The sequence below is a fragment of the Stylophora pistillata genome, chromosome 10, assembly GCF_964205215.1.
Source record: "Stylophora pistillata chromosome 10, jaStyPist1.2, whole genome shotgun sequence".
Lineage (NCBI taxonomy): Eukaryota > Metazoa > Cnidaria > Anthozoa > Scleractinia > Pocilloporidae > Stylophora > Stylophora pistillata.
The window spans coordinates 2,922,186-2,983,133 of NC_142528.1; the positions used below are offsets into that span (position 1 = coordinate 2,922,186).

At 38.4% G+C, this 60,948-nt stretch overlaps 6 protein-coding genes, 1 long non-coding RNA gene and 1 pseudogene across 7 annotated transcripts; 7 read left to right on the forward strand and 1 right to left on the reverse strand.

The window, feature by feature from the left end:
• The first annotated feature begins 3,371 nt into the window (after positions 1 to 3,371).
• Positions 3,372 to 4,060, forward strand: LOC148721380 (uncharacterized). The gene is made up of 2 exons (XM_088737179.1): positions 3,372 to 3,597; positions 3,757 to 4,060. The coding sequence occupies exons 1-2, from the start codon at positions 3,487 to 3,489 to the stop codon at positions 3,952 to 3,954; spliced, it is 309 nt and encodes a 102-aa protein (XP_088593305.1). The 5' UTR covers positions 3,372 to 3,486; the 3' UTR covers positions 3,955 to 4,060.
• A 3,291-nt stretch (positions 4,061 to 7,351) lies between these two features.
• LOC148721381 (melanocyte-stimulating hormone receptor-like) lies at positions 7,352 to 8,414 on the forward strand. Its single transcript, XM_088736588.1, has one exon. It carries the CDS (start codon positions 7,473 to 7,475, stop codon positions 8,412 to 8,414), a length of 942 nt encoding a protein of 313 aa, XP_088592714.1. The 5' UTR covers positions 7,352 to 7,472.
• A 20,222-nt stretch (positions 8,415 to 28,636) lies between these two features.
• Positions 28,637 to 30,316, reverse strand: LOC148721382 (uncharacterized). Its single transcript, XM_088736154.1, has 2 exons — positions 30,145 to 30,316; positions 28,637 to 29,979 (listed from the first exon to the last, which is right to left on the reverse strand). Exons 1-2 carry the CDS (start codon positions 30,314 to 30,316, stop codon positions 28,637 to 28,639), a joined length of 1,515 nt encoding a protein of 504 aa, XP_088592280.1.
• A 1,752-nt stretch (positions 30,317 to 32,068) lies between these two features.
• On the forward strand, positions 32,069 to 34,426 carry LOC148721383 (adenosine receptor A2b-like; annotated as a pseudogene).
• A 3,197-nt stretch (positions 34,427 to 37,623) lies between these two features.
• LOC148721384 (melanocortin receptor 4-like) lies at positions 37,624 to 38,403 on the forward strand. The gene has a single exon (XM_088736155.1). The coding sequence runs from the start codon at positions 37,624 to 37,626 to the stop codon at positions 38,401 to 38,403; it is 780 nt and encodes a 259-aa protein (XP_088592281.1).
• Positions 38,404 to 44,207: 5,804 nt separating this feature from the next.
• LOC148721385 (melanocyte-stimulating hormone receptor-like) lies at positions 44,208 to 48,898 on the forward strand. Its single transcript, XM_088734624.1, has 2 exons — positions 44,208 to 44,403; positions 46,478 to 48,898. Exon 2 carries the CDS (start codon positions 46,479 to 46,481, stop codon positions 47,418 to 47,420), a length of 942 nt encoding a protein of 313 aa, XP_088590750.1. The 5' UTR covers positions 44,208 to 44,403; position 46,478; the 3' UTR covers positions 47,421 to 48,898.
• A 2,733-nt stretch (positions 48,899 to 51,631) lies between these two features.
• On the forward strand, positions 51,632 to 52,314 carry LOC148721386 (uncharacterized). The gene is made up of 3 exons (XR_015992174.1): positions 51,632 to 51,677; positions 51,986 to 52,016; positions 52,213 to 52,314. It is a non-coding gene; the product is annotated as an uncharacterized LOC148721386 (long non-coding RNA).
• A 6,392-nt stretch (positions 52,315 to 58,706) lies between these two features.
• On the forward strand, positions 58,707 to 59,594 carry LOC148721387 (dopamine receptor 1-like). Its single transcript, XM_088736156.1, has one exon. The coding sequence runs from the start codon at positions 58,707 to 58,709 to the stop codon at positions 59,592 to 59,594; it is 888 nt and encodes a 295-aa protein (XP_088592282.1).
• Positions 59,595 to 60,948: the final 1,354 nt, after the last annotated feature.

The window sequence follows — 60,948 nt, forward strand, 5'->3', positions numbered from 1 at the left end:
AATTCTCTAGGAGAGCAAAATCTGATATTTTGTGGTGGATATCTAATGCCTTGATATCAAAAAGAAAAAATTGATAGGGGGAAAATCTCACAAACCCTATATACCGATGCATCTACCCAAGGTTGGGGTGCAAGCCTGGATGGCAATACTACTGGGGGGAGGTGGTCAGCCTCAGAATCCCACTATCACATAAACTACCTTGAACTCAAGGCAGTCTACCTTGGGCTTCAAGCTCTATGTAAAAATCTAAACCAGACTCCTATCAAAGTGTTGACCGACAACACGACTGCTGTTGCTTATATCCGTAACATGGGGGGCTCCCATTCCCTGCCATGCAATCAAATGGCAAGGGAAATATGGGAGTGGTGTATCCCACGGGGAGTCTGGATTATAGTGAGTCACATCGTGGGGAAGGATAACATTGTAGCCGACAAACCGTCCAGGATTTTTGATGACTCAACTGAATGGAAACAAGATTCAAATATTTTCAGAGAGGTCACAAGAATTCTGGGACAGCCAAACATTGACATGTTTGCCTCAAGACTGAATTGTCAGATTACCCCCTACGTTTCATGGTTCTCAGACCCAAATGCACTTGCTGTTGATGCATTTACAATTGAGTGGAGTAATTATTTTGTATATACTTTTCCTCCTTTTAGTGTTTTGCCACACACACTGCCGAAGATCGAGAGGGAAAAGTCACTTGCAATCTTAATTGCCCCAAATTGGCCATCCCAACCCTGGTAACCCAGGCTCCTGCGTCTGTTGATCAAGAGACCCATTCTACTACCTCCACAGAAGACCAATGTCCACTTGCCCTTCAAGAGGGACAGACCTCATCCTCTTGGAGTGAAGCTCAAACTGATGGCCTGCCTTTTGTCAGGAGATCCCTTGCAAACAAAGGCTTTTCAGCAGCAGTACAGGCAACGATCTGTAACTCCTGGAGATCAAGCACCCAGATATACGTCCATGTGGGACACTTCAATTGTTCTTCGATATCTTCAAACACTTCATCCACTATCGGATCTTAGTTTGAAAAACCTTACATACAAATTGATCATGATGTGTGCACTCGTAACAGGTCAACGCTGTCAGACAATCCATCTAATGAGCCTTAAGAATATGCATATGGTTGAGGACAAATCTTATTTGTTTTACATTGACCAATTCGTAAAACAATCTGCACCAGGTAGGGAACGGCCTGTACTCACCATACCCAGATTCACCTCAGATGAGAAATTGTGTGTGACCTCAACACTTGAGGAATACCTGAGTAGGACACAAGACTTACGGGATGGGGAAAATTAGTTGTTTATCAGTGTTATACGGCCATATAAGAAAGTGTCAAAAGAGACCATATCCAGATGGATTAAAGAAGTTATGGCACTCTCAGGCGTAGACACTACAATGTTTACACCACATAGCACACGAGCAGCTTCTACCAGCAAAGTGTTCAACAAGGTCCCCTTACAAACAATAATGAAATCTGCTAGCTGGAGGAGTGACTGTGTGTTCAACAAGTTTTATAACAAACCAATAGCAAGGTCAAGCGAAAATAGTTTTGGACATGTTCTTCTGTCTGCAGTGTGAACACTTGTATATTTTTTACTGTCAGAACCCATTATGTTGTTGTCCTCTAATCCATATAGCGATTAGACTCACTCATTTTCAACTGGAGAGCTATCTTGTGAAATGTTAACATTTGTTCTGTTATGCAGTTACTTTGTCACAAGTCAGAGTTGGAACTCTAGTTATTTTTATGGGGGATGCATGTTTATCTCACCACTACCCCCACATTATGCAATCAGTTTTTGGATGTTATGTTGGTGTTATACTCAGCTTAAATTCAGTGCTTGATTAAAGCAAACTTGAAATTCTCCAGGGATGTCTCCCTTGTAGAAATGTGGATAATCAGAGTGACCACATGACTTTAAAGTCTCGTGGAATCTCTGCGGTGATGACTGATAGAATTATAAAATTAAACGAGACTTACCTGGAAGTTGAAGTTTGATTGGGATTCTATCAGTCATCACAGAGCAGAGATTACACGCCCACCCTTCATGGTACCTGAATCCTCCCTGCACAGTGGAGTGCACCTTTGTCATTGTTGCATATAGACCCTCATGTGGCCACTCATAGTACCCTTTTAAAAAAATGACCAGTTATGCGCATGCGTAATGATCTCGTGTAATCTCTGCTCTGTGATGACTGATAGAATCCCAATCAAACTTCAACTTCCAGGTAAGTCTCGTTTAATTTTATAATTATTCACTGTGAAAGAGCCCGTGAGAGAGCTTGGGCTAGCTCTGATGCGCTTTGATATTTGAATCCCGCAGTAAGGGCAAAAGGATACGCGTACCTACAAAGCGATTTAGCCAGAATGGGTGGTAAAACGGAGCGACTCTCGGATCGATGCAGCGGAATTTGGAAACTTTTGCCACTAGAAAGGATAGGTAATAAGTAAGCGCTCTCACGGGTGGAAATTTGAGAGAGATAGGTCGACTTTTGTGCAATTTGTCGGCCTTCGAGTGGCGACGGTTGGTCTCCGGGACCGGTTGAAGTTTCTAGCCTTAAGTTTTTTTATACTTTTTTTATACTTTTTTTATACGGTAGCTCCACACGCGTTACAAAGAAAGTCGTCAAAACGACCGTTGGCAACAAAGCAGGTACGGAAATAAGGTAAGGAGACTGCACATGTTTTATTCCTCACTTTTATTATCCTTTTAAATTTTTCTTATTTTTCTTAATTTTTTCTTTTCTTAGCGGCCAACACGTATGCTTGAAATTCGATCCTAATATGTTAGTTATCGCCGTTAATAAACTTTACATCCAAAAGCCACACACACAGCACGCTTGGGCCACCTGTGATCTATCCTCTTTTTCAGTGTAATTGGGCATTCATTTCCTCTTAATTCCCAACTTACAAAGTGAGTATGTAAAGATGAAATGGCTCGGATTTTTCTATTACACTAAAAATTGTTCCCAACTTACGTAGACAGAAATATTAGCGTTCGGTTTCCAATGTTATAGCTATTGTTACTTAAAGTTAGTCAGTTTTAAAAAATTCATCCTGTGTATCTGTTTTCGTTGCCGATTTTTCAATTCTCTCCATATCGAGAGTTGAAATGAGTTCATGATCAATCTTCCTACACGCAGCGAATCGCAGACATTTTCCTCATTATATGGAAAAACAATCTGTTTGGTAAAATAGCCAATTATCGCGGCGACATGATAACTGATAACACATTTTGTTACCATAGCTATTTATAGCTGTTTTTGTAAGCTATCAGGAATAAACCTAAAGCAGAGTAGTATGCTTTTCAGACGAAGACACGACCGTGATAACTGGAACCATAGTTAATAGAGGGGACTGGTTATGAAGGCCGGCATACATGAAAGGGCCGGCCCATTGTTCGGCTCCTGAGGTTGAAACGTACCGTGATGTCACGCGAACGTGCACATCCTTGATTTGCACTACAAGGCAACATGGCGGATAGTAGTGAACTTTTTATTTTCGGCGACGATTTTGATGCCATTTTAGACATTTTAGAAGAAGAAGAAGAGCTAGATGAATACTTTACAGAAGCTGCTGACGATGTAACTATTATAACCTTCCTCATCAGTTTAAAAAGCGAGAGAAAACAACTGTTTTGCTATTACCATTTCGGTATGTTTGACAAGATCGAGTTCAACTGTTATCGTGCTTTTATGTCGGGTATTCTGTAATCTTTTTAATATCATATCTATTTGCAATAGGTCGAATTCGATGACCTAGTATGCGAACTGTGTTCCAAGAAGTGCAAAAGCAAGAGTGGGTCAAAGCGACACAAAACAGCGAAGCACAAAGACCAAAATAGTGCAGATTCGTCCGAAAAGCCAAGGGAAACAGAGCAATTCACCTTCGAGATTTATTGTGAAATCATCCACAAAGCAAAAGCCAAAATAGTTGGATAGAAATTGTATCCAAGTTCGATTAGAGAGGAAATAAACACCTACCAAACAAATCCAGCAAATGGAGGTATAAGCGAAATCAAAAACATGTATGGTCGCTTGGTCAAGTCTGGCAACGCAGAACGATTCTACACTTCCTTCTACTCTGCAGTAGTCTCACATGCAGTAATTTATTTTGAGGGGTTGTCTAGGGATGCTGCGACATTGCTATCTACCAAAGTGGTAGATTTTATATTGGCTGGCAGCAAGGAGAAAGGACTACAGTACATAGGAGGATATGTTCTACATAAACTTCATAACAAACTGGCAAATAGTAAAAAATCACCGGAAATTGAGCAAGCAATCTCAATTCTTAAGGCTGGAAAGTCAGATGACCAGGCTGTTTCAGATAGCCAGAGGCTAACTTCATCTTTAAATCGTGGAGGCTTATGGACAATAACAAAGAATACCCAAACAAATAAAACTTCAAAGGCTGACATAAGAAAGCTTGATTGTACTGACACTATATCAGGATCTACCCATGACATAGATGTAGTCTCTGCATATCATTTAATTTTTTCTGATGCTGAACTTACAGCAGAAAGCACTGTTGCCAGAGATGTACTACATAACATCATTCAAGTGTATGTAAGAGTCCGCTCCTTTTCTTTCGCAAAGGATATCATACAGAAGCATAAGGTACGAGCAAAGCAGTTGGAATCCAAAGCGCTACGTAAGGAAATAAGCAGAGCTTGTAAAGAATCTGAAAATGACAGGCAGTCCTAGTCCAATATAAATTTTAATGACTTTTCACCATATTGCTAAAATTGTATTGATTGACTCAGAGGATTTTAAAGAGCATTAAAAGTTACCTGGCTTATACTTTTCCCAAGAAACATTGTTATTGATGTTATACAAAATTAACATTTTATCATTACATTTAAAAGCTGTTACTGACTGTATGCATGAAACCCATGTTCCTCATCTCTCTGGAATCAAATAAATACTTGTCACGGTTTATAATTACTTTCAGCTAATTGAAATGGTAACAAGTATAGTTTAGTTAATACAATAGAGTGAGCACAAAAATCATCCATCAAATATAGTCATTGGACTAAGAGTTATTTCTTGATCTTCTCCTGGTACCATTTGATTGATATTTTACTCGAATACTTACACGTTTTGATATCCTTTGGATCGAAATGCTTCTCACATGTAAATACATTTCCTTTATCAGTTTGACTTTGGAAATCTTTATCGATAATTCTTGTTTTGGTCAGCTGATTCAGCCACTCTTTGCGCCATTTTTCGGCATTTCGCAGCGAGGGCAACTTAAATATGCCGATTCCTTTCGTTCTACGACATGTACCGCAACCAAACACGGCATAGTTGTCGCCAGGAATTGTAATTTCGCGTTTAGATACTTAAATAAACTGTCCCGGTGGACAGAACTACATCATGACGCTTTAGAAACAGATCAAACCACGTACACAAGCCTTCTAGCCCCCCGCCATCTTGAATGTGTGTGCACGGTCACGCTTGGTTGGCTTCGATAAACTCGAACAATAACCTAGCTCTCTGATGTATGCCGGCCTTCATAACCAGTCCCCTCTATTAACTATGCCGGAACTCTGAAGTTTAACATGACTCTTACTCAAGTTTTTGAGAACTGAAAGGTATTTATCATGTATGGTTTTCGAAAATTGCAAGCAATACTTCGTAACTTATTCGATAAGAGCTTAATTCAGGGTAAATAGGAGTGACTTTGAAGAACTGAGTCGATTCTTAATATTTTGAAAAGCTTTCAGTATTTACGCGCCTATATTTAGAAAATTGTTCAGTATTGAGATCACTTTCACTTCCTCCAACTTTATCTTGTGTGAAGGTGAGACAACAGACAAATTATCACAAACATGTTAGTGTTCTTTCTATTTCAAAGGAGTAAATTTCATCGCGGAAGCTAATAGAAAAAGATATAAGCTTCACATAAACTCTTCCTTTCTTCGTCATGCACGGTAATTAATGCTAAAAGAAGGAACTAACAAATATCGATTTTGTTGCTCTATTCGAAGCTTAAGACTACGTGTGCTATTCGCCAGACACGCTCATCTCCCAGCCTTTTTTTAATGTTTCTTTGTGCATCTTTAAGAAGGGCAGGTGAGCTCGCCCCCGCTTGAACTGACTGGTGCTCACAATTTCAATGATGAATAAATTGTTTTAAGTAAAGTAATATAAATGTTTCAAAATTTTCTCCATTGCGCAAAAATCTCAGCCATTTCACGAATCCAGCGAGGGAACCTCAAGGTTAACAAACTGTCAAGACCTCAATAAATGTATTTCTAACTTAAGAAACTCACATCCGCTTCTGATTCTGAATTACAAATTCCCTTTATTTGGTGCTCAACAGTATGCAAATAGATTTAAATAAAAATCCGTAATGCTTCTTACAAAGTGCATACCCTAACATGCATTATAACATCATGACGTGTGTTTGTCCAATGTCATTCCTATTGAGTTACAATGGTATAAATCTCTTAGTACTTACGGCCGTGCGGATATATCGTGGCGTATGCAGTCACATTCGGCTGCAACGTTCCAGTCCAATTCAGCTATGCCTCGAGCAACTTTTAAGCTTCGATGGCGCTCTCTAAACTTCCCGCGTGCATCCGTGTTCTGTAGCTCTTAGTAAGAATCATCTCACTTTGAAATGAAATTGTCGCACATTATAATGAAATAGTCTCGCTTTGTCATTAAAAAGTTGTGATAATTTTTTCTAACAATCCATGTTAAGACGTCGTTTTTAAATTAGGTTTTTAAAGAGACACGAGTTGTTTTAATTATTTTTATTAGTTTCCCACCATTTCTGCACGTTGTATATTATAGAAAGTTATAATCCCGGTAGGAACATAGGTTACGTTATTACGCCCTATGTTTTTTTTTTCCTTTTTCAATTAGCTCAGCATCTAGAAGTTCAGTATTACGATAAGAAAATTAATAATAATGACGAAGATGGTGATGCAGGACTTTCGCCATAACGGACACTATCTGCACTTCCACAGAAAGACCGAGCTGTTACAAAGTGCGACAGGCTTTGTTACAAAGTATGGCAGCTCTTTTAATACAGAGTGCGACAAGCTTTATTAATTTTATTACAAATTGTGACGGGTATTCCGAAATAAAACGGAACAATTTATACCTCAATAAACGTACGCTAAGCATGAACCAGTCGTTAAATCATTTAAGGAGAGAAAGTCATTCATCTTGCCATTTATTAACTTTGAACTGAAGTGAGTTCAGTCATTCGCATACTACAGGGTATAGGCAATATAAAGCTAAGCAAATATGTCACCTGTTTTTACGTAATTTTATGAGAACAGAAAGTAACAGGCGAACGTTTTATGTGATATGTGATATCGTTGGCTATAAGGGAGCGAAAACTACACGTTCGATAGGATGACGATCTCCAGTCAGAAAGCTGGAAGTCAGTTTACTGTAAACTTCTTTGTGGCGATGTTCACTGTAGTTTTCTTTTTGACCACAGAATGGACGTCTGGTACATCGTTTATCTCGTCTTGAACGCCATAACATCTTTCACCACCATTGTGTTCAACACTTGTACAATCTACGCGATGAGGAAAACCTCTTCTTTACCGGGACCTTTCAAAACACTTCTCCTGAGTCTTGCAGTTTCTGATCTTATCGCTGGTTTGTTAGCTCAGCCATTGTACATCCTACTAATTGTCATTTTGTCCACGCAAAACACCTCGGAGAATTCCTTGGCATCCACCCTGCTACTGGTCATCGTATGTGCTCTATGCACCGCTTCACTTCTCAGCGTCACGGCTTTGAGTATAGAAAGGTTCCTTGCTGTTCATCTTCATCTCAGATATCAGGAGCTTGTGACTCACAAACGCGTTGTTGGTGCAGTGATCGTGACATGGATATCAAGTGTGGGTATTTCACTAGTTTGGATTTGGAGGAAGGCGTATACAGCCTTCTCCTTCGTCGCAATAATTTGGAGTCTTTGTTTCGTTTCCATGACAATTGTTAATTTTAGACTATATCAAGCTATCAAACGCCACAGAAACCAAATCCAGGCAAGCTTACATGTACAGCAAGTAGCACAGCATAGCCAGGTAGAAAGTGCTACAAAGCCGAGAAAATCTGCAGTCAGTACACTGTATGTGTATCTTGTAGTTTTAGTTTGTTATTTGCCAATGTATTGTTGTATTATTTTCATTGCAATACATGGAAGTGCAGACAGTTTCCTTCGCTACTCACGGACCGTTATGTTTTTCAACTCTTCATTGAATCCTGTTATTTACTGTTGGAGGATAAGACCAATTCGTCAAACCATGATGGACGTACTGCGCAACATATTCCCATGCAAGTCGGCATCAGAATCAGTGCCAACGAAATCTTCGCATGAAAGAACAAGAACAGCACATGGCATCCACACTACGAGAAATTTACAAGAAAGTTGAGGCGGTTGTGACCTTAATTTTGACTGAGTAATTAGTACACTTTTAGTACTGTGTATAGCACTTATAACAAAAATCGTTATGAAAAATAATGCGTTCTATCAGAAGACACATGAATACTTGGAATAAAAATCTTAATTTTAAGCGCTCCAATAAGAATCATATCTATGCTCTTCTGGTTTTGATCGGATTTTGTTAGAAAAATTTGTGGGCTACTGATGCTCAATGTGCCATTAAAAAAAAAAAACCGTGACAGTAAAAGTGGGTTTCTGTGACAATCTTTGTTGTGTTAGGATCTGAGTGTTTGATAAAGCCTTTGCAACGACGTTTAGTAGAAAATGAAGATAACATATTTGAAGCCTCATTGATGACTTCTTTTCTTTATCTGACACTGACATACTTCATGCAAAGCGTATATGGTGTAATTTTTTTTTTCTCCCCGCGCCTCAATACAAATATTCCTGAAAATAAACCATTTTTCATGATGAAAATCTGAGTCTGATGTTAATATCAAAATAGAGGAAATGGGGCTTAGCCTTTCGGAGAAACACCGATGAATTCTGAATAATCAATATCGCTTAAGCTTTCAGTGCCTCGCAGGTTTTTCCGCACACCTGCAGCCGAAAGTCGATTTTCTTAAGTTGTACTGTGTTCCTATTGGTCAAGCTAGACCAAACTCTGAGGTACCCTTTAATCGGGAGTTCAGAGTTAATTTCCTACGCGATAGTCATGGGAATTCTTTCTGTAGCGGCTTATCAGTTAATTGGTTGATACTCAAGCGCGTTAGAACTGGTTTCATTCTTGAACCTGTATCCCTTGTGTTTTAAAAAATGTCCAGAACAGTTACGCTATGCTGACAATTCTCCATATGAATTTTTTGGTTTTTCTTGACGGAAATGATTGAAGTACGTAATCAAGTTCTTTTGCGTCATTGCCACCTGGTAGAGGAAGTATTAATGCTTCAGACCGCAGCGTTGAAACAAAAATATTTTTTCTTGAAGGGAAATCAGTTGGTACTTAAAAACTTGGGACTCGTACAGTAGAGTTACGGTTTCGTTTCAATTTTTCACAAAAACAAAATGGAAAAAATAACCGTTTAATTTGTCTGAGTGACGTATGATCATCTGGCACACTTCATTGGAACAAATTTTCCAAACTGTCATCCTCTCAGGTCACTGTTTAAATAGGTAATCTTTAATTTGATTCTAGTTTGATTCACCGTTTTAAAACCTGAGTTGTGAGTCTCGCTGCCCCCGCTATGCATTAGCATATTAGACAATCCCAATATGTAAAGTAGAGGTTCGTTTCATGAAATATAGGAAATTCAAAACTCTTTTACTTAAATCTTAGAAATTTATGTCAGTTTAAGAAAAAGGACGCGAATGCTATTTGCGAATTTTGATTAAAACGTTTTGAGATAACTAGGATTAATGTGGATCTTATTGATACAGAATTTTGATGACCGGCCTTTCGTCAACAAAGATTAAGTTATCGGTAGCTCCCCGTCGAGTGGTCGCCGGTTCACCACTAAGCACAGCTCCTCGCCACCGTGAAACACAGGAGAGTGTTTGACATAATACAGAATAGAAATGCAAGAAAGAAGAGTCAACCTGGACAAGTGCGACCATCGTTAATTTTGACTTGAACGCATCATCAGCCCCGATAGCGGATGTTACTAAAACTGGTTACGAGGAACGGAGAACGAGGAACGGGGAACGAGGAACGGGGAACGGAGAACGGGCAACGGGGAACGGGGAACAGGAAACGGAAAACGAAGAACGGGGAACGGGGAACGGGGAACGGAGATCGAGGAGCGGGGAGCGGGGAGCGGGGAACGGGGAACGGGGAGCGGGGAACGGGAACGGAGAACGGGCAACGGGAAACGGGAAACGAGAAACGGAACGGCGAACCGGGAACGGGGAACGGGGAACTGGTGTACAGCAGTAACCCGCCTTAGAATTCAAAATGGCGGAGTAAAGGGAACTAAAACTGTCTGGCAACTAGTTTTGAGTACGTGCTCTTCGAACGCGGTCGTCGGAGCAAAAAGCATGGACGGTAAGAGTAGGTTTTATTGAAGGACTTTACTTTGAAATGTTGAGTGCCTCATAAATTTAGTTTTTTTTCTGGCACACATTGCAGGTTGCATAGAAATCAAATCCTCGGAGAGGTAAGTATCTTACAATTCATGCACAACATTTGAACAATCAAATCAGAACTACAAGCTCGCGGCATTTATTCTTATATTCATAGAGTAATTGTACAGTAAGGTAATGAAGTTTACCTCCAATATCCTCACTGTTACAACCTAGCAATGTCAATAATGTTGTAAAGCAAACAGCTGAATGACTTTCACGCCCATTATGGGAATCACTCTCTCTTGAATATGATCAATGCAGTGTAAATATTATTGCAAGCATTAGCATGAATGTGAATTCATACACCTACATTCTTGAAGACATAACTGATATTTTCCTGTTAAATTAAATGTTATTAAAAGTTCTGTCAATGTTTGATTTCTCTATTGTTTACATGGAAGTTTATGGGTCGATACAATGATATGTTCCTGATGTTATTTTGCGGTAAGGTAAGCAGATATCTGCATGCGGTAACTTCAATAACTAGGCTGGTTATTACGTTTCCTAGCTCATTTTTGTTAATATAAAATATTACCTCCTTGCTACTTATCTGCAAAAAATGCTGTTGGGCAATGCAAACAACCAACATACCCAAACCCTGCCAAAAGATGCAAATTTCAAGAAGGAGAAACAAAGAGGGACGTCAGAACAGATGGTGGCAGCCATTGCAGAAACGTTGACTTCGAATACTCGCCTCAGAATACTAGGCTTCGTGGCTTCGCCTTGGCAGTAGTTAAATAAAAGCGAGTCGTCTAATTTCGCTGCAAGCGGCGACCTAGCGATAAAATCAGTGTTTGTAAACATCGTTTACGCTGCCATTTTGAATTCTCAGGTGGGTTACCGTTGTACACCCGTTCCCTATTCGCCGTTCCCCGTTCCCCTTTCCCCTTTCCCCGTTCCTTATTATCCCTTTCCCGTTACCAGTTTTAATAACATCCCCCGATAGCCATCATTTTGAACAATTTAACAATCCACGTCATGAGAAAGACTGTCGTCGTCACCAAAGCTTCTAAAAATATTACTGCTGAGTCTTGCTGTCTCTGATTTTGCTGTTGGTTTAATAGCCCGGCCATTATTAATTGCATTGAAGATTTCAAGGTACTATAGCCCATTTACTGTCAAGTTGTTCGGTGGAAATCTGCATGCACTTTCTAACACATTGTTCCTCGGTGTCATGGCTCTGAGCGTGGACAGTTTCTTGGCTGTTCAAATTCATCTCAGATATTAGGAGCTTGTGACGTACAGGCGTGTCGTTGGTGTGGTGATTTTACCGTGGGTGTTAAATATTGTTTTTTCAGCAGTTTCCTTGAATTGGATCCACCTTAAAGTTGTAGTTACCGTAATTTGGAGTATTTGTTTTATTTGCATAGCAGTTACAAGTTGCAGACTTTATTTTGCAGCAAAACGCCATAAAAATCAAATTGAAGCCCTACAAGTTCAACAAGCAGCGCCGAATGGTGAATGGACGATGCTAGGAAGCAGAGAAAATCTGCAGTCGTCAGGGTATTCTATTTATATTTTGTATTCATAGTTTGTTACATGCTAATATATTCTTACTAGTGTTGTTGTCCGGTTAAATTTTGGGCTACATCGCTTCAGCAGCACAGCATCATGTCATTTTTATTGTTTCTCTCAGACTCTAACGTTTGTAAATTCCTCGTTGAGTCCAATTATTTACTATTGGAGAATGAAAGACATTCGATATTCTACCATTGGCATACTGCGACAGATATTTTCATGTCAGAATTATGGATGATCAAGATAGAAAAATTTTACAGAACTGACTCGGCTTTCCATTCATGTGTCTACAACATTTGAATTCCTAAGTTTTTTAAGATTTTGCTTTAAATTTATGTAACAGTGACTTTTAAACCTACTAAATTGAGGTTGGAAAGGTTAATAATGTCTTAGTAACTTAAGTATAAACTTCGCTCAGAATTCGATCATATACATTTGTTGCCTCCTTATTCGGGGTGCGTTTTGGAAAATTTAGCAAAGTACCGACCCTGTAGTCTTTTGTATGTATTCAGTGATTGTGTCAAGCGATTTTAGCCACCCTCCCTTTGAAAAGAAACTAGTTCACGGACGCAAGTTTATGCCTTATTCCAAACAAAATTATTCGACTGCAACACCCCTGGAAATAAATTTTGGTATGGTAAAAAGAGGAAATATTCAAGATCACAAGATTTTCTACCGGTTTACGATCATTGCTGGTGCAGAAGATTATAAATCATTCATTTCTTGATTGGCATCAACTTTACAGCTAATCAGGCAAAACTGACAATGACACAGTTTTTTGTCGGGTGGGACAAAGCAGGATTTACATACATACTTTAGTTTATAGAAGGTTGCGCAGTTTGTAAAACTTAGTGGAGTATTGATGCGAAAGATTATATGAAATTAAAACTGATAAAAGTAAAGTGATTATTCAAAATAACTGAAATCGAATGCCGGTTAACGGGCCCCCTCAAACTGAACATTGACTCCTCTTAGATGTCAAGACCCAATCTGGTACCCAAGCAGCTATGGTTAATAAAGCTTAGGAGCTAAGACTCCTTAATCCCAAGGGACCAGTCCTTATTTATTGCCTTAGAGAGTGGGAGATTCCGAGGGGATCCCATGGTTTTTTCAGGGAGAGCGGAGGAGGGATCGGTCGTTGTCAACAGAGTATAAAGGAGAACTATAGAATACTGACTAACAATTTACTGTCAATGAGCGTAGGGGGTTATAGGACTATTACAGAGCCTTATAGGGGCATCTGGTGAATTTATCTTGACTCAACAACCAGAATCCTCTCTTCCCTCCCTCCCCCCCTTCCCCACGTTGTCTTACGAAAATTTTTCAAGATGAATTTGGCAAAGGAAAGAAAAAGGACGTGAGTTCCATAGGTATTTTTTTAAAACTTATGAAGAGTTGTTCATGACGCGCAATAAAGAGTTCTCAAGTAATTGTTCTATTTTTACTCTGACAACAAAGCAGCCTTCTGTCACAAATTAAAAAAAGAAGACGTAACTCAGCTTTGAATGGCTTTTATGCAAATAGTTTGGTTATTGAACAGGAGAATACCGCTCATCTGTCTAATTATGACATCCAAATGGTGGGAAACATCGTCGATATCTTGATGATTAGTAAAACCTCCTCAGTCTTAAGTCGTAATTTTTTAGTTTGGTATATGTCTGAAAGCCAGAAGCTATTATTCTTTACACTTAGTTTTAACTTGATACCCATAGCATGAGCACTCGATTTTTTACTTTTTTATTTCATACTCATTTGCTTTCAATGACCATGTTTGTTTCCTCCTTTTTTAGTTTTTTTTTTTTTTACCTTGTCTCAGTCTCGTTGCCAATATCTTTCGTGAAAATAAAGACTTGAAATCGAAACCAGGAATGATATCACAATAAAACATCGAGTAGATTAGAAACACATTGAATATTAGTACTTCATTTGGGGCACTATGATTCATATCCCATGTTTTTAGCTCTTCATTTTGCATGTCTCCTCTCAAAGCAGCTGAAGACATCTGGCTTCGTTTAGACTAAATATTTGCATGCATCTTCAAATTGACAAGCTTTCAGCTTGAATAAAACCGCGTGGAATTGAACTTTTCATATAAACGAGTAACTTCCCTCGTAGCAAAATGGCGGATGATGAACGTACACGACATTCTACGTATTTCATTAATGTCGTCTTGAGCGCCCTTTCAGCAGCATTGATAGCGATCGTTTTCAACAGTATAACAATTCAAGCCATACGGAAAACTTCCTCTTTACCAAAACCTTTGAAAATGTTGCTGCTGAATCTTGCCGTCTCTGATCTCGCAGTCGATTTAGTAGCTCAGCCGTTGTTTATTGCAAGTGTCTGAAGTAACCTTGATATCAAAAGTTTATGGCTCATCCAATTTGCAATCGCTAACATTTCGTTCTTTAGTATCATGGCACTAAGTCTAGACAGATTCCTGGCTATTCATCTCCGCCTCAAATATCGAGAACTTGTGACCCACAAACACGTTCTTTGTCTGGTAATCTTAGCATGGGTGCTCAATGCTATTCTTTCATCCGTTTGCGTTTGGGTCACTACTGATGAATCAAAATTAGTCAACATCAAAATCATCTTTTGGAGCCTTTGCTTCATTTTCATAACTGTTACAAGCTTCAGACTTTACATTTTCATTGTGATTCAGTTTAAAAAAGGGGTTCGGTTCAAAGGCACTGTGGATAAATTAGTAGAATAAAATTATGCGATATGAATTCATAAGGCCTCAAGGTCTGCCTTCAGCGCTGCTCATTGGCTAACGTGGCATTATTTCTCATTTACTCTTTATTTAAGTCAGTCTCATTTCAAATCTTTTATGAATATAAATGTTTGCACCCGAAGCGTGAGACGACATCACAAGATAAAAAACAGACTAGAACGGGAATTCATTGGATCTCACCAGTTTACTTAGAAACTTACTAATCGGCACACTGTCGCTTTGAATTTACTCATAACCCAAGTTGTAACCCGCCATCATGCTCCTATCAGGAACTTAAGACATCTGGCTTGGCTTGGGCATAAAACATTACCGTATATTGCTAAACTGTTATTCGCTCAGCTCATACTCTGTTAAACCGTTCCGCCGGTAACCATCGAAATTTGTTCAAAATTTCATGTGACATATCAGGAGTGGTACAAATCAAATTGAACGCGTGTGTCCATGCAGCTGACAAGCTGAATCAGCCATAACGCCTAAAATTGATTTTATAAAACTGGAATGCCTGTTAAATTGTATATACGAGATCTTCTATTCGTGATTCCGATAACTCTCCATATAGCTAATTTAATGCTAGCTAATAGAGATATACTTGGATGAGAATATATGACCATCTGAAATTCATAAACTATAACGTCATCACAAAACGCTGGAAAGATGGTGAAGTTTCATCCGCTACAGCGCGCTTTCAAAATATTTATTTATTTTTTGTAGATTTAACTTTTACATGCATTCCCTCAATACTTTGAAATAGAATTTTGAGGAGCGCGACTTGGTTAGTTACCTAACTTTGCAAATTATTCTGAATACCAAACGTCACAGGTAGTGTGATACCTTAAGGACGTTGAAAGGTTGCTTCTAAAATTAATTATTTTACTAGAATGTTCCATATTTGAAGATACTTATTGTGTCCTGTGAAGAGGAAAACAATTCAGAAGCTCCAAAGCCACAAGTGAACGATATCACAACGATATACTTGTTGTTTATTTCACAGAAACATTTGCTTGTGTCGAAAACTCGACTAACCAGCAAAGGAGAGGTTTTCTGCAAAGAGAACACACGCTTAAAACAAACGAAATTACAACATAAACAACTGAAATGGTAAACTCACCGACTGTTCGAGCTTAGGGTTTACAAACAACCACAATACACGGAACAAAACATTTTTGGAATGAACGCGATGATTTTCCCCTTCAAAGCACATAGGCGATTGCCCAGATGTTCACGTAAACATAGGCCCGCAATGGGAGCTACAATACTGCTTTTTTTTTGTAATAAAAAAGAGTGACGTTTAAAATGACGTTTAATACTCCTTGAAAGACTTTGTATAAACTTCCTCAACCCTGGAGGAACACCAGACCAAACTACCTAAAAATCAGAATACGTTTTACTGTGGAGATCAATCAAAACTGAGTTATATATGACTTTACAACTCAAAACATTTAAACCATCTGTCAGAACATCTTTAAGTTTCAGTGATCTTACACGGAAATATCGTTCATGCACATCAAACTATTATAAACTCTTCTGAAAATTTCTACGGCCAAAATGGAACATCGTTGCACTTGAAAAAGCCTCCATGTGACCAGTTTAGGGATCAGGACGAAGGTACCCTTATTGTCTAATTGATTTTGACTTTTGCTATAACTTGGAATAAACGTGGCATAACAAATTTGCAGAGACCATCTGACCATCAGAGTCAATAAATACACTTTTGAAACTGTCATCGATTTTCAGTAAATTCATCGCGTAAAATTATCAATTATCGGGCCATAACAAATTTGCATCTGACCATCAAAGTCAGTGAATCTCGCTTTTGAAACTGTCATCAGTTTCTGTAAATTTATCGCGTATAGTGATCGATTATCATTGTTTACAAACAGAATTGGTTTTCAATGGAAATTCTACCATACGAAATGCTTCCGCGTAAGAGAATTCAAACTGACGTTGTTGTCATTATTATGTAAATTCAAAAGGCAATTCAATTTTCATTTCATTTTCGGATGTTCATATACAACAAAAACAAACGAGAAATAAAGAATCTTAAAGTCTTCTTCAATTGGCCTTCTCCCTTGCTTTATAAACATCATACTCGGAGGACATATTACGAGAAAAAGGTTTTCCCTAATTAATTTTTGCAGGTTCACGGGAGGTAGGCCCCCAAATGGTTTGGCAGATGGCAATTAATATCAAAATTCATCAATCAAGATCGCCGGGAAGTCATAGATAATTTAAAGCTGCTTTCGTTCACGAGAAGTTACCATTTTGTCCACTGTTAGTCTCCTGGTCGACTATCCACGCGTTTGATCTTCATCTGCGTCCTAAACAATGACAAGCGCTGAGGGTCCCGATCGTTCATCGATAGTCGCCAATTGTGTGCTCAACGCATTGTTATCCTACACCGCCATCACATTGAACATCATAACAATTTACGCAATGAGAAAAACCTCGTCGCTACCGAGGCCGTTAAGGACATTTCTACTGAGTCTTGCTATCTCAGATCTTGGTGTTGGTATATTTGTACAACCTTATTACGTTGTGCTTTTAGTTAGAGGGTTGAAAAGCCCCGATTTTGTTGACGATTCAACAAATAAAGCCATGCATGCCATCGCGGATACCCTCTCCATAGTTTCAATTATCAGTGTTTTCGCCCTCAGCATGGACAGATTCCTCGCTGTACATCTTCATCTCAGATATCAGGAGCTTATCACTCACAGACACTTTGTTTTGGCTGTGATATCAATCTGGATGTTCAGTGTATTTCTTGGAGTATCTTGCAACATTTGGATGCCTCCCTCCCATCCGATTTTCCTTCATGTTGTCCTTGGGTTCTGTTTTATGTGCACAGGATTAGTTTACTGCAGGATTTATTTTGTTGTACGACGCCACATGAGGGAAATTCAGTCCTTGCGAGTGCGGCGAGCCGAGCAGGATGACGGTGACATGGAACAAACCGCAAGGATGAGGAAAATTGCCATTACTACATTTTACGTGTATCTTGTGTACTTGCTCTGTAATTTGCCTGAATACTGCACTAGTATTGCTACTACTGCCAATAACGAGCCTAGCGTTGCTTTGGAAACTTTTAGGTTTTACAGTTGGACTCTTGTGTGCATGAATTCATCGCTAAACCCCGTTATTTACTGTTGGAGTATGAGGCACATTCGACAAACCATCATTAACACTCTCAAAAATATACACCTGTGCGGAAAGTGAGCGACACAGAAAAATAACAAGTCGAACTCCTATGGCTATTGCACCTGACAGTTCTTATGTGAGTGGATACAATAACATAACTTCATAAGCTTTTTGAACTAACAGCCTGCATAAAGTAATAATAAAATGGTTTACTTGTAATATTAAAAATTGATCTCTAGTAATAAGGACAAAATCACCGTAGGGAGCCTGTCTAAACGAGAATATTAGTGCAATTTTTGCTGTTGCTCCTCTGCTAACGACATTGGCACAGAAAATAAGTGCTTGTATTTATGATAGCCTAATTTAGATGCAGCATGAAAAGGCACACATCAAAGCGTGTCGGTTGCTATTGTACATATCTTAAAAGGAAAGTTCTATGTAATTTGAATACAAATGTTAAGCATGGTGATAATTGGAATTAGAATAGAGAGCTTCAGCTATCTACTTTTTCTAGTACTACAATATATTAGAGAGCTATCACATAAAAAAAAATCAAACAAAAAACACCTCAATTTTCATGGCTCAATAATTTTGCATCGATGGAAAGACAAAGAACTTCTGACTGATACAGCGTTGTCGCTCAGCCAAAAACCATATAATTAAACTTTGAATTGACCTTTTAGTTGCTTCCACAGTAGACGCCGACAACTCTCTGACGAAATGAATTCAGGGAAAGTGTCTTTTTTTAAAAATTCTGTCGCTTTTCCTTGAGTGGAAGCTTTTATATTTTCATTTTACGCTTTTTTAAAGGTTGTTTTACACTTCGGGTTTACAAATCTTGAAACAAATAAAGATCCAGAATATATTATCTGACCCTTCCTTCCCAAACGAATCCAAATGACATTCGATAAACACGTCTCATAGTTCTCGCAGCAGTTATTGGACATAAACAAATAAGAGGAAACCCACTAACCGGATAATGCCTACAAAATTTGTATTTATAAAAGTGTTTATTTGGCATCGATTATGTAAAAATCAGAATCATCATGAAACTTAGGCTCGGCCAAACGCTATCAAAATTTCAACGCAAGATCTTGCAACGTTGTTGAGCGCAACGTGTTCCACACCTATGGCCACCCCATTGAATTGTGGGTTGGTGTTGTTTCAAGCGGTCAAATTTTTGGTGCAACATTTTTGGATGTTGCAAAATATTGCTCTCGTTTGGCCAGGTTCTTCTCAACATTTTTTATCGCACGATCCAACAATGTTGCGTTGAAATCTTGCGTGCGTTTAGACGGGCCTTGAAAATGTTATTCGGTTTTAAGTACCCCAGAGGACTTAGTGATCATAGTTGGATCAAATTTCTTCAGTTATGAGTAATGCACCCCTTTGTTTTGTTTGCTTTTAGGTTTTGTGAATGGCACGCATCTTTACAAAATATTTCGGTTTAAGGAGGCTCGAAAGGGTATTCCACAATTAACAGTAGGTGCCAATCAGTAAAAGATATCAGGACTGTCAAACTTATCATCGGGATAATGACTTGACATATGCCTAACACTATGTTAGGGCAATCTTTTAAGGTCGCTCGTCAGGCATCATCTGTTGCCATGGCAACGGTACAGTAGTGCTAAAAGACCTTCTAAAACTCAGTTTTTGAAAGATATCTAAAAAACAAAGTCGGTGACCTATTTTTTTTTTCAGATTTATTTAACATCATCACATTCACGATCTGTATAAGTGATATAAAAAAAACTAACTAGTAGAACTTGAATTATATAGGAAAATGCTGTTTTAAAATGTAAAAAATTTTCCACTAAATAAATTTTTTTTAAATTTTCTTCAGGAATGTGTAATGATGAAAATAATTTGTACACGAAAAATCAGGGTAGGTCACCGAACTAATTTTCGAGATATGAGTTCATCAACTTAGCAAGCTTTATTTCCGGTTTTTACAATTTTAGCTTACACTTTTATATCCGGTCACGCGCTTTAAACGATACCGCTGACTCCAGGGCTCATTTTCGCGAGGATGAGTCAGTGTCCGCGCGATTAATCGGTGGATGCCCTCCGCGTGGAAAAATCGTACATCCTGAAGATGGATTCACATTGTTTCATGATTTTACACATTCCTGAAAAATAAATCATCATTTGAGACTCAGACTGCTTACCATTACGACAGCTGGAAATGTAAGAACGTTCCGGAGAGAATTCTCTTGCGGAATACGATATATGATGACAAGTTGATTTTGAAGGTGGCGCCAATGCCAGTACAACATTGAGACCGTCAATGTTGAGTTTCTCGTACAGAGATTGTAGTATAACATGAGACTAACCAGCCTCTGCCAGCTTCTGGACCATGTTTGTCGAAAGATGAAGCTTTCCATCAGACGTCTGGATGGTATCCTGTCGTTGTTCCGAGAAGATGGCTTGATCGAAGGCCTGATTCGGCGATACACATTTACCATGATTGACCCTATAATTGTTTGTGTGCAATTTGAAGTGGAGGAGTGAAAACAATTTGGAGTTAAAAGAATTTGCTTTGACGTTTTCCAGATTGTCATTAGCGTCAAACTAAGCGGAAATCAGGATTTCATATACAAGAGTAATTTGTTGGTCGTCACAGATTTCGCGAATTTCTATATTTTTCAAGTTACTACGGGTATGAACAAGCCTTGGTTTCATTTTCCATTTTTTCTCTTTGCCACTGTCATGGCCGTGAATTTTCATTACTCCGTTTTAAATGGAAAACAAAAAAACAAATTTCCAATGCTTTCTTAACAAATGCGAGTCTGCATTTTCGTAGTTGTAATTTACAGTTTATCGAGTGAAATATCAACAATCTTTCTCACAAGTTTTAGATGAATATTTTATTTTAATTTTACCGTTTCTGGTTGAATTAGAATTAAAGTCTCATCTACATTTTAACGATCTCTTGTTTACCGAAAATAATGTTGTTTTTTTTTTTTTAATGGCAACATTTACACTTCTTAATTTCCGTTCATAAAACATACTTTCAATGTTTACCATCCTGGATCCAACAATGATTTCATTTTGCTTTTCATCTTCCGGTGAGTTGTTTAGGAAAGTTCTCGGTCCTTTCATTTTAATAGAAATAAAATCCAATGCAAAACAAATCGTAGCACTCACAAGTATCCACTTAAATTTTTCGCGGAACTAAGTAAGACGTACCGAATACACTCGTCGCGACTTTATTCATGGGGTGTTGACTTCACCATCCTCCTTTAGCTCGTTAAATAAACTTTTTTTGACCACTTTCGGCAAAAGTCCTGCCATCAAAATATTTTCCTACCTACTTTCAAGAAGTAAACTTTCCATTTTTGTTTCTCAAACAACCACTTCCGCTGGAAACAATAGAGGTACCTGGAAATTTTGAAACGCTCATTGCGGCCATCTTTGTTTACAACTCGGCCGCGGATCTGATCGCGCGCGCCATCGCTTATTACTCTCGCGAGTAATTTGCTTCCATGTACCTTGGAATTCATTCTCCGCGCGGTCAAAAATAACCCTTTCGAGCCTCCTTAAATTGACCAAACATACCCGCAGTTTATTGTCATTCAAGCCAACCCTCCGCCTACACAGCCCACCGCTTATTATACCAAACAACCCTCTTCCCACACAAAATTATTATTAAAAAGTCTGCATTTCGATTTTTCCGTTTTACAGTGCTCGATACATAAAAGTAGAGCGCGATATATACTCAGCTAGGAAAATGCAAAGACTACGCTTTCATCCTTACAAGCCTGTTTCTAAGATTAATAAATATTTTGAAGTAAAAACGGTATTTTGTTTATTTTCTCACAGCTGAATAGAGCCTCAATCGAAAGCCCCTATATATTATGGAAGAAGAAATTATCCCCTACTCAAAATATGAGTCATTTACTTTCATGGATAACTGAATCGCAGAATAAAAAACCCGCAGTATAACACATGCATCACCCGCGTGTTTTCAGTAGAATGTGCGCTCAGATCACTATCGTCTGAGTGTGACTGTCCCTGCCATAAGTGTTTCCAAGGGGCAGAAAAGTGACGTTGATTATTTCCGCTGAAAAATCGGTCTCAACGTGTGCAGCCATCATAATCTACTTCACATACGTATATCATAAATGCATTCGGAGACCAATTAATCCTTTTACTCTGAATAAATACCGCGAGGCTTGTCTAGTCTGTAAAATTCTTTCATCGTAGAAGAAGACGAACTAAAACTGATCACTCAACTATTTTACTCGAAAATGAATACCCAACATAATTTTTTTATAAAAAATAAAACACATAAAATGTTAATATACAGAATATATCCAATGTCTGACTAAACGTCTGACTAAACGTTCATAATTTAGCTGAATAAAGCTGCCGCCATCAGATTAAACAAAAAAAAAAGACTGAGAAAGTCTAAGAAGAGCCCTTGAACCCAGGAGCAACATTTCATAATATAGTGAGGCTAATGAGCGTGCTTAGAAGGACGTTTTGTTGTCAGCGACAATGATAGGCACCTCAACATGCTGAGCGGGTAATGATATCCGTTCAGGTCGTTTTGAGAAGTATATCTATTATGTGTATATTTTCGAAAAGTTTCCGCAGCTTCATGAATGTTTAATAGGGCAGACAGTAGTGTCTACTAAAGTCAAAATATAGGAAAAGCTTGTTCCGCATTCAAACCAGTTTCACTCCCTGAGTAAATAAAAAGACCATAAAAATAATTTGAATCGAAAGTTGCCCTGAAAAGGAGAATGATTAATTTCATCCAGATAATAGACTTTCTTGTTATCATTACGAAAACATAAAAATGTATTCTCTTAAGTATATGCTCAGTTCACTTGCAATAGGACTGAGAAGAAAAAAGGACTTTTATACTGCAATCGACAGAGATGTCAATGAACCAAAACATAGATTATGTTAAAAACGTCACAACAGGCTCCTCTTCCGAGAAATTCCTTTAATGGAGCAAACTTGAACCATTACATGAACTTTTACCAGCTCAGAGAGCTAAGAGCCTCAGGAAAAGAGGACATAATTACATCCTGCCTATAGTTAGAACCGAACGTTTTAAACGTTGCTTTTTTAATAGATGTCTTTTCGAACTTGTGTAGACACTTACTCTTGTATATAGATAATGAATTGATATATGTAGAAAATTGTAGGTCCAGACGTTTTCTCTCTGGACGTGTTTCTTTTATTTTTTCCAAGCCAATACAGATCTTATCTAAACTTAATTAAAGCAGAAATAATAATTATGAGTTTGAAAGTTTTCTTCCTCGTCTTTGGCCACTCATACAGATATACAAAGAGAATGAAATAAAAGTATAGTCGTTGACTTAAGCCAAAGTGCACTTTTTCTCTCAGTACACTCTTTACTAAAGCTTTCTTGATGGGTTTCGGGCGGCGATTGTTTATTCATTGGAAAAAGCTAATTTTAAGAAGGGCAGGTGAACCCGTCCTTGATTGAATTTACTAGTACTCACAATCGGCTGCGATGAATAATATGGTTTTAGGGAAAATAAAATAGTTCAGAATTATTCTCTTTTTCTCATGATTAAGTTTTCCCACAAACTCATGAAAATAACATAAAAAAGACAGTTGAATGTATTCCTAACTTTCGAAAATTTCAGTCCAATATTTGATTCCGACTCTGAAGTCTAAATTGGGTTTTCCCCTCGCCGCTATGCTAATGAAATATAATGAAAATCCGGCACGTATTTTACAAATTGAATTTGACAAACTTTACTCAAAAAGAAAGAAGAAAAACAGTCATTGAAATATTACAAGATATCAGCGATGGAAAAATTACAAAAACTTCTCCTGTTGATCTTGACTTTGTGAGGATAGAAAAAAAGGCATCGACTTGACGTGGTATCAGCAGATAAAAGGGTGCGGTAATTTTAGTATCAAGCAAACAAAACGAATTCTTAAGAATAATTTATGTGAGCAGCTGTTCATCATTAAAGCAGACCATGTTCATCAGCCCGTGAACGGTGCTGGAGACAGTTTACTGTAAACATCGCTGTGGCAACGCTCACAGCAGTTTTCCTTACGACCACAGAATGGAAGTCTCGTACATCGTTAATCTCGTCTTGAACGCCTTCAAATCCTTCACCGCCATCAAGTCCAAGACTTCACGCGATAAGGACAACTTCATCGTTGCCGGCTCCTTTCAAAGTCCTTGACTGACTGGTTGACTGCCTTGCTGACGGACTGTTGACTAACTGGTTAATAGACTGGTGCCTAACTGGCTAGCTGACTGGCGACTGGCTAATGGACCGGTTGTCTTATACTGGCTGACTCACTCACTGGTACCTGACTGGCTGACTGACTTATTGACTGACTGGCGACTGACTGTCTGACTAAAACGTGCCCTTTCATTCACAACACTGATAAAATATCAGAACCTAAACGATACATTAAGATCACCGATCACTTCACGTGCACCTCCGCCAATGTAATCTATTGCATAACTTACACTTATTGCAAAAAGATATGGGCGAAACAGGCAGAAGACTAGGTGATCGATTCCGAGAACACCTTCGAGACGGGGAAAGGAATGACAAGGACACATCGAAACCAGTTGCTCGACATTTTAATTTACCTAATCATTCTAAGAAACACATGGCAATCTGCGGTCTTTCCTTACACTTAGGTAGCACGGAAAGCCGTAAAAATCTTGAACAAAAGCTCATCTTTCAAACCGGCAGTTTAAATCCCACAGGGATCAACGAACCCTTTTCATTCCACTAATTTATTCTTGTTTTTCTCGTTGCTATGTTCCTACCAATAACGTAGCTCCATTCTCTGCCTTTAAAAGTACACACAACCCACAATTCCTCTATTCGCTCCGACGAAGGGCTAACGCTCGAAACGTCAGCTTTTGTAATCGTTACGGTGGCCAATTTACCACTTCAACTTTGTTGATATATCCAAATTATTTCGTTCTATCATAAGACACCTAAATACATAAAAATCTTAATTTTAATAAGTGCTCCAATAAGAATCTGTACCCTTCTGGTTTTGATCGGATTTTGTCAGCTAGATTTGTGGGTTACTGATGCTCAATATGCCATTAAAAAAAAAAAAAAACATTAAAAGTGGGTTTATGTGACAATCTTCGTTGTGTTCGGATCTGAGTGTTTGATACAACCTTTGCACGTTCAATAGAAAATGAAGATAGCATATTTGAAGCCTCATAGGTGATTACTTTTCTTTAACTGACACTGACATACTTCATGCAAAGCGCATATGGTGTAAAGTTTTTTTTCTCACCGCGCCTCAATCCAAATATTCCTTAAAATAAACCGTTTTTCATGACGACAATCTGAGTCTGAAGTTATTATCAAAGTGGAGTAAATGGGGCTTAGCCTTTTGGAGAACCACCGATGAATTCTGAATAATCAATATCGCTTAAGTTCTCAGTGCCTCGCAGGTTTTTCCGCACACCTGTAGCCGAAAGTCGTTCTTCTTAAAGTTGTACTGTGTTCCTATTGGTCAAGCTAGACCAAACTCTGAGGCACACTTTAATCGTGAGTGCGTTGCCATTAATTAAAGTGAATGGTAGTTCAGAGTTAATTTCCTACACGATAGTCATGGAAGTTCTTTCCATAGCGGCTTATCAGTTAATTGGTTGATACCCAAGCGTTTAAGAACTGGTTTCATTGTTTTTCCTGTAGCCGTTGTGTTTTCAAAAATGTCCAGAACAGTTACGCTACGCTGACAATTCTCCATATGACTTTTTGTTTTTGTTTTTCTTGACGGAAATGATTAAAGTACGTAATCAAGTTCTTTTGCGTCATTTCCACCAGGCAGAGGAAGTATTAATGCTTCAGATCTTTGCGTTGAAACAAAGATATTTTTTCTTGAAGGGAAATTAGTTGGTACTTAGAAACTTGGGATTACAGTAAGGTTACGGTCTCATTTCAATTTTTCACAAAAACAAAATGAAAAAAATAACCCTTTCATTTTCTGAGTGACGTATGATCATCTGACGCACTTCATTGGAACAAATTTTCCAGACTGTCATCCCCTCAGGTCACTGTTTATATAAATAATCTTAATTTGTTTCTAGAAACCCGTTTTGAAACCTGAGTTGTGAGTCTCGCTGCCCCCACTATGCATTGGCATATTAGACAATCCCAATATGTAAAGTAGAGGCTCGTTTCATGAAATATAGGAAATTCAAAACTCTTTTACTTAAATTTCAGAATTTTTTTTTAATTCAAGAAAAAGGACGAGAATGCTTTTTGCGAATTTTGATTAAAACATTTTGAGATAACTAGGACTAGTGCGGATCTTACTGATACAGAATTTAGATCACCGGCCTCTCGTCAACAAAGATTAAGTTATCCGTAGCTCCCCGTCGGGTGGTCGCGGTTCATCACTAAGCGCTCTTCGCCACCAACACAGAAGAGTGTTTGACATAGTACAGAATAGAAATGCAAGAAAAAACAGTCAACTTGACGAGTGCAAGCATCGTTAATCTTATCTTGAACGCATTATCAGTCCCGATAGCCATCATTTTGAACAATTTAACAAGTCACCTCACGAGAAAGACTTTGTCATCGTTACCGAAGCTTTTAAAAATATTACTGCTGAGTCTTGCTGTCTCTGATTTTGCTGTTGGTTTAATAGCCCAGCCATTATTTATTGCATTGAAGATTTCAAGGTACTATGGCCTATTTACTCTCAAGTTGTTGGATGGAAATTTGCATGCACTTTCTAACACATCGTTCCTCGGTGTCATGGCCCTGAGCGTGGACAGATTCTTGCTTGTTCAACTTCATCCCAGATATTAGGAGCTTGTGACGTACAGGTGTGTCGCTGGTGCGGTGATTTTACCGTGGTTGTTAGATATTATTTTTTCAGTAGTTTGCTAGAATTGGATTCACGTTAAAGTTGTAGTCCTCGTAATTTGGAGTATTTGTTTTTTATTTGCATAACAATTATAAGTTGCAGATTGTATTTTGCAGCAAAAGGCCATAAAAACCAAATTCAAGCCTTACAGCTTGTTGAACTGAGTTCAACAAGCAGCACCGAATGGTGAATGGAGGATGCTAGGAAGCTGAGAAAATCTGCAGTCAGCGTATTCTATTTATATTTTGTATTCATAGTTTGTTACATGCCGATATATTCTAGTCTTGTTGTCCGGTTAAATTTTGGGCTACATCGCTTCAGCAGCACAGCATCATATCATTTGTATTTTTTCTCTCAGACACTAATGTTTGTAAATTCGTCATTGAATCCAATTATTCACTGCTGGAGAATGAAAGACATTCGGCATTCTATCATTAGCATACTGCAACAGATATTTTCATGTCAGAATTACGGATGAGCAAGATCGAAAAATTTTACAGAACTGACTCGGCTTTCCATTCATGGGTCTACGACATTTGAATTCCTAAGTTTTTTAGATTTTGCTTCATAATATGTAACAGTGACTTTTAAGCCTACTAAATTGAGTTTGGAAAGTTTAAGAATGTCTTAGTAACTTAAGTATAATTTTATACTTCGCTCAGAGTTCATATACATTTGTTGCCTCCTTACAGGGTGCGTTTTGGAAAATTTAGCAAAGTACCCGGCGACCCTGCAGTCTTTTGTATATATTCAGTGATTGTGTATAGCGATTTTAGCCACCCTCCCTTTGAAAAGAAACTAGTTCACGGACGCAAGTTTATGCCTTATTCCAAACAAAATTATTCGACTGCAACAACATTGCTGGTGCAGAAGATTATAAATCATTAATTTCTTGATTGGCATCAAGCAGGCAAAACTGACAATGAAACAGTTTTTTGTCGGGTTGGACAAAACAGGATTTACATACATACTTTAGTTTATAGAAGGCTGCGTAGTTTGCAAAACTTAGTGGAGTATTGACGCAAAGAGATGATAGTCTGGGAGCAAATGTGGTCCCGTGTGAAGTTCGAGCTGAAAGCAAGCACCTAGTGTAAAAGTGTTCATTGGGACCTACTCAACATGAAAAGTTTTGGTGCCAGCTTTGCAACTTGCTCAGACCGCTTTTAAGGGGAGGGGTTAAATTCTGACCCATGAAATCCAGCTTGAAAACGAGGCAAAAACACATAATTCCTCATAACTTTGTTAATAACGGACGAACATACACCAAACTTGCTCACATGATTGGGCATGATCCTCCCTGTTGATTTATGCTAATTTACATAGGTCACGTGATCTTACGCATGAAAGCGAGGCTGGAACACATAATTTTCCAAAAATTTGTTCAAAAAAATCCTTATCATGCCAAACTTGCTCACCTTAGTCAGTTAGACATCTTGTATCGATTGGCGCTACTTTGTAGTGTCAGGTGATCCCATACATGGAAACGGGGCTGGATATATGTGGTAGCAAGGTGTAGGATGGCATTTGTCTTGCCAAATGTATTAACAACAACAAGGCAGAAATAAACCTGGTTATCCGAGTTCAGATAACTTCAACTAATCATTGTTCTATGGCCCATAGCACAGGGACGAGACGGATAAAGGAAATACTGCGGAGGCTCCATTTGAGAATCTATTTTGTACACATAATCAATAATTTTGCCAACTTATGATACTGGTTTCATGTATTCATTTTCGCATGTATATTGGAACAAGGGCAGAAAATGATAATAGCGACTACTGCTACTTTATATATACAGTCATAAAAGTCTTACTGAATATCTATATACATTGTTCAGTTGTCCATTCCTATGGAAGTTCCTGTTCGACGTCGTCCTCATCATACTCATCATCACTCTCAGCACACTCGTTCTGGCAATCTTCAGAGCACAGACAGAGATCAGTACAGACAAGTCCGGCTTTTTGACACTGACAACGGTTGTTAGAGCAACGGGACTTGGCGCACTTGCATCGGACAAGCTGTATAATTGCCTCTGGAGCTGGTGGAAGATTTTTCATGACTGGTATCCACTTTCCATCTTCATCTTGCCATCCATAGCCTTCTGGTGAGGGCAACACCGGGTTTGCTACTTGATCGTTGTTCCAAACAAGAAGCTGGTAGTGCGCTCTCAGTATGGCTTGATGGAGAGCAGCTTGTGTGGGCGGCAACCTCTCAGACTCAGCTTGATTTTTCTTAAGGAGGGACCATCTGAGGGCTTTGACAGTTTTGATGTCTGTCTTTGTTTGGTACATCCGACAAACCAGCTGTTCCACTCCACTTCTTGTGCCGTCATCTGGCTGTTCCCCACAACCGAGGTTAGCAAGAGCTTGCAAGATAGGAGTGCTGCCGTTATCAAACTCATCCCAACAAGTGGCTATTCCCTTTCCAGAGAAACTCCCAGTAACATCTGCTCCGGTCAACGCATGAGATGCTGGCAGCGCAGCCGTCTTAGTGGGCCCAAGGGCGTCTGCGATTGACTTCAAGTTGATAACTCTACGACTACTGCCGGTCCCAGTAACAAAGCAAAAGTTCGAGCACAAATCTGGATACCATCGGAGAGCCAAAACAAGAGCGTCAGTGTCAGGAGAATATATCGAGAGTTGGGTAGCACCTTGAGCAGAGGCATCCAGAGCATATAAAATAATCTTCGTGTCGGCTTCTTCTTGTGTACTTCGTAAATGCCTAACGTCTCTGTGCGTTGTCTCACATTCCTTTCCCCATGCCACAACGACTTGTCTCCCATTAGCATTATCCTTCACATTCTTTGCGAGAAACATAGTAAGTTCGCCCTTGGTCTTTGAATGGGCAAGAAGCTTCTTCATCGGCACCTTGGCGATTTGGGTAGAGTCAGTGATGCGATAATAAATGGGAGCATGGCCACCTTGTCGTTTTACTGGTGTTGCTGATTTTAGTGAGAATGGTACATCATATCTGTCGAAGATTATGCGGAGCTCTTGTAAATCATTATATTTTACAAGCAAGCGATTCGTGAAATGTTCAGCCAAGTCTCTACAGTTCTTGATCCACTCTGGCTTGTCAAGTGATTGGACTTCGGCCATTCCATCAACAATCCTGACTTTGAGTCCTACGGTGATTTCTTGTGTATTAGTACTAGGGCCATCTCCTTCTGTAGGATATGCATAAGGGCATCCTTGCAAGAACAATGCAACACGGTACCATCTCGTGCAAACAAAGACAGTGAACTATTATAAGCCAACAGCCTCTTGGATTTCAATTTCTGGGCGGCTCTTGCACACCATCGCCAAACGAGCAAACAGATTTCTGTCCTCCTTTAACTCGATGATCGTGTCTTTACCTTTGACTTTGATGACCTTGGCACTCGTTTTCCAGGTAAGAAGATTGCGCTTCCTTACAGGAGCCCAGAGGTTGATCTTTCCTGTCTTGATCCTTTCTTGCACAAAAGAACTGAATAGCTTTCTCCCTTCTTCACTCTTATTAACAAGATCTTTCTTCGTTTTCTCATTCATCACAGCCGTTTGTGACCAATTTGTACAGATCTGTGTTGGTGCTCTGTTCTGATGAAAAGGGATTGGTGAAGGTCTTGATTGTCTCGGTCAACTTATTTATGCTGTTATCTTCATGCGTCAAAACAGCTGAGTTTAGTTCTCGATGGTGTGCACGTTCCGGAACGAGACCTTCCATTGCCTTGGCTTCTGCTGTGAGTCGGGCAAGTTCTGGGGCAATGAGGAAAAACTTAGCTCGTGCGCTCTCATTCAAAGTGATTCCTACAAGCCCGCCAGAAACTTTCATGGATCGATTGAGGTGTTCCAACGCAGTATCACCACCAACAGCACAGAAGGGAACCTCCTTAATCTTGTTCACTACCCAGTTTCCTGTGATGAACTCTCCACAGGAATTTGTGCGAAATAGGTTTGTAGAAATCGCTCATAATAAAGTTATATAAGCCAAACCAAATACATTATCATTACACCGTTTCAGCTTTTATTTTCTTCATTCAAATGTTATACATACAGCATTAATATGCATTACAATGAGTCAACGTTATTGTCCTGGATGATGTGTTCACCTTTGGCGTGTTTTGCAATCCAGCCTCATTTCCATGTATGGGGTCACGTGACACTACAAAGTGGCATCAATCGATGCAAGATGTCTAACTGACTAAGGTGAGCAAGTTTGGCATGATAAGGATTTTTTTGGACAAATTTATAGTCAATTATGTGTTTCAGTCTCGCTTTCACGCGTAAGATCACGTGACCTATGCAAATTAGCATAAATCAACAGGGACGATCATGCCCAATCATGTAAGCAAGTTTGGTGTATTTTCGTCCGTTATTAACAAAGTTAAGAGGATTTATGTGTTTTAGCAAAAACCAACATTCCAAATTCCAATTCGATCTGGAAACAGTGGACAAGGAGGAACTACCAAGTGGAATGTCCATTGCTAAATTATTATTTATTACTATTTATTTATTTATTTTAGCCTCGTTTTCACGGAAGATTTCATGGTTCAGAATGTAACCCCCCTTAAAAGCGGTCTCAGCAAGTGGCAAAGCTGGCACCAAAACTTTTCATGTTTAGTAGGACCTAATAAACACTTTTACACTAGCTGCTTGCTTTCAGCACGAACTTCACACGGGACCTTACTTTATAACATTTGCTCCCTGACTATGATATGGAATTGAAACTGATAAATGTAAAGTGATTATTCAAAATAACTGAAATTGAATTCCGGTTAACAGGCGCCCTCAAACTTAAGATTGACTCCTCTTAGATGTCAAGACCCAATCTGATACCCAAGCAGCTATGGTTCATTTGGTTAATAAAGCTTGGGAGCTAAAACTCCTTAATCCCAATGGACCAGTCCTTATTTGCTGCCCTAGAGAATGAGAAATTCCCGGGGGATCCCATGGTTTTTCAGGGAAAACGGAGGGGGATCGTTCGTTACCAACAAAGTATAAAGGGGAACTATAGAATACTGACTAACAATTTACTGCCAATGAGCGAAGGGAGGTCATAGGACTATTACAGAGCCTCATAGGGGCATCTGGTGAATTTATCTTGACTCAACAACCAGAATCTTCCCTTCCCTGTCCCCCCCGCCGCTTCCCAAGTTGCCTAGCGAAAATTGTTCAAGATGAATTTAGCAAAGGAAAGAAAATGGACGTGACTTCCATAGGTTTTTTTTTTTACCTTAAGAAGAGTTGTTCATGACGAGCAATAAAGAGTTGTTAAGTAATTGTTCTATTTTTACTCTGACAACAAAGCAGCCTTCTGTTACAAATGAAAAGAAAAAGACGTATCTCAGCTTAGAATGGCTTTTATGCAAAGAGTTTGGTTATTGAATAGGAGAATATCACTCATCTGTCTGATTATGACATCCGTATGGTGGACAACATCGTCCACGTTTTGATGATTAGTAGAACCTCCTCAGTCTTAAGTCGTAATGTTTTAGTCTGGTATATGTCTGAAAGCCAGAAGCTATTATTCTTTACACTTAGTTTTAACTTGATACCCATAGCATGAGCTCCTCAATTTTTTACTTTTCCATTTCATACTCATTTTCTATCAATGACGGTCTTTGTTGCCTCCTTTTTTCGTTTATTTTTACCTTGTCTCAGTCTCGTTGCCAATCTTTCGTGAGAATAAAGACTCAAAATCGAAACCAGGAATGATATCACAATAAAACATCGAATAGATTAAAAATACATTGAATATTAGTACTTTATTTAGGGCACTGATTCATATCCTATGCTGTCAGCTCTTCATTTTGCATGTCTCCTGTCAAAGCAGCTGAAGACATCTGGCTTGATTTAGACTAAATATTTGCATGCATCTTCAAATTGACAAGCTTTCAGCTTGAATAAAACCGCGTGGAATTGAACTTTTCACATAAACGACCAACTATCGATAATTGTAACTTCCCTCGTGGCAAAATGGCAGCTAATGAACTCACACGTGGTTCAACGTTTTTCATTAATGTCGTCTTGAACGCCCTTTCAGCACTGGTAACGATCGTTTTCAACAGCCTAACAATTCAAGCCATACGGAAAACTTCCTCTTTACCAGAACCTTTCAAAATATTGCTGCTGAATCTTGCCGTTTCTGATCTCGCTGTTGGTTTAGTAGCTCAGCCGTTGTCAATTGCATTTGAGTTAGCGGGTTCCCGTGTACATATATTTTATGGGCCATCCAATTTGCACTCGTTAACGTCTCGTTCCTTGCCATCACGGCACTGAGTCTGGACAGATTTCTAGCTATTCATCTCCACCTCAGGTATCGAGAAATTGTGACACACAAACTGGTTGTTGGTCTGGTAATCTTTACATGGGTGCTCAGTGCTATTCTTTCATCCCTTTGTCCTTTGCTCATCAATAATCATCGATCAAATTAGTCAACATCAAAATCATCCTTTGGAGTCTTTGCTTCATTTTTGTAACTGTCACAAGCTTCAGACTTTACTTTGCAGTAAGACTCCATGCAAAACAGATTCAGGCTTCACAAGTAGAGCAAGCCGCACGGAATGGTAAATTAGCATATGCCGTCAGACTGCAGAAATCCGCCGTCAACACATTTTATGTATATTTGGTTTTTTTAGTTTTTTATTTGCCTTTTTTTTGTTCTCTTCTTGCCAAGCAATTCTTTGAGTCCATACCAAATTGGTACAACGATTTTTCTTTTTACTGTCGCACCCTAATCTTTGTAAATTCATCTCTGAAACCTATTATCTACTGTTGGAGAATGAGCGACGTTCGACACTCTGTAAAGGACCTAATGCGAAATATAATTGCAAGGCTTAAATGTGGATAAGCAACATGGAATATTATATATTGCCTATACCAGTCCACTTATTTCTTCTTATTATTTAATTTTCCCAGGCGGTTTTTCTCTTTTTTTTTTCTCAATTCGGTTACAGTGCAATGAAAGTCGCTCGTAACAAAGAGTAAAGATAGTCAAAGCTGAAAAAAATTCTAATGTTCGTTTAAAATACACCTCTCCCTTGAATACCTCATTTTTATAATTATAATAAATAAAATGTGCTGAGAGGGCCTTACTAATAATAAAAAAAAAAAAAGAATGAAACCCTCAAACATTGAGATACGAATGTTGCGCACGTGAAGCGTTTCTACGCTCAAAATCGATTTCGTTGTTTTATCATGATCATATTTTCGACTGTTCATCAAGTAAGCCGTAATTTCGCTCCCGCTAAAAAAGAGATTTGAAGAATGTAACAGGAAGCGTAGCGGCATAAAATTAAACAATGTTGCATTATATCAGGTACTTCTAAGGCGTTAGCCACATATGGATTAGCAGCACGATATGAGTGTTGAATAAACTTTCGTGTGATAGGAAATTAATGCACATGAATTCTTCTAGAAAGTGAGCAAGCTTTGTTTCTCACTAGGAATTGCGCATCTGGGTAAGGAGTTCCTTAGCTAATAGATGCAGCATTTTGTAACCTTGAGATGGATAGATCGTAGACAGTACAAAGTTGAATTGTGAAGAATAAAGTCCGATTTGAGCGAAAGTTTTGCAGTCCAAGATTGTTAAACCAGCGTGAGCGCAACTTCTCTCGAACACAAGTCGAAAATTTTGTGAATTTAGCACGACTCTTTGGCTCTACGTATACTTTGGGTTCTAACTTTGGTGGAACCCTGTGTTGATAACACTACATAAAATTGAATAAAGTAACCACAAGAAATTTAACACTTCAAGGGCTCTGCGCGAACCGATGAATCAGAGCAAAAAGTTTTTTATTTGTTGTTTATTTTTATTCTGACAGCACAAGCTGTTCGGAAAAAAATTGAGTTTTCAATTCAACTGACTCCATATTTCTAAATCTAGAACATTGCAAACCATTCTGCTGTCTATTTATGTGATGGTTCATGTTTTATAAGTAATTGTTTGATTCAAATTTCTCTTCATTTTGTGATTCAGTTTAAAGAAGGGGTTTGGGTCAAAGACACTGTGGATAAATTAGAAGAATAAAATTATGCGATATGAATTCATAAGGCCTCAAGGTCTGCCTTCAGCGCTGCTCATTGGCTAACGTGGCATTATTTCTCATTTACTCTTTATTTAAGTCAGTCTCATTTCAAATCTTTTATGAATATAAATGTTTGCACCCGAAGCGTGGGACGATATTAAAGGAAAAAAACAGACTAGAACGGGAATTCATTGGATCTCACCAGTTTAGTTAGAAACTTACTAATCGGCACACTGTCGCTTTGAATTTATTCATAACCCAAGTTGTAACCCGCTATCATGCTCCTATCAGCAACTTAAGACATCTGGCTTGGCTTGGGCATAAAACATTACCATATATTGCTAAACTGTTATTCGCTCAGCTCATACTCTGTTAAACCGTTCCGCCGGTAACCATCGAAATTTGTTCAAAATTTCATGTGACATATCAGGAGTGATACAAATCAAATTGAACGCGTGTGTCCATGCCGCTGACAAGCTGAATCAGCCATAACACCTAAAATTGATTTTATAAAACTGGAATGCCTGTTAAGTTGTAGATACGAGATCTTCTATTCGTGATTCCGATAACTCTCCATATAGCTAATTTAATGATAGCTAATAGACAATACACTTGGATGAGAAGATATTACCATCTGAAATTCATAAACTATAACGTCATCACAAAACGCTGGAAAGATGGTGAAGGTTCATCCGCTAGAGCGCGTTTTCAAAATATTTATTTATTTTTTGTAGATTTAACTTTTACATGCATTCCCTCAATACTTTGAAATAGAATTTTGAGGAGCGCGACTTAGTTAGTTACCTAACTTTGCAAATTATTCTGAATACCAAACGTCACAGGTAGTGTGATACCTTAAGGACGTTGAAAGGTTGCTTCTAAAATTAATTATTTTGCCAGAATGTTCCATATTTGAAAATACTCGTTGTGTCCTGGGAAGAGAAAAAGAATTCAGAAGCTCCAAAGCTACAAGTGAATGATATCACAACGATATACTTGTTTATTTCACAGAAACATTTGCTTGAGTCGAAAACTCGACTAACCAGTAAAGGAGAGGTTTTCTGCAAACAGAAAACACGCTTAAAACAAACGAAACTACAACATATACAACTGAAATGAAAACTCACCGACTGTTCGAGCTTAGGGTTTACAAACAACCACAATACACGGAACAAAACATTTTTGAAATGAACGCGACGATTTTCCCCTTCAAAGAACATAGGCGATTGCCCGGATGTTTACGTAAACATAGGCCCGCTATGGGAGCTACAATAGTTTTTTTTTTTAATACAAAAGAGTGACGTTTAAAATGACATAGTCTTGCATACTCCTTGAAAGACTTTGTATAAACTTCCTCAACCCTGGAGGAACACCAGACCAAACTACCTAAAAATCAGAATACGTTTTATTGTGGAGATCAATCAAAATTACAATTACAATAACAATTTATCACTTATAGAGCGCTATTTACAATGACAGATCAACAGCGCTTTACAATCAATCCTAGCCCGCCCATCCCACCCCAGGGGAGGACATCCATCACACGGTAATCTCATGCGTGGGAAATTAACGTCTCCTACCCCACACCCTGTAGGAGACGGGACCTCCATTTATTCGTCCCTATCCGAGAAGACTAGTACATCTAACCATTTCTTGATGTTATAGAAAGGCAGCATATTCTTCTCAATAATTTTAAGACCTTGAGTGTTGGTCCGGCCGGGGCTCGAACCCTCGACCTCCCGCACAACAGTCCTGCGCTCTATACATTGAGCTAACCGGGAGGCGGTTAATCAAAACTGAGTTATATATGACTTTACAACTCAAAACATTTAAACCATCTGTCAGAACATCTTTAAGTTTCCGTGATCTTACACGGAAATATCGTTCATACACATCAAACTATTATAAACTCTTCTGAAAATTTCTACGGCCAAAATGGAACATCGTTGCACTTGAAAAAGCCTCCATGTGATCAGTTTAGGGATCAGGACACAGGTACCCTTATTGTCTAATTGATTTTGACTTTTGCTCTAACTTGGAATAAACGTGGCATAACAAATTTGCATAGACCATCTGACCATCAGAATCAATGAATACACTTTTGAAACTGTCATCGATTTTCAGTAAATTCATCGCGTAAAATTATCAATTATCGGGGCATAACAAATTTGCATAGACCATCTGACTATCAAAGTCAGTGAATCTCGCTTTTGAAACTGTCATCGCTTTCAGTAAATTTATCGCGTATAGTGATCGATTATCATTGTTTACAAACAGAATGGGTTTTCAATGGAAATTCTGCCATACGAAATGCTTCCGCGTAAGAGAATTCAAACTGACATTGTTGTCATTATTATGTAAATTCAAAAGGCAATTCGATTTTCTTTTCATTTTCGGATGTTCATATAAAACAAAAACAAGCGAGAAATAAAGAATCTCAAAGTCTTCATCAATTGGCCTTCTCCCTTGCTTTATAAACATCATACTCGGAGGACATATTATGAGAAAAAGGTTTTCCCAAATTAATTTTTGCAGGATCACGGGAGGTAGGCCTCCAAATGGTTTGGTAGATGGCAATTAATATCAAAACTCATCAATCAAGATCGCCGGGAATTCATAGATAATTAAAAGTTGCTTTCGTTCACGAGAAGTTACCATTTTGTCCAATGTTAGTCTCCTGGTCGACTATCCTCGCGTTTGATCTTCATCTGCGTCCTAAACAATGACAAGCGCTGAGGGTCCCGATCGTTCATCAATGGTCGCCAATTGTGTGCTAACCCATTGTTATCCTACACCGCCATCACATTGAACATCATAACAATTTACGCAATGAGAAAAACCTCGTCGCTACCGAGGCCGTTAAGAACATTTCTACTGAGTCTTGCTATCTCAGATCTTGGTGTTGGTATATTTGTACAACCTTATTACGTTGTGCTTTTAGTTAGAGGGTTGAAAAGCGCCGATCCTGTTGACGAATCAACAAATAAAGCCATGCATGCCATCGCGGATACCCTCTCCATAGTTTCAATTCTCACTGTTTTCGCCATCAGCATGGACAGATTCCTGGCTGTACATCTTCATCTCAGATATCAGGAGCTTATCACCCACAGACACTCTGTTTTGGCTGCGATATCAATCTGGATGTTCAGTGTATTTCTTGGAGTATCTGGACATTTTTGGATACCCCCCTCCCTTGTGATTTTCCTTCCTGTTGTCCTTGGGTTCTGTTTTATGTGCACAGGATTAGTTTACTGCAGGATTTATTTTGCTGTACGGCGCCACACGAGGGAAATTCAGTCCTTGCGAGTGCGGCGAGCCGAGCAGGATGACGGTGACATGGAACAAACCGCAAGGATGAGGAAAATTGCTATTACTACATTTTACGTGTATCTTGTGTACTTGGTCTGTAATTTGCCTGAATACTGCACTAGTATTGCTACTACTGCCAATAACGAGCGTAGCGTTGCTTTGAAAACTTTTGGGCTTTACAGTTGGACTCTTGTGTGTATGAATTCATCGCTAAACCCCATTATTTACTGTTGGAGTATGAGGCACATTCGACACACCATCATTAACACTCTCAAAAATATACACCTGTGCGGAAAGTGAGCGACACAGAAAATTAACAAGTCGAACTCCTATGGCTATTGCACCTGACAGTTATTATGTGAGTGGATACAATAACACAACTTGATAAGCTTTTTGAACTAACAGCCTGCATAAAGTAGTAATAAAATGGTTTACTTGTAATATTCAAAATTGATCTCTAGTAATAAGGAAAAAATCACCGTAGGGAGCCTGTCTAAACGAGAATATTGGTGCAATTTTTGCTGTTGCTCCTCTGCTAACGACATTGGCACAGAAAAGAAGTGCTTTGTATTTATGATAGCCTAATTTAGATGCAACATGAAAAGGAACACATCAAAGCGTGACGGTTGCTATCGTACATATCTTAAAAAGGAAATTTCTACGTAATTTGAATACAAATGTTAAGCATGGTGATAATTGGAATTAGAATAAAGAGCTTCAGCTATCTACGTTTTCTAGTTCTACAATATATTAGAGAGCTATCACATAAAAAAAAAAAACAAGCAAAAACCACCTCATGGCTCAGTAATTTTGCATCGATGGAAAGACAAAGAACTTTTGACTGATACAGCGTTGTCGCTCAGCCAAAAACCATATAATTAAACTTTGAATTGACCTTTTAGTTGCTTCCACAGTAGACGCCGACAACTCCCTGACGAAATGAATTCAGGGAAAGTGTTTTTTTTTTTTCAATTCTGTCGCTTTTCCTCCAGTGGAAGCTTTTATATTTTCAATTTACGCTTTTTTAAAGGTTGTTTTACACTTCGGGTTCACAAATCATTAAACAAATAAAGATCCAGAATATATTATCTGACCCTTCCTTCTTAAACGAATCCAAATGAGATTAGATACACACACGTCTCGTAGTTCTCGCAGCAGTTATTGGACATAAACAAATAAGAGGAAACCCACTAACCGGATAATGCCTAGAACATTTGTATTTAGAAAAGTCTTTATTTGGCATCGATTATGTAAAAATCAGAATCATCATGAAACTTAGGCTCGGCCAAACGCTATCAAAATTTAACGCAAGATCTTGCAACGTTGTTGCGCGCAACGTGTTCCACACCTTTGGCCAGCCCATTAAATTGTTGGTTGGTGTTGTTTGAAGCGGTCAAATTTTTGGTGCCACATTTTTGGATGTTGCAAAATATTTCTCTCGTTTGGCCAGGTTCTTCACAACATTTTTTATCGCACGATCCAACAATGTTGCGTTGAAATGTTGCGTGCGTTTAGACGGGCCTTGAAAATGTTATTCGGTTTTAATTACCCCAGAGGACTTAGTGATCATAGTTGGATCAAATTTCTTCAGTTATGAGTAATGCACCCCTTTGTTTCGTTTGTTTTTAGGTTTTGTGAATGGCACCCATCCTTACAAAATATTTCGGTTTAAATTGACCAAACATACCCGCAGTTTATTGACATTCAAGCCAACTCTCCGCCTACACAGCCCACCGCTTATTATACCAAACAACCCTCTTCCCACACAAAAATATTATTAAGAAGTCTGCATTTCGATTTTTCCGTTTTACAGTGCTCGATACATAAAAGTAGAGCGCGATATATACTGAGTTAGGGAAATGCAAAGAGTACGCTTTCATCCTTACAAGCCTGTTTCTAAGATCACTAAGAAAATTATTAAATATTTTGAAGTAAAAACGGTATTTTGTTTATTTTCTTACAGCTGAATAGAGCCTCAATCGAAAGCCCATATATATTATGGAAGAACAAATTATCCCTTACTCAAAATATGAGTCATTTACTTTCATGGAAAACTGAATCGCAGAATAAAAAACCCGCAGTATAACACACGCACTACCCTCGTGTTTTTCAGTAGAATGTGCGCTCAGATTACTATCGTCTGAGTGTGACTGTCCCTGCCATAAGTGTTTCCAAGGGGCAGAAAAGTGAGGTTGATTATTTCCGCTGAAAAATCGATCTCGACGTGTGCAGCCATCATAATCTACTTCACATACGTATATCATAAATGCATTCGGAGACCAATTAATCCTTTTTCTCTGAATAAATAGCGCGGGGCTTGTCTAGTCTGTAAAATTCTTTCATCGTAGAAAAAGCCGAACTAAAACTGATCACTCAACTATTTTACCCGAAAATGAACACCCAACATAGTTTAAAAAAAAAAAAAAAAAACACATAAAAAGTTAATATACAGAGTAAATCCCATAATTTAACTGAATAAAGCTGCCGCGATCACATTAAACAGAAAAAAAGACTGAGAAAGTCTAAGAAGAGCCCTAGAACCCAGGAGTAACATTTCATAATATAGTGAGGCGAATGAGCGTGCTTAGAAGGACGTTTTGTTGTCAGCGACAATGATAGGCACCTGAACATCCTGAGCGGGTGATGATATCCGTTCAGGTCGTCTTGAGAAAATATCTATTAGGTGTATATTTTCGAAAACTTCCCGCAGCTTCATGAATGTTTAATAGGGCAGACAGTAGTGTCTACTAAAGTCCAAATATAGAAAAAGCTTGTTCCGCATTCAAATCAGTTTCACTCCCTGAGTAAATAAAAAGACCATAAAAATCATTTAAATCGAAAGTTGCCCTGAAAAGGAAAATGATTAATTTCATCCAGATAATATACTTTCTTGCTATCACTACGAAAACATAAAAATGTATTCTCTTAAATATATACTCAGTTTACTCGCAATTGGACTGAGAAGAAAAAAGGACTTTTATACTGCAAGCGACAGAGATGTCAATGAACCAAAACATAAATTATCTTAAAAACGTCACAACAGGCTCCTCTTCCGAGAAATGTCTTAATGGAGCAAACTTAATTAAAGCAGAAATAATAATTATGAGTATTCTCTTAAATATATGCTCAGTTCACTCGCAATTCGACTGAGAAGAAAAAAAGGACTTTTATACTGCAATCGACAGAGATGTCAATGAACCAAAATATAAATTATGTTAAAAACGTCACAACACGTTCCTCTTCCGAGAAATGTCTTTAATGGAGCAAACTTAATTAAAGCAGAAATAATAATTATGAGTTTGAAAGTTTTCTTCCTCGTCTTTGGCCACTGATACAGATATACAAACAGAATGCAATAAACGTATAGTAGTTGACTTAAGCCAAAGTGCACTTCTTCTCTCAGTACACTCTTTCCTAAAGCTTTCTTAATGGGTTTCGGGCGGCGATTGTTTATTCATTGGAAAAAGCTAATTTTAAGTAGGGCAGGTGAACCCGCCCTTGATTGAATTTACTAGTACTCACAATCGGCTGCGATGAATAATATGATTTTAGGGAAAATAAAACAGTTCAGAATTATTCTCTTTTTCTCATGATTAAGTTTTCCCACAAACTCGTGAAAATAACATACAAAAGACATTTAAATGTAATCCTAACTTTCGAAAATTTCAGTCCACTATTTGATTCCTACTCTGAAGTACAAACTGAATTTGACAAACTTCATTCAAAAAGAAAGAGGAAAAACAGTCATTGAAATATTATAAGATATTAGCGATGGAAAAACTACAGAAACTTCTCCTGTTGATCTTGATTTTGTGAGGATAGAAAAAGGCATAGACTTGACGTGGTATCAGCAGATAAAAGGGTGCGGTAATTTTAGTATCAAGCAAACAAAACCAATTCTTAAGAATAATTTCTGTGAGCAGCTGTTCATCATTAAAGCGGACCATGTTCATCAGCCCGAGAACGGTGCTGGAGACAGTACTGTAAACATCTCTGTGGCAACGCTCACAGCAGTTTTCTTTACGACCACAGAATGGAAGTCTCGTACATCGTTAATCTCGTCTTGAACGCCTTGAAATCCTTCACCGCCATCAAGTCCAAGATTTCACGCGATAAGGACAACTTCATCCTTACCGACTCCTTTCAAAGTCCTTGACTGACTGGTTGACTGCCTTGCTGACGGACTGTTGACTGACTGGTTAATAGACTGGTGCCTGACTGGCTAGCGACTGGCGACTGGCTACTTAAACGGTTGTCTTATACTGGCTGGCTGATTCACTGGTACTTGACTGGCTGACTGACTTGTTGACTGACTGGCTGACTGACTGATTGAGTTAATGGCGACTGACTGTCTGACTAATTGGTTGAGTGTCTCACCGGCACCTCAAGGCTATCTGATTGGCTAACTGATTTACTGACCGAGTGGTGACTGATTGGCTAACTGACTGGGGAACTGACTGGCTGACTGACTGACTGACTCACTGAGTCACTGACTCACTGACTAACTGACTCACTGACTCACTGAGTCACTGACTAACTGACTCACTGACTCAATGGTACATGACCAGCTGAGTGACTGGTTGACTATCTGGCTAACTGACTGGTTCACTGAAGGACTTATTGCTTACTGACTGGCGTATGACTGGCTGACAGACTGGTTCACTGATCACTCGCACCCGACTTGTTTTTAAGCCTGAGTTGAGCTCTACAAGAGCTCACACTTTTCACTTTTTGGCCAAATTTTGCAAAACGCATCGCATTTCAGCTGGATTTTAATGTTTTCTTAAAGATTTCAAGCCCATGAAATGAAAAAATTTAATCTCGGCTTTTTTGCATATACTTTCTGCAAATAGTGTTTCGCAAGCAGTTTCTGACCTTATCGCTGGTTTGTTAGCTCAGCCATTATATATCCCTACTTATTGTCATTCGGTCCAAGCAAAACACTGCAGACGGCGATACCTTGGCATCCACCCCACTACTGGTCATGATATGTACTCTGTGCACCGCTTCACATCTAGGCGTCATGGCTTTGAGTCTAGACAGTTTCCTGACTGCTCATCTCCATCTCAGATATCAGGAGCCTTGTTGGTGCAATGATCTTATTAGAGACCTTAAACAGTTAGGACAGCAACGCCAAGGAAGACGTCGATTAAAAAATGAATTTCTATTTTTAATCAGAATTTCGGAAATGGCTGCATGTATTTACCATCTCATACGGCGCCACAACTCAACCTCAACATAACGTATAAAAGTAGCGTTGAGTTCTAAATGGAAATCAAAATAATTTGCCATCACGGTTTCGGTTCAAAGACGACGCAAAGTTTGGTGATGTCACGTTGTTGTTTTGCAAAGGACGGCTAAGAAATGTACTAAGTTTTAAAATACACGTGCGGAGCTATTGTTCTGCTAACTGGGTTTTTTGGTTTTTCCACGTCCTCGTTGCCGTCGCCGTCGTGGTTTACTTAAGGTCTCTAATGTGGATATCAGGTGTTGGTATTTCACTAGTTTGGACTTGGGGGAAGGCATGAACAGCTTTCTGCTTTGTCGCAATAATTTGGAGTCTTTGTTTCGTTTACATCACAATTGTTAATTTTAGATTATATCAAGCTATAAAACGGCACAGAAACCAACTTTACGCTCACTTATAGGTACAGCAAGTAGAACAGCATAGCCACAAAGAAAGTGCTACAAAGCCAAGCAAATCTGCAGTCAGTACACTGTAAGTACATCTTGTAGTTTTAGTTTGTCATTTGTAGCATGATTTTCATTGTAAGACGTAAAAGTGCAGACAATTTCCTTCTCTAATCCTTACTGATTCCTGTTATTTACTGTTGAAGGATAAGACCAATTCGTCAAACCATTATGGACGTACTGCGGAACATATTCCCATGCAACTCGTAACCAAAGAAAACCGGAAAGAAAAACTTTGTTGATTGGATTAACTCAAGGGTAACCTCGTTATCAAGTGATGGATTTTTATCGCAGAATATTCATCGTCTAAAATTGTTTCAATCGTTTGTTCTTGTCATGAGTTCATGATCAATCTTCTTACACGCAGCGAATCGCAGACATTTTCCTCATTATATGGAAAAACAATCTGTTTGGTAAAATAGCCAATTATCGCGGCGACATGATAACTCATAACACATTTTGTTACCATAGCTATTTATAGCTGTTTTTGTAAGCTATCACGAATAAACCTAAAGCACAGTAGTATGCTTTTCAGACGAAGACACGACCGTGATAACCGGAACTCTGAAGTTTAACATGACTCTTACTCAAGTTTTTGAGAACTGAAAGGTATTTATCATGTATGGTTTTCGAAAATTGCAAGCAATTTTTCGTAACTTATTCGATAAGAGCTTAATTCAGGGTAAATAGGAGTGACTTGAAAGAACTAAGTCGATTCTTAATATTTTGAAAAGTTTTCAGTATTTACGCGCCTACATTTAGAAAATTGATCAGTATTGAGATCAGTTTCACTTGCTCCAACTTTATCTTGTGTGAAGGTGAGACAAGAGACAAATTATCACAAACATGTTAGTGTTCTTTCTGTTTAAAAGGAGTAAATTTCATCGCGGAAGCTAATAGAAAAAGATATAAGCTTGACATAAGCTCTTCCTTTCTTCGTCATGCACGGTAATTGAATGCTAACAGAAGGAACTAACAAATATCATTTGTGTTGCCCTATTCGTAGCTTAAGACTAGGTGTGCTATTCGCTAAACACGCTCTTCTCCCAGCCTTTTTTTAATGTTTCTTTGTGCATCTTTAAGAAAGGCAGGTGAGCTCGCCCCCGCTCGAACTGACTCGTGCTCAAAATTTCAATGATGAATAAATTGTTCTGATTAAAGTAATATAAAAGTTTCAAAATTTTCTCCATTGCGCAAAATTTCAGCCATTTCACGAGTCCAGCAAGGGAACCTCGAGGTTAACAAATTGTCAAAACCTCAATAAATGTATTTCTAACTTAAGAAACTCACATCTGCTTCTGATTCTGAATTACAAATTCCGTTTATTTGGTGCTCAACAGTATGCAAATAGATTTAAATAAAAATCCGTAATGCTTCTTACAAAGTGCATACCCTAAAATGCATTATAACACAGCACGTGTGTTTGTCCAATGTCACTCCTATTGAGTTACAATGGTATAAAACTCTTAATACCTACGGCCGCGCGGATATATCGTGGCGTATGCAGTCAAATTTGGCTGCAACGTTCCAGTCCTATTCAGCTGCGAGAAGCTAGAGAAGCTATAATCGCTGTCGGCTATGCCTCGAGCAACTTTTAAGCTTCTATGGCGCTCTCTAAAGTTCCTGTGTGCATCCGTGTTCTGTAGCTCTTTGTAATAATCATCTCACTTTGAAATGAAATTGTCGCACATTATAATAAAATAGTCTCGCTTTGTCATTAAAAAGCTGTCATATTTTTTTCTAACACGCCATTACCTTTTGTAATAAATTAAGTTGGCTTACTTTATAATAAACTCGGTATAGACGGTCGGAGCGCAAGTAGATCCAACGATAGCTAATAGATTGTAAATAGTTAGCAAAATTGATAGTAACCAGTGGCCAGTCTTTCTAGCAAATGTTAAGACGTCGTTTTCAAATTAGGTTTTTAAAGGAACACGAGCTGTTTTAATTATTTTTATTAGTTTCCCACCACTTCTGCACGTTGTATATTATAGAAAGTTATAATCCCGGTAGGAACATAGGTTACGTTATTACGCCCTATTTTTTTTTGTTTTTTTTTTGTTTTTTTTGTTTTGTTTTGTTTTTTTCTTAATTAGCTCAGCATCTTGAGGTTCAGTACTACGATAAGAAAATTAATAATACTGACGAAGATGGTGATACAGGACTTACGCCATAACGGACACTATCTGCACTTCCACAGAAAGACCGAGCTGTTACAAAGTGCGACAAGCTTTGTTATAAAGTATGGCAGCTTTTTTAAAACAGAGTGCGACAAGCTTTATTAATTTTATTACAAATTGTGACAGGTATTCCGAAATAAAACGGAACAATTTATACTTCAATAAACGCACGCTAAGCATGAACCAGTCGTTAAATCATTTAAGGAGAGAAGGTCATTCATCTTGCCATTTATTAACTTTGAACTGAAGAGAGTTCAGTCATTCACATACTACCGGGTATAGGCAATATAAAGCTAAGCAAATATTTCACCTGTTTTTACGTAAATTTTATGAGAACAGAAAGTAACAGGTGGTCGTTTTATGTGATATGTGATATCGTTGGCTATAAGGGAGCGAAAACTACAGGATCAATGGGATGACGATCTCCAGTCAGAAAGCTGGAAGTCAGTTAACTCTAAACTTCTCTGTGGCGATTCTCACAGTAGTTTTCTTTTTGACCACAGAATGGAAGTCTGGTACATCGTTAATCTCGTCTTGAACGCCATAACATCTTTCACCACCACTGTGTTCAACACTTGTACAATCTACGCGATGAGGAAAACTTCTTCTTTACCAGGACCTTTCAAAACACTTCTCCTGAGTCTTGCAGTTTCTGATCTTATCGCTGGTTTGTTAGCTCAGCCATTGTACATCCTGCTAATTGTCATTTTGTCCAAGCAAAACACCTCGGAGAATTCCTTGGCATCCACCCTGCTACTGGTCATCGTATGTGCTCTATGCACCGCTTCACTTCTCAGCGTCATGGCTTTGAGTATAGACAGGTTCCTTGCTGTTCATCTTCATCTCAGATATCAGGAGCTTGTGACTAACAAACGCGTTGTTGGTGCAGTGATCGTGACATGGATATCAAGTGTGGGTATTTCGCTAGTTTGGATTTGGAGGAAGGCGTATACAGCCTTCTCCTTCGTCGCAATAATTTGGAGTCTTTGTTTCGTTTGCATGACAGTTGTTAATTTTAGACTATATCAAGCTATCAAACGCCACAGAAACCAAATCCAGGCAAGCTTACATGTACAGCAAGTAGCACAGCATAGCCAGGTAGAGAGTGCTACAAAGCCGAGAAAATCTGCAGTAAGTACACTGTATGTGTATCTTGTAGTTTTAGTTTGTTATTTGCCAATGTATTGTTGTATAATTTTCATTGCAATACATGGAAGTGCAGACAGTTTCCTTCACTACTCACGGACCGTTATGTTTTTCAACTCTTCATTAAATCCTGTTATTTACTGTTGGAGGATAAGACCAATTCGTCAAACCATGATGGACGTACTACGGAACATATTCCCATGCAAGTCGGCATCAGAATCAGTGCCAACAAGATCTTCGCAAGAAAGAACAAGAACAGCACATGGCATCCACACTACGAGAAATTTACAGGAAAGTTGAGGCGTTGTGACCTTAAATCTTGACTTAGTAATTAGTACATTTTTAGTACTGTGTACCGCACTTATAACAAATATCGTTATGAAAAATAATGCGTTCTGTCATAAAGGCTGATAGTTTCGAAAGAAACTGTTTGGGGCTACGTCGGTGGGAGTAACGAAATAATTTGGATATATCAACAAAGTTGAAGTGGTAAATTGGCCACCATAACGATTACAAAAGCTGACGTTTCGAGCGTTAGCCCTTCGTCGGAGCGAATAGAGGAATTGTGGGTTGTGTGTGCTTTTAAAGGCAGAGAATGGAGCTACGTTATTGGTGGGAACATGGCAACGAGAAAAACAAGAATAAATTAGTGGAATGAAAAGCGTTCGTTGATCCCTGTGGGATTTAGACTGCCGGTTTGAAAGATGAGCTTTTGTTCAAGGTTTTTACGGCTTTCCGTGCTACCTAAGTGTAAGGAAAGACCGCAGATTGCCATATGTTACTTAGATGATTAGGTAAATTAAAATGTCTAGCGACTGGTTTCGATGTGTCCTTGTCATTCCTTTCCACGTCTCGAAGGTGTTCTCGGAATCGGTCACCTAGTCTTCTGTCTGTTTCACCGATGTATATCTTTTTGCAATAAGTGCAAGTTATGCAATAGATTACATTGGCAGAGGTGCATGTAACGTGATCGGTGATCTTAATGGATCGTTTAGGTCCCGATATTTCCACCACAAATCAGAGTGAATGTGCCAGTTTTTCGATAAACGTGGTTACCCTGTTTCTGTCGTTCAAGCGGGTCACCGCCGCGCCCAACTTATTGATCGACATTCAGCACTACAAACGTCGCATAAGGAAGATTCCGACCGCATTCCATTCACTCTCGCGTTTCACCCTCACAACCACTCAGTTAAATCCATCATTCTTAAGAACTTTAAATTACTTCAAAACGATCCAGAGATAAGCACTATCTTTTCGCAGCCTCCGCTCATTTCATTCAAACGCGAGAAAAACATAGGCAATTTTTTGGTCAAAAGTTCTTTTCACACTAATGACCAACCAGGCACTTTTAAATGCCTCTATTCGCTCCGACGAAGGGCTAACGCTCCAAACGTCAGCTTTTGTAATCGTTACGGTGGCCAATTTACCACTTCAACTTTGTTGATATATCCAAATTATTTCGTTCTATCATAAGACACATAAATACATAAAAATCCTAATTTTAATAAGTGCTCCAATAAGAATCTTATCTATACCCTTCTGGTTTTGATCGGATTTTGTCAGCTAGATTTGTGGGTTACTGATGCTCAATACGCCATTAAAAAAAAACATTGAAAGTGGGTTTATGTGACAATCTTCGTTGTGTTCGGATCTGAGTGTTTGATAAAACCTTTGCACGTTCAGTAGAAAATGAAGATAGCATATTTGAAGCCTCATAGGTGATTACTTTTCTTTAACTGACACTGACATACTTCATGCAAAGCGTATATGGTGTAAAGTTTTTTTTCTCAACGCGCCTCAATCCAAATATTCCTTTAAATAAACCGTTTTTCATGATGACAATCTGAGTCTGAAGTTATTATCAAAGTGGAGTAAATGGGGCTTAGCCTTTCGGAGAACCACCGATGAATTCTGAATAATCAATATCGCTTAAGTTTTCAGTGCCTCGCAGGTTTTTCCGCACACCTGTAGCCGAAAGTCGTTCTTCTTAAAGTTGTACTGTGTTCCTATTGGTCAAGCTAGACCAAACTCTGAGGCACACTTTAATCGTGAGTGCGTTGCCATTAATTAAAGTGAATGGTAGTTCAGAGTAAACTTCCTACGCGATAGTTACGGAAGTTCTTTCAATAGCGGCTTATCAGTTAATTGGTATACCCAAGTTAATTGGTATACCCAAGCGTTTTAGAACTGGTTTCATTCTTTTTCCTGTAGCCGTCGTGTTTTCAAAAATGTCCAGAACAGTTACGCTACGCTGACAATTCTCCACATGACTTTTTGTTTTTGTTTTTCTTGACGGAAATGATTAAAGTATGTAATCAAGTTCTTTTGCGTCATTTCCACTAGGCAGAGGAAGTATTAATGCTTCAGATCTTTGCGTTGAAACAAAGATATTTTTTCTTGAAGGGAAATCAGTTGGTACTTAGAAACTTGGGACTACAGTAAGGTTACGGTCTCATTTCAATTTTTCACAAAAACAAAATGAAAAAAATAACCCTTTCATTTTTCTCAGTGACGTATGATGATCTGACACACTTCATTGGAACAAATTTTCCAGACTGTCATCCCCTCAGTTCACTGTTTAAATAGATAATCTTAATTTGATTCTAGAAACCCGTTTTGAAACCTGAGTTGTGAGTCTCGCTGCCCCCACTATGCATTGGCATATTAGACAATCCCAATATGTAAAGTAGAGGCTCGTTTCATGAAATATAGGAAATTCAAAACTCTTTTACTTAAATTTCAGAATTTTTTTTAATTCGAGAAAAAGGACGCGAATGCTTTTTTCGAATTTTAATTAAAACATTTTGAGATAACTAGGACTAGTGCGGATCTTACTGATACAGAATTTTGATCACCGGCCTTTCGTCAACAAAGGTTGTTATCCGTAGCTCCCCGTCGGGTGGTCGCGGTTCATCACTAAGCGCTCTTCGCCACCAACACAGAAGAGTGTTTGACATAGTACAGAATAGAAATGCAAGAAAGAACAGTCAACTTGACGAGTGCGAGGTTGATCTTTCCTGTCTTGATCCTATCTTGTACAAAAGAACTGAATAGCTTTCTCCCTTCTTCACTCTTATTAACAAGATCTTTCTTCGTTTTCTCATTCATCACAACCGTTTGTGACCAACTTGTACAGATCGGTGTTGGTGCTAAGGTCTGATGAAAAGGGATTGGTGAAGGTCTTGATTGTCTCGGTCAACTTATTTATGCTGTTATCTTCATGCGTCAAAACAGCTGAGTTTAGTTCTTGATGGTGTGCACGTTCCGGAACGAGACCCGCCATTGCCCTGGCTTCTGCTGTGAGTCGGGCTAGTTCTGGGGCAATGAGGAAAAACTTGGCTCGTGCGCTCTCATTCAAAGTGATTCCTACAAGCCCACCAGAAACTTTCATAGATCGATTGAGGTGTTCCAACGCAGTATCACCACCAACAGCACAGAAGGGAACCTTCTTGTTCTTGTTCACCACACAGTTTCCTGTGATGAACTCTCCACTGGAATTTGTGCGAAATAGGATTGTAGTAATCGCTCATAATAAAGTTATATAAGCCACACGAAATACATTATCATTACACCTTTTTAGCTTTTATTTTTTTCATTCAAATGCTATACATACAGCATTAATATGCATTACAATGAGTCAACGTTATTGTCCTGGATGATGTGTTCACCTTTGGCGTGTTTTGCAATCCAGCCTCATTTCCATGTATGGGGCCACGTGACACTACAAAGTGGCATCAATCGATGCAAGATGTCTAACTGACTAAGGTGAGCAAGTTTGGCATGATAAGGATTTTTTTGGACAAATTTATAGTAAATTGTTTCAGTCTCGCTTTCATGCGTAAGATCAAGTGACCTATGTAAATTAGCATAACTCAACAGGGAGGATCATGCCCAATCATGTGAGCACCACTAATATATCCTATGCACAGGTAGAATGAAAAGAATACAGGATGAAATCAATAGAAGAATAGATTAATAAGCAACGTGACGTTACTGAGCGAAAAAAAGCTTTTTTGAAACATGCTTACAGCGAAGAGGGGTTATAGGACTGATAAATTAGTCAATCTAAGCTAATCAGAAAACAATGTCAAGTGTGACAGGTTGTTTGCCCAACGTGATTCTCTGTCATAGGAATATTACCGACACCCTCCTGCAGTTTTAGCTGTTGGAGTCCATACTTTTTGTTCTAATTTCTCGATTCTGCATTTTTCGCAGGTAAAAAGATCAAGTCAATGACAACAATACACAAAAAGGAGGTAAGCCGGCGATGCTTTAAAGACAAGTGAATTACTTGATTCTTATACTGAGTTCGATTCAAGTATTCAGTCGGTGGGTATACAATAGATGTCCCCTGGGTATACAAGGAGTGTCCCATGGGTATACAATGAATGTCCCCTGGGTATACAATGGATATCCCCTGGGTATGCAATGAATGTCCCCTGGGTAAAACTGTTAACCTTGCTGTTTCTCTCTACAGAAAGGTCAGAACCTCGATCCATTTTTGCAGTCGATCTTATCATCTACCGTAGAACCAACAAAAAGGAAGCCATTACCAAAGTTAGTCATTTTCTTCATGTTGATTTTGTTTTAAGCTATCAACCATAAATCTCAGACCGATCTTGCAAACTATCTGTATAATCACAGGCAACGAGCAGAGCCTCTCTTTCCAGTTTATCTTGTCACATGAGTCACAAAGAGTTAACAGAAACCAGTTGTTTTATTCACCTCTGGTTATTGGTGACTCGCACAAAAGAACAAAAACAAAAACAAAAACAAATGCTCTTAGCTTAATGGAGCCTATTCGAGGTAAGCCAAAATTGTGCTATTTAATTGACTTGGTAAATATTGGGTTTTATCTATTGTAGGGGTCTTCTAGATGAATCAAGAAGAGGCGAGGTACGCTTACATTTTAGACATGATTTTCTTCTCTCCATATCTGTTTTCTATATTTGATTAAGCGTTTTTGTGTAGATGGCTTTGAACTCGCTTTTACCAGCCCTCAATGGTACACTTTCAAACAATTTTGTACTTTCGGATTTGAAACCTTTTGATCATTTTAACGAGTTACATTTGATTGTTAAATTGCATCTAGGAGGGACTTTTTCCAGGAAGGAGAAAACCGGCATCGTGAGTATTGCGTGGTTCGCAAACCTTTCTTTTTATTCTCGAGAAGGACAACAACTTAAATCAACAATATTATACATATGATGCACGATCCTCGCAGTACATAGCGCTATTTAAGCAATAGCGAAAATCAAACCTGAAAAAAATCAGGCCTGTACGGGATTCGAACCACTGACCTCTGCGATACTAGTGCAAAACATATGAACTTCATATATCTATTGTATCTGATTTATCATCACGGGTTTATTACGAATCAACTTAACGGCCTGCTCCCAGTTGGCTTGTTAGCTCAATAGGTGGTTTGCACGTTACGTCATAGCCGCCATGTTGGTGGACGTAAACAATGAATATCTCATTAGCTTCGTTTGTTCGTCCACCAGCATTTGTTCCTTTCACCATTGTTACCTGTGTCTCTAGAGATTGGTTGCAAACCACCAATTAGTAGAGTGCTGCACTAGTATCGCAGAGGTCAGTGGTTCGAATCCCGTACAGGCCTGCTGTTTTTCAGGCCTGATTTTCGCTATTGCATAAATAGCGCCATCTACTGCGAAGGATCGTGCATCATAAATATATCTTTGATGTTAAAAGGAACTAGTTAACATTTGTTCACCGAAGCGGAGGTGAATTATTAGGGACCTTAAGAAACCACGACGGCGACGGCAACGAGGACGTGGTAAAAAAAGAGATCTAATTGGCAGAACAATAGCTCAGAACGTGCGTTTTGAAACTTGGTACATTTCTTAGCCGTCCTATGCAAAACAACTTGAACGTGAAATCGCCACAATTTGCGTCGTCTGCGAACCGAAACCGCAACGGCAAATTATTTTAATTTCCATTTGGAACTCAACGGCTACTTTATACGTCATGCTGAAGTTGAGCTGTGGCGCTGTATGAGACAGTAAGTTCCTGCATCCATTTTTGAAATTCTAACTAAGAGTAGAAACTCATTTTTTAATCGAAGTCTACCTTGGCGTCGCCGTCGTGGTTTCTTAAAGTCCCTATTATTTTGGTATAGGAGAGGATAACGTGTAAGTAATTCAATCCAAACTAAAATGAGACAAAAATTCATAGTTGTATAAACGAATATCTATTTATCTTTTCAATACTCTCACAGAATCACTCAGTGTACTTACAAAAATAATCTTTCGGCAAAATACGAAATCAACACCTTTAAGAAGCCATGTTAAGCAGGAGATGCTCATAATTTATCGTTTTTACGTGTCATATTCCTATTTCAAAGTAAAAAAAAAGCTTGTTTTTCTTTTTCGTTTTTAGAGTTATCTGATTAAAGGCCCTCTAGCTAAGTACTTGGCGTTCGTTTGAATCAATTTCCGGGTAACTTATCGGTAAAAAAATATATAATAAAACAAAAACAATAGCTGTTAACGTCATCAGTCACCCCCTGAGGGTCCCCCAGAGGAACACATAGCCTCTTCACACAGAGAACAACTTACAAATCTAGTTGAGGATTTATATTGAATACCCAACATTTGAAAAAATGCACAGAACTTAATCTAGAAAGATTTTTTATTCAAAATATGCTAGCTTTTTGGCTTAATTTGTTGAATGGTTTAAGTTCGATTTTATCATTATTAAAGCTCGTCACTCAAACCGCACTTTTGAATGATTGCTTATCAGCAGTCGATTCCGGTAACATTTTTGAAACTCTCAATCGAAATTTCAGTAGCATTCCCACCCACTGATTACAGGTGATGCCTGGCGCAGGTCAGCAGTATTGTTTGTGACATGGTCTAATGCGGAAGCAAAGCGTCGTACTGTAAAATCAAGACCTCACAGCGGTTTTTTTTTTTACACTAAAAATATAAATTCGATTTATCTGTATTCGATTGGAGGAGTCCTTTATCGATTCTTTGAACTGCTAAGTTTCTCTGTAGTATACTAGAGGTGGAAAAAAGTGTTGAAGCTTCGAAGAAATTAAATTTCTCTTCACTGGATGATTATGACATTTCAATATCAGAACGACTAATAATTGAGTTTACACTCTCTAGAAGACTGCCATAGAAGGGAGAGGTGATCTGTTTGAGGAAAGTCAACTGAACAGCAGTGAAATGAAAGAAATTTCTAAGTGTCAAACATTCGTCAACAGACTCAGTCATGATAGGCGATTTCAAGCCTTTGTTCGGTAACAATTAAAAAAAAAAAAAATCAATATTGACAATTAAGCCTTGCAGAATATGTCCAATTGAAAATTGTAGCTGTATTGAAAATGCCGAGGAGTGACTTGGAGCAGTTACGTATGAAATTAATCACAAAATAGCCCGGATCTGTTTTTTTAGAGGTAACACCTCAAAAGTACCCAATATTCATTTTTCATAATACTTCATGGACCTCGAAAGGTAGTTTTGCGGCTTGCATCGAACGGAAATTTATGTGACCCAGAAATATCTGTTTTATACTCTTTTTAGGATGAGCTTTTATAAACAATCTACCAATTTCGATGAAGTTCAAGGAAGTTGAGTGGGTGTTGATTTTGACAGATTGCTTGTCAATAGACATGGTAAACCCTTTTGTCAAAGGTGACATATATTATTAGTAGAAAACTAGAAGCCATCCACTTTTAATATTGCCATCCGTTTTCTAGCCAAGGTAATTACATTCTAATTTGAATGCTGCTAACAGATCTAAGTCGTAAACTTACGACTCGAAATTTTGAAAAGCAGGATTCATATTCCCAATTTACTGATTTTAACTCGCTGATATCAAACTCGTGAGGCCCTCTTATCAGTCTCCGTTTTCAAACGCCTTAAGAATTTCTTAGATTTGGAACCAAATTTGGAAGGTGAGTATTTACACAGTATAACTAATGATCCTATGGCAACCGAGCTTGATAAGAAGTTTTGCCAGAATTTGGTGCCTCATCGCCCTTCTGACCTTGCATTGGTTGTAATGAGAGTCACACTAAGTTCTAACTAAAGCTTATTTAAAAATTTTCACTATTTATCATGTAATTATATTGTTAGTAACTCTTTTAACTTCCCCACCATGGCCACTGGGAAAACTGAGAGGTAATAATCTTAAAGGCATTACACAAACATAACGTATATGAATACAAACTAAACTCAGGCATAAAATATCACATCATGCAACTCGGCAATCACTACAACCCGGATCCGAAAGGATTATTTTTCCAGATCTCTGGCATATCCATCAAATGATTCCGTCCACGCAAGTACTTTTGCTACCGACAACAACTGATGTAATCAAAAGCTCTTAAAGCAATACGCAAATTCATTCATATTTGTGTGCTAACCAGAAGATGGAATAAGTTTTGCGGAGGAAACCACAATCGCCTACTCTTCAATTATATAATTCGATGGGCCAGTTAAAATCAACGGCTGTGTTTGAGAATAATTTTACTTCCCCCGTTGGCCACGAGCATGGGTAAAGAAATAAAAGGCATGTCCTTTCTTTTTGATGCAGTATACTTACGAGTGGTTCTTGTCCAAAATTCAATTGTTACACTAAAGGCGGCAGGAAGTTACTACTTGCTAAGATAATGCAACAATCCACAACTTGGAATTCTACTTGTTTCGGAGCTTTGTCCACTAGAAATGACCTTTGGTTAGTTTTAATACATTCCTTGAGCTTAATTCCTTGTAGACTTGAAATCAGTTGTCTTAAAGAGCATCGACCATATCTTTAGTGGTTTATATCATTCTTTACATGGTTTTTTGCATTTGTATCTTGTATTTATTATATAATTTTTTTAGTTGGAGGGCCAATGAATTGTAAATCTTTGTGATTATCATCATGATCTTGTGCTATTTCTTAACTAACCAAGGCATTTCCGTATTACCTACTGAAAATAGTCAACGGTTATGTGGTACGGCGCCTAATTGACCTTCTTCTTGTAGAATAACCTTCAGAATTTTGTCAACCCACTGATCGGACAAAATACAGGGAAGAGTCACGTTCTCATTTAAATACAACTGCTCAAGCGGATCGATCAGAGAATCATCATAGTTGATAATTATTATGCTGACGAACTGATCAGGGGCTGATACTCGTAGGTAAACCTTACATTTTTAATATGCAAGAAAAAGGAAGAAAAAAAAACAATCATCTAAGAGTGGGTAGCATGTCTGTACGAGAAACACATTACGAGGCTTAAGTACACATTCACGGTGAACGTTATCGATTTTTTAATATGAATTCAGTCGACAGGCTTTTACACTTAAGGGCCATTCTGTCTTTAAAAAGAACAATACGCAGTTAAAACCCGGAAACTCTCAAAACAACAAAAGAAAAAGGAAGAAAAAAAAACAATCAACTAAGATTGGGTAACGTGTCTGTACAAGAAACACACTACGAGGCTTAAGCACACACTCACGGGGAATGTTATCGATTTTTTAATATGAATTCAGTCGACAGGCTATTACACTTAGGGGCCATTCTGTCTTTAAAAAGAACAATACGCAGTTAAAACCCGGAAACTCTCAAACCTTGGAGGGTTTTAATGAAACAAAGTAGTTTTGGCAGAATTTGGGTATGGTACAAGGCGTGAAACTCAATACACTCTGTTTCAAGACAAAATTTACCAATTCTGAGGTTATTATGCTAATGCCTCCGTTTAGGTCTCCTTTGATCTTCCGACATGCCAAATGAACACACGACTGATTGTTTATCAATTTCTGAACAAGATGTTAATCTTTTGCACCCTCATTTAAGTCCACTGAAAGTTATGATTGTTTGCATTCGTTCATCTCCAACAAAACAAGTAAATGATATTGGTCGCGTTTTATTGCATATAGTCTTCTCAATACTGGTGAATTTGCGAAGATTGATATTTTTTTAAGCTTGGATGTGCTAGCAACACTCTAACGCGGGCAAGATTAGAAAACTCCGCCCACTTTACAGGTCAATTAGAAACAGCAGGATGCGATAATTTACACTTGCTCAGTCACTGAAAGAAAGCTAATTGTTTCAGATATTTTTATCTGCGAAGATGGTCAATTAATGTGAGCACGAGTAAATTCAAAATAAAAGTAGTGTGATACCTTAAGGACGTTGAAAGGTTGCTTCTAAAATTAATTATTTTGCCAGAATTTTCCATATTTGAAGATACTTGTTGAGTCCTGTGAAGAGGAAAACAATTCAGAAGCTCCAAAGCCACAAGTGAACGAGATCACAACGATATACTGTTTTTTCTAATACAAAAGAGTGACGTTTAACATGACGTAGTCTTGCATACTCCTTGATAGACTTTGTATAAACTTCCTCAACCCTGGAGCCGGACCACCAGACCAAACTACCTAAAAATCATAATACATTTCACTGTGGAGATCAATCAAAACTGAGTTATATATGACTTTACAACTCAAAACATTTAAACCACCCGTCAGAACATCTTTAAGTTTCAGTGATCTTACGCGGAAATATCGTTCATGCACATCATACTATTATAAACTCTTCTGAAAATTTCTACGGCCAAAATGGAACATCTTTGCACTTGAAAAAGCCTCCATGTGATCAGTTTAGGGATCAGGACAAAGGTACCCTTATTGTCTAATTGATTTTTACTTTTGCTCTAACTCGGAATAAACGTGCCATAACAAATTTGCATAGACCATCTGACCATCTGACCATCAGAGTCAATGAATCCGCTTTTGAAACTGTCATCGATTTTCAGTAAATTCATCGCGTAAAATTATCGATCATCGGGCATAACAAATTTGCATAGACCATCTGACCATCTGAGTCAATGAATCTATCGATTTTCAGTAAATTCATCGCGTAAAATTATCGATTATCGGGTATAACAAATTTGCATAGATCATCTGACCATCAGAGTCAATGAGTCCGCTTTTGAAACTGTCATCGATTTTCAGTAAATTCATCGCATAAAAGTATCGATTATCGGGGCATAACAAAATTGCATAGACCATCTGACTATCAAAGTCAGTGAATCTCGCTTTTGAAACTGCCATCGGTTTCAGCAAATTTATCTCGTATAGTGATCGATTATCATTGTTTACCAACAGAATGGGTTTTCAATGGAAATTCAACCTTACGAAATACTTCCGCGCAAGAGAATTTAAACTGACTTTGTTGTCATTATTATGTAAATTCAAAGGGCAATTCGATTTTCATTTCATTTTCGGATGTTCATATAAAGCAAAAACAAGCGAGAAATAAAGAATCTCAGAGTCTTCATCAATTGGCCTTGCTTTATAAATAATTGGCCTTCTCCCTCGGAACATCTTACTCGGAGGACATATTACGAGAAAAAGGTTTTCCCAAATTTATTTTTGCAGGATCATGCGAGGTAGGCCCCCAAATGATTTGGTAGATGGCAATTAATATCAAAATTCATCAGTCAAGATCGCCGGGAAGTCATAGATAATTTAAAGCTGCTTTTGTTCTCGAGAAGTTACCATTTTGTCCACTGTTAGTCTCCTGTTCGACTATCCACGCGTTTGGTCTTCATCTGCGTCCTAAACAATGACAAGCGCTGAGAGCCCCTATCGTTCATCAATGGTCGCCAATTGTGTGCTCAACGCATTGTTATCCTACACCGCCATCACATTGAACATCATAACAATTTACGCAATGAGAAAAACCTCGTCGCTACCGAGGCCGTTAAGGACATTTCTGCTGAGTCTTGCTATCTCAGATCTTGGTGTTGGTATATTTGTACAACCTTATTACGTTGTGCTTTTAGTTAGAGGGTTGAAAAGCGCCGATCCTGTTGACGAATCAACGAATAAAGCCATGCTTGCCATCGCCGATACCCTCTCCATAGATTCAATTCTCAGTGTTTTCGCCCTCAGCATGGACAGATTCCTCGCTGTACATCTTCATCTCAGATATCAGGAGCTTATCACTCACAGACACTCTGTTTTGGCTGTGATATCAATCTGGATGTTCAGTGTATTTCTTGGAGTATCTGGAAATTTTTGGATGCCTCCCTCCCTTCTGATTTTCCTTCCTGTTGTCCTTGGGTTCTGTTTTATGTGCACAGGATTAGTTTACTGCAGGATTTATTTTGCTGTACGGCGCCACACGAGGGAAATTCAGTCCTTGCGAGTGCGGCAAGCCGAGCAGGATGACGGTGACATGGACCAAGCCGCAAGGATGAGGAAAATTGCCATTACTACATTTTACGTGTATCTTGTGTACTTGGTCTGTAATTTGCCTGAATACTGCACTCATATTGCTGCTACTGCCACTAACGAGCCTAGCGTTGCTTTGAAAACTTTTAGGTTTTACAGTTGGACTCTTGTGTGTATGAATTCATCGCTAAACCCCGTTATTTACTGTTGGAGTATGAGGCACATTCGACACACCATCATTAACACTCTCAAAAATATACACCCGTGCGGAAAGTGAGCGACACAGAAAAATAACAAGTCGATTTGCACCTGACAGTTATTATGTGAGTGGATACAATAACACAACTTGATAAGCTTTTTGAACTAACAGCCTGCATAAAGTAGTAATAAAATAGTTTACTTGTAATATTCAAAATTGATCTCTAGTAATAAGGACAAAATCACCGTAGGGAGCCTGTCTAAACGAGAATATTGGTTCAATTTTTGCTGTTGCTCCTCTGCTAACGACATTGGCACAGAAAATAAGTGCTTTGTATTTATGATAGCCTAATTTAGATGCAACATGAAAAGGCACACATCAAAACGTGTCGGTTGCTATTGTACATATCTTAAAAGGAAATTTCTACGTAATTTGAATACAAATGTTAAGCATGGTGATAATTGGAATTAGAATAGAGAGCTTCAGCTATCTACGTTTTCTAGTTCTACAATATATTAGAGAGCTATCACATAAAAAAAAACAAGCAAATAACACCTCAATTTTCATGACTCAGTAATTTTGCATCGATGGAAAGACAAAGAACTTTTGACTGATACAGCGTTGTCGCTCAGCCAAAAACCATATAATTAAACTTTGAATTGACCTTTTAGTTTCTTCCACAGTAGACGCCGACAACTCCCTGACGAAATGAATTCAAGGAAAGTGTTTTTTTTTTTCAATTCTGTCGCTTTTCCTCCAGTGGAAGCTTTTATATTTTCATTTTACGCTTTTTTAAAGGTTGTTTTACACTTCGGGTTTACAAATCTTGAAACAAATAAAGATCCAGATTTTATTATCTGACCCATCCTTCCCAAACGAATCCAAATGACATTCGATACATACGTCTCAGAGTTCTCGCAGCAGTTATTGGACATAAACAAATAAGAGGAAACCCACTAACCGGATAATGCCTAGAACATTTGTATTTATAAAAGTGTTTATTTGGCATCGATTATGTAAAAATCAGAATCATCATGAAACTTAGGCTCGGCCAAACGCTATCAAAATTTCAACGCAAGATCTTGCAACGTTGTTGCGCGCAACGTGTTCCACACCTTTGGCCACCCCATTAAATTGTTGGTTGGTGTTGTTTCAAGTGGTCAAGTTTTTGGTGCCACACTTTTGGATGTTGCAAAATATTTCTCTCGTTTGGCCAGGTTCTTCACAACATTTTTTATCGCACGATCCAACAATGTTGCGTTGAAATGTTGCGTGCGTTTAGACGGGCCTTGAAAATTTTATTCGGTTTTAAGTACCCCAGAGGACTTAGTGATCATAGTTGGATCAAATTTCTTTAGTTATGAGTAATGCACCCCTTTGTTTTGTTTGTTTTTAGGTTTTGTGAATGGCACCCATCCTTACAAAATATTTC

Coding starts and splice junctions, on each gene's coding strand:
- LOC148721380 (XM_088737179.1), top strand. CDS start 3,487: ATGGCGGATAGTAGTGAACTTTTTATTTTCGGCGACGATTTTGATGCC. Junction 3,598..3,756: donor TTACAGAAGCTGCTGACGAT/GTAACTATTATA, acceptor TATTTGCAATAG/GTCGAATTCGATGACCTAGT.
- LOC148721385 (XM_088734624.1), top strand. CDS start 46,479: ATGGAAGTCTGGTACATCGTTAATCTCGTCTTGAACGCCATAACATCT.
- LOC148721382 (XM_088736154.1), bottom strand. CDS start 30,316: ATGAATGAGAAAACGAAGAAAGATCTTGTTAATAAGAGTGAAGAAGGG. Junction 29,980..30,144: donor CAAGGTCATCAAAGTCAAAG/GTAAAGACACGA, acceptor TGTTCTTGCAAG/GATGCCCTTATGCATATCCT.
- LOC148721387 (XM_088736156.1), top strand. CDS start 58,707: ATGACAAGCGCTGAGAGCCCCTATCGTTCATCAATGGTCGCCAATTGT.
- LOC148721381 (XM_088736588.1), top strand. CDS start 7,473: ATGGACGTCTGGTACATCGTTTATCTCGTCTTGAACGCCATAACATCT.
- LOC148721384 (XM_088736155.1), top strand. CDS start 37,624: ATGAGAAAAACCTCGTCGCTACCGAGGCCGTTAAGAACATTTCTACTG.